The sequence below is a fragment of the Streptopelia decaocto genome, assembly GCF_964273445.1.
Source record: "Streptopelia decaocto genome assembly, chromosome: 7".
NCBI classification, from domain to species: Eukaryota; Metazoa; Chordata; class Aves; order Columbiformes; family Columbidae; genus Streptopelia; species Streptopelia decaocto.
The window spans coordinates 17710650-17782738 of record NC_138661.1 but is presented as its reverse complement, the minus strand read 5'-3'; the positions used below and the strand labels follow the sequence as shown (position 1 = coordinate 17782738).

At 40.8% G+C, this 72089-nt stretch overlaps 1 protein-coding gene across 5 annotated transcripts; it reads right to left on the bottom strand.

The window, feature by feature from the left end:
• Positions 1-35364: 35364 nt before the first annotated feature.
• On the bottom strand, positions 35365-68335 carry TC2N (tandem C2 domains, nuclear). Of its 5 annotated transcripts, XM_082057781.1 has the most exons (14): positions 67631-67655; positions 67301-67379; positions 53637-53706; positions 52419-52545; positions 51503-51736; positions 48118-48282; positions 46551-46642; positions 45839-45914; positions 44713-44813; positions 43743-43859; positions 42681-42872; positions 40666-40780; positions 39995-40194; positions 35365-37703 (listed from the first exon to the last, which is right to left on the bottom strand). In XM_082057781.1, the coding sequence occupies exons 4-14, from the start codon at positions 52483-52485 to the stop codon at positions 37593-37595; spliced, it is 1470 nt and encodes a 489-aa protein (XP_081913907.1). In that variant the 5' UTR covers positions 52486-52545; positions 53637-53706; positions 67301-67379; positions 67631-67655; the 3' UTR covers positions 35365-37592. The 5 variants fall into 5 exon arrangements, with proteins under 5 accessions (XP_081913907.1, XP_081913909.1, XP_081913905.1 ...); XM_082057783.1 differs by lacking the exons at positions 67301-67379; positions 67631-67655 and adding an exon at positions 67885-68335 and having other exon boundaries at positions 51503-51733; XM_082057779.1 differs by lacking the exons at positions 67301-67379; positions 67631-67655 and adding an exon at positions 67885-68334.
• Between the last annotated feature and the right edge of the window lie 3754 nt (positions 68336-72089).

The following is a 72089-nucleotide window of genomic DNA, read 5'->3' as shown; positions in this document are numbered from 1 at the left end:
TATTGTTCAGCATGAGAGGCAATGGTTTCTGCATAGCAGCACTATAAATATACTGCTAATAGCAGAGCTGTTGGTGCAGGGGCTGCTTTGAGGAGGGATTTGAGAAATGACAAGAAGACAGACCTGTAAGTGTCTGCATATTCTTCCAAGAGTGAGGAGTAACATTGGAGAAAAAGCTTAGTGGAAAATTCAACAAATATATGGACAAGGTCATCATAGGTATATTGTAAATACTGGAAGAGACAAGGTGGAGTAAGGAAAGGCAACAAAGTGTTTTCAGACTAAAGAAAAAACACAGCTTATGTTTGGAGTAAAAGTAAAGGAAGAGAGCAGAGAGCTACAAGGAAAAGCCTCTTTTTTTTTTTTTTTCTTTTTCTCTTGCCATTAGCACTGAGTGTATATGAAGGTGTAAGGTTTATCCAAGTTTGCCTAATACAGAAGATAATTCAATAATTATAAGACAGAAGGTAAGTCATGAGACTTTCAACCTCTGGAGGAATAGGAAAAGCTGAATCTTGGTATAATAGTGGAAAGAACTTAGACAAAGCCTGCAGGCCACAGTCAAGCATGACCAGGTGAGAGTGGCAAGCCTTGTCTAGATGAGAAAGGGAGTTGCAAGGACATCTGGGGAGAAGTAGGTGAGGAGTTCAGAAGATTTTTTAAAAATTATTTTAGACTTGAAACAAATATCACAAAGTAACACTTTATCCAGACGGTCAGGATAAAGACATCTGTACAAAGACAGACATCTGAAGTTAGATGAGAAGGACTTTGTACTCTAAAAATGCTTATTTCTCTCCGTTGACTACAAAGAGTTTAGGCAGAGAGACTGGAGTAACACCCACAATGTACATAAACAAATCCAGAGGCGGATCCCGCCTCAGAAAACAACAGAGATCAGGTTTGCTGACTGTATAAAAAGCCATAGACCTTTGGAAAAATCAAACCACTCTTTGTCCCAACATGTAATGAGATACTGACGCCAACAAATTATTTATAACTTGCCTTAAGACCAAGAGGAAGGTCTTCACTGAGAGCCCTTGTTCTGGAAGCAGAGGTTCAAAAGACCTTTCCTGTGCAGTTTGTTATGTTACAGAACTATCTATTTTTTTCCTCCTCTGTTTGTTTCCCAGATTAAATATCCATAGACTTCTGAATGTCCTTTCCTATCTCAGATAATTTAATCTGTTTTTTTTTTTTTTTTGATGTGTTGGATTTTGTTCTGGTTTTGGTTTTTTTTTGTTTTCTTTTTTTGTTCGTGTTTTGTTGTTGTTGTTGTTTTTGGTTTTTTTTGTTTTTTTTTCCCATTACGCTCTGTTTTTTTTTTTTTTAACAAAGGAATAACACTTGATGGGAAGAGCAAGAATATATAAATGAGATACAAAACACATACAGATACAGAGAATATACTTCTACTTAATTATCTATGTCTGAATTTTAACTGAAGCATTATACCAGACTGTTTCATTTGCTCGACTGATTTTGCAAAAAGGACACAGCAGACTGCAGAAGGTAATTTGGTAAATTATAGCTAATTTGGAACATATCAGTTCTTTCACATACTCATTGCTTTCCACTTGTTACATTTGTTGTGCATTTGCGCAAGCCCGGAGATCTACACTTACCATGAACTGTAGCACTACAGATGAGTGCAATGTCCACCACATCGTTAGCACAAGGAGATTTTGACAATGTGATATGATCATGTGGAAGAGAAATGTCCAGCTGCTTAACATATAAAGTATGGAATAAGCTGTATGCATATGAACCAGTCTTCAGAAATTATGTATTTGGGGACCAAGATGACAAATATAACAAACAGGAGGTTAAGTATAGTAAGTATGTAAGAAAATAAATGTATTAAATAGCTTTATCTCCAGCATGAAAGGAAGAATACACTTACTAATAAACACATGTCAAAAAAGGAAACCTCACTGAAATGTAAGACCATGCCTTTAACACAGACAATTCAAATTCATTAAACATGTTTGTGTTGCAGTATTAGTACACATAGACCATATTCTATGGTTCTATGATACTGTGGCAAAAAGCAACTGTGTAAAATTTAAGAGCTTTTTTGTTTCTTAGATTAGGTTTTATACACATCTGAACACCATGAAGACTGCGAAGTTAACCTTAAGAGCTGAAACCTCATATCTGCTGTGGTTGGGATTGGATTTCAATGGAAAGAGGTTTGGGACAGTACACTGAACTTAGTCTCTGGTTTCAATATATAATAGGTCTAGGCCTCATCGTATTCTCAGTGCTGAGAGTATCCAGTGACTTTTTTTCAATGGTAAATATATTTAATCAATGAAGCATTCTTAGTTTTACAAGTCAATCCTTTATTGGAACAATGTCTGCTTGAACATGAAGTAAATACTAATGAAATGTTTCAATTTAAAAATACCATAGAAGCATGATACTCACAGAAGTGATACTTTTCCCTGTGCCATCAGATCTCTTTTTTAGTAGCAATTAATTATGAGCAAGGCTATCAGCACCTAGCTAGAAAAAAAATACATGGATAAACAATTAATATTAAAAGTTAGCTGAATATGAGGAATAGAAGAAGTCAATATACCTGGATATTTCACAAGTAAAAGATAACTGTTTTCTTATCCTAAATATTCACTACAAATCTCTTGGCTGCATCAAGTGAAAGCAAGATAGAATGCAAAGTAAATAAAGTGAAAAACGACCATGTTTGGAAAGCCAATTGTTTCGATATACGAATACCAAGTTTTATCCAAAATGACTCCTGTCACAAAACTAAGCTCTAGATCAGGCAGAAGACAGCTATCAAGTACTTTGAATCAATTGTACACACGTGCAATTGCATAACAAAGATTGTAGAAATTACTTCTAAGCCCACTGGCGGCAGACCACCACTAGCCCTGCAATGGAGACACTGGGAAAACCACTTCCCTGGAGCAAGTTGTCAACAGCCTGGGCTGGGAGGGCATTTAATGCAACATCATAGTGACTGGTGCCAGGCATATTTCTTTTAAAATCTGCAATATTGGCAGGAAATTGTAGTGTTAACATGTTGAAACACTAAATGAGGAGAGTTTGCAGGCATAAATGAGCACTGAGAAATCATCTAAAGGTCTTGGAATTTTATTAAAAAAAAAAAAATACCTCAGGGATCCAATCTAGGAAAGTTCAAGCCAATCTGCGAGAAGACATTTAATATGAAAACCAGATATTTTATGAAACACAAATATAAGCAGCAGCAATGCTGGAAGAAACAGGCTGTTACTGGACAAAATACAGGACTTTGAGAACAGATAGGCCAGCATGATCCTGCACATGAACTCTCAAGTAGGGAGAGCTGTTATTAAAAAATAGTTTATTAAGACTGAACTCAGTTTCTGCTATAGTGAGCAATGAATGGTCATCATTCAGTAACTGCATTCCTACCAGCAAAGTCTTTGGAAAATAAAGAAAATTCAAGGAAAAACACTGAAAAATTTACATTTAAGGAATGTTTAGCAAAACCAACCACCTGTAGAATGGCTATGACACCGTTGTAAGTGGATTAAAAAAAAAAATCTACAAATATTTGGGTGACAACAAAATTAAAAGAGTATTGAACACAGACTGGAAAGCTGTCAATTGTATTCAAAGAAAAACATATCGTTATGTAGTATGATTTTAAAATTCTTACTTGTATTATATGTAATATTTACTCTGGGGATAATGTCCCAAGTACTTGCATTGTCTACAGTTTACTTTAGAAATGAAAGCCAGTATTTAAAAGAGAATTTGAAACTTTATTGTAAAGGCTACATTAAAAAATACCCCTTTCCTTGAGTACATGTCTAATGCCCATGACTGACTGCACCATTTTTGAACATAAGTCTCAGGATCAGACCACATTCCTTAAGTTCATCTCTGTCTTAAATCAGTGGGGATACACTAGGACTCCACTGGTTCAGAAAACCTTGGGAGTCACTTATGGTTTTGTATCTGTTCCATCAAGCCCTGACTGCATATCAAAACTTTCTTCACCAGTCATTAAATATACACAGGAATTTTGGCCTAAACACCAAGGTATAATTACATCTGTGGTTATAGATATATATATATAGAGAGAGAGACAAGCACAGTGTGGTGGGGTGTGTATGTATATAGGTATGTATGTTGCTAGTATAACTGTATCTGTAGGGAAAAATAATTAGACCAATTGATGTGGATGCAATTGTGCCAATCAAGATGATCCACACCAGTGTAATTTCTCTCTGTAGGAGAACAGCTATACTGTATCAGTATCACGTGCCCTTGGAGAATAAATTTCATCACCTGAGAGTGTTTGTATTGCTTCTGAACTAAGACTAAATTTTACTGGTTTTCATGTATTTTTGCAATATAGTGGAAGAAATTCCATGATATTTAGACATTATACTCTGGATAGAATTTCTCTGTTTTGAGAGCTGTTCAAAGTATACAGAAATTATAGGGAACCCCTTGGACAACCCAGACTTGAATTTCTTGTTTGTTCTGCATTTAATTACTCCAAGCAACTATAATAGTATATGCAGAAGATCATGACATCTTCAGCACTTACAGCACTCATGCTTTCCTGGGCAACAGAGATTCAGTACCTCCACCTGGAAATTCCAGCTTCTAACTTCCCACTCCCTTCTTCTTTGTGTTCTGCAACTCGTCTCTCTAATACAACAGTCAACACCTGGTGCTCTTCACCTTACCCTCCATTTGCTACCACTAATTTTCTTACTTTAGCACTGAGTTTCAACATACGGTGTCAGGAATAAAGGCCTGCGAGTGGATGAAGCCTTCTTTAAACATGTTTCTCTTGTACTGGTCTCTAATTTTGAGAGAATTGCAAAGCTAACGCAGCTGCCTAGCAGACAAGAAAAAGCATAAATGACAGGTGAGGTATCTACATAGTCCTAAATCATGACTACAGGTTTGACAAGTTCTGTGGCAACACAGTGAATTAGTAAAACAATTGTGTTAGTATTGTCATTGAAACTAATTTATCATTCACACTAATCAAACACATACTGGGCAAAACTAAATATCATCAGTTTCATTTTGAAGTGGAAGATGCAAGAATGGGCCTTGTTCATGATCTCAATGGTGAGAACACGCGCTGCAGAATTATACATCAGTAGAATCTTTCTCAATTCCAAATTATTCTCTTCATTTATGCTATATAAATAACAGCTGCTTTTCTTTGAAAAGAAAGGAAAAATACATGCTTGAACTTGAGAAATCTTCTATTATCCCTCCATTGCAATTAAACTGATCAAACACTTAATGGACTTCATAGATGAAGAATTTTTTGAATTGGTTTAATTTCTTTGTACACACTATTTGTCTTTGAAAGCAGATACACTGCAACAAGTCCAGGATCATAGAGGCCATAATCTTAATGAAAATAACTTCATATACATTATAACTTGCATATGTTAACTTTAGACTGAAGGCAATGTCTTGTATACATTAAGACAAATTTATGAGTGGAGAACATTTAGGATCAAATTTGAAGTCATAGGTTGCAATTAGTTGAAGGAGACAAACATGCATTTGTGAGGTGGAGATTTAAGTTCCAAAACCAAAGCCTGGATGTAAGACTGATAGCTGCTGAGATTGCTACTGGGATAGAAAAGAAACTGGAACCCAACCTGTGTCATGTGCAGGTTCAAAATATGCCCAGAGCCTTCTGACTGCAAATAATAAAATGGTTCATGTTGGAAGGGACCTCTGCAGGTCATCTGGTCCAACACCCCTGTTCAAGCAGGTCCACCTAGAGTTCGTTGCCCAGGACCATGTCTGGATGCCAAGTGCAACACCGAGTGCATGTTTCCAGATACATTTTTTCAAAGGAAAACTTTATGTGAAGTACATTACTGAACATTATTTTTGAAGTCACTTACTAACAGTCACGTGCAATTGTTTCTGTTCAGTTCAGTGAATTGCATACTTCAGTTCAAGGACTGTGTAAATCATAAAATACGAACTGTTTTTTTGAGGTATCTTCTCTCATCAGACTGAAGAAATATTTAATAATACTATTACCCAAATAAAGAATGGGCATATAAAAGAAAATCCAAATTATCATCATTTACACGCAAATTTAATCCATTATTCCATATATGAGAAAATGTATTTTTTAAATGATGTGATTATCACCAAAATCAAGACAGTAGTCTGCCTCTCAGCTGTGCATTAAGGTACACTAAGGTTATTAGGACAGCAAAAAAATATAATAAAACTTAAATTTGCTACTGTTAATCTCCCCTCAATTTAATACAATTTTCATTTTAATGGGTACTTCATTACTACCTTATATTTGTATTGGGAAGATTGTAAACTACAATATGTATTTTTATCTACATTAAGTGAACAAATCACAAATATCAAATACAAATCCATAACTTGGAACTTACTAGATGATGTAAATCTAGGAACAATTTGATTGCTTTAGACCTTGTTTTCTCATCATGCATTTTGTTGCTAAAGAGTGAGAATCTTATGCCCTTCTGTCCTGGTTTTGTTAAAAACAAGTTTCTCTTTTAGTGAATTTGCCTGTCAGCTAAAGCCTTCATATTAACTGCATTTTCCTGGAGAACCAGACACATGTTTTGGTAAACCTAGCAATGGAATGCAAACTTATTGATAAGCATGGATGGACATCTCGCGAGAGGGGCAACGAGAAACCGGTGACCAAGAAACTGACCAACTGTGTATAACATCCCATTCACGTGAATACTTCATATAAAAGTGGGAGATCACGAGGATCTCGTCTCTTTTTCCCTCTTTTCCTCATGGCCGACATTAGGAGAGGACCTTGCTAGTCGTCCCTGCGAACTGAGGCCTAGTGAGAGACTGAATCCAGCTCCGGTTGGCTGCAGAGTCCAATCCAGGACTTTGGGGGGCCAGCTCTGCAGTTGCTGAGACTTTCAAGATCGGTTTTGTATATTTTGTATTATTTTCTCTATTCTTATTAGTAGCATTAGTAAAACATCTTTAATTTTTCCCACTCTCTTCTCTCTGTCCTTCTTTTCCTCCCGATCGCCCGTCCTGAGTGGGAAGGGGGGAGAGGGAGGGGCAAAAGGGGGAAGTGGCGGGGGGAGAGGCAGTTAACAATACATCTGCCAGGGTTTTATTGTCACCCCGCAATCTAAACCCTCAACACCTTCTGAGAGAAGCACCAAATGCATTTTAGTAACTTAAATACCGTTTGCAAAACTAGATTTAATTCAAATACCAATTTTACAAAAGGAACTTGTAATACATTAATATACGTGAACCTGCGCCTTATAAAAGTCACACCTATGAATCGAGAAATTTTCCTGTGATCATTAAAGAAGTTTCTAAAGATGTAATTCCTTAACATGAATGCAGACTTCCTGCTGACTCTCTAGTTCATGCTAAAATGCATTTTACTGCTCCTCTTATAATCCATCCATACATCCATCCAAACAACTGAGTGATACATGTTAAATTAGATGTAGTTATCTTTCTAGCAGACACTCAGATTAGGTTCTACTTTTTAACTCCCTGTAAAGTCGATCTGCTTTCAGTGAGAGGGCATGCATATGTACCCCAATGGTGCAGAATCCTGAACAAGTCCCCAAACAATAGTGAAGAAGCTGAAGTTCAAACCTCATAACTCAGAAGCTTTAAAACAACAACAAACAAAACACATCAAAAAAGCTCAGAATATAATTTTGGAAATATCTTTCAACTAGAGCTGTATAACCTGCACTAGCAAGATGTATTGTAATCTGTCTAGTTTGTGTTCACCTGCCTTCTCACAAGAACACAAATATTTCCAGATATTCTAATGAAGTCGGGTTAACATGGTTGGTAGAATAGGACAAAGCCTGGAAAGCTTCACCAAGCGCACAGAACATAAAGAAAACTGCTCTCTAATCAGCATAATTTGGGTTTGTTGTGGTTTTTTGTTTGTTTGTTTGTTTGTTTTGTGGTTTTTTTGGTTGGTTGGTTTTTGGGTTTTTTTGGAGGAATAGGCATGAACATCCATGCTATGTCAGACTACAGAGAGAGATTATAAAATTAGTTTGGATGTCACAAAACCATGTTCTGCTGTGGCCAGCTCCTTGTCAGGACAAAGTGTCTTTTAGGCAAGCTGTAAGCATCTAAAAAGCACATGGGAGTTCAGGATTAGTAAAGAATACAAGAAAAACTCAAAAGAAAACCCAGATCTAGAAGGAACACCCAAATCATACATATTACAGTATTAGAGAATGGCTAAGGTTGGAATGGGCCTCTGGAGGTCATCTAGTCCAACTCCCCTGACCAAGCACAGTCATGGAGAACAAGGTCATGTCCAGACAACTTCTGAATATCTGCAAGAATAGAGATGCCACTACAATCTCTCCAGGTAACCTGTGCTAGTGCTCAGTTATTCTCACAGTAGAAGTGCTTCCTGATGTTCATTAAGAACCTCCTGTGTTTCAATTTGTGTCCATTGCCTCTGGTCCTGTCACTGAGCACCACCAAAAAGAGCCTGGCTGCATCCTCTTTGCAGGTATTTGTGCACATTGATGAGATCCTCTTAACCTTCTCTTCTCCAGGCTTAACAGTCCCAGGTCTCTCTGCCTTTCCTCGTAGGAGAGATGCTCCAGTCCCTTAATCATCTTAGTGGCCCTTCCTTGGAGTGTCTCCAGTATGTCCATATACTGGGGTGCCCAGAACTGGACAAAATGCTGCAGGTACAGCCTCACAAGCACTTAATAGAGGGGAAGGGTCACCTTCCTCCAGCTGCTGACAATACCTTGCCTAATTCAGCCCAGGATACCACTAACCTTCTTTCCAGCAAGGGCACACTGTTGGCTCCTGTTCAACTAGGTGTCCACCAGGACCCCCCAGGTCCTTTTCTGCAAAGCTGCTTTCCATCCAGTGAGCCTCCAGCATGTACTGAGTGGTGCCTGGGGTTGTTCTTCTCCAGGTGCAGAACTTCCCTTTGGTGAACAGCACGAAGTTCACAGCAGCCTATTTCGCCAGCCTGTTGAGGTCCCTCTGGATGGCAGCACAGTCCTGTTGTGCTCTAGGCATGACTGAGCACGTTGCTGAAGAGCCTATCATCACATTATTACAGGACTGGAAATTACTCTTATAGCAGAATGGCAGGCACTTGCATTTGGATTAGACAACGAAGCACCTTTTGTGCCTATCACATGATAAGGAAGAGGCATGAGCCTCAGGAAACAGCAAGGAATTAGGGACCAGCAGGAGAAAGACAAACTAAACTGGAACAAGCAAAAGATTGTCCTTGTTTATATGGAAATCATAAGTTACTCACCATTCTATTATGAAGTTGTACATCACCTTGAACCTAGGGTGTTCCAAAATGTTTGTAAATAAACTTTCCTCATTCACCACTTAAATTTAATTATTATGTCTCAAATAATCATAAGTGATTTTGTAACTATCACTGGTGCTGCTCAGACTTTAGTGAGTCCTTTACACATCTGTGCTTCCTCCCTGCTTACTTTTCTTACCTCTCACTTCAGCTTTATCCCTATTATTCCCTGCATTTAAGGTACTACCCCTTCTTTCTAGCACAGCCGCAATGCAGGCAGCATGGGAGACCATTTCTTTGCCCCCACTGTGTCTTGGTGGACCTCTCTACTACCTCACCCATGCTCTGCTGGGCTGGCAATGAGCCACCACAGCTCCTTGGCTGGGGCACACCAGCATGCCCATCAGCAGTTCCAACCATCTCCTGCAGCTGACCCAGACCCTCTGGGGAAGCAGAGCCACAGAGCCCCCTGACAGCAAACCTGAGGGCTGACAGCTCTGTCACCTTTCACCCTTTGGACAGCAGTCTTGCCTCAATGGCTGCAATCACTGTGGAGCTGGAGCTCACCTGTACTTCACTCTGGCCCTGTGAAGACCAGCAGCAGCAGCTTGTGTTTTCCCTTTTGCAGTGTAAAAAGGTTGACAACCAAAGCTGTCTGCCACAGGTCACTCCTCCAGGGAGATTAACGTCTCACTTCATCCTGCAAACAATTAGATGTGTACTTGCAGCCAGCTGAGCAGAGGGGTTAGAAACGTCTGAAGCAGTCCTCACACATCTGCTTGCAATCATCTGATCATATGGTTAATTGGTATGAGCTACATTATTTCCTCTGACGGGCTTACGACAGGTTTCTTATACTGCAGGCCAGGTGTGGTGAAGAGCAAATTCTAAAGAGAATAGCTAATGCCCACAGGACTATGAAAGTGACAACAGCAGTAAGTCTTCTACAGTCTAACTTGTCACAATACATGCATTAGAACTTAACATCTATATATTGCAATGCTCAGCTTGTAGAATTAATAGTAATTGTAAGTAATAGTTGCAAAAATGTTAAAGTATTTTACAAATGCCAGCAAGCTGAGTTCTGATGTGCCTGAGATACAAAGAGGCATAGTCATACAGCAGATGGTGAAAATAAGATACCGTAGTGAAAACCCTTGTCCCTAACTCACCTAAAAATGTCTCTGACATAGCCAAGAAAAGACTTCTGATCACAGAATTTCAATTTCTGGTATCCAGCACTGATACAAAGCACACTGTAATCTGTACAAAGATTTTTATGTATTACAGGAGCTGTTGGGTCAGTCTCTTAAAAATAAGACCATGTTGTCATTATGATATCAGTATATTATTGGTGTAGGACAGCAATAGTTGCCAAATGTTGTGTTGCAAAAGCAACAATAAACCAGTGAAACATTACAATTAAAATAAGCAGTGGAAAGTTGTACTTAGCAAGGAAAAGTTCCATTTAAAACAACAGAAAAGTGTATTTGAAGATTAAAAAAAAAATCAGAAACAAAGGAAGCTTTTATATTAACTCAAATGAAAGAAATCACTAGGTGTAATAATATTCTGCTAAGTTCAGTTTGCACCAGAAAGTCAATCATGAAAAAAAACCCAACAATCACTGGGAAGGATAAAGAAGGTCATAGCACAGTCCATACTGCCAAACTCATTTCTCTTAGTCTTAAGGAAGCTGTGAGAGCTTTCCAAATACTTACTGTAAATAGCACACTCCCTTCCCATCACATAATATCTAAAGGTCAGTGGTGTCCCCAAGTCTAATCTCCATAAGTTTCCATAAACTAGTTTTGGCTGACTTTCTATTTTCTAAATTTCTTGCTACCACTGGGTGCTCTCTTTACATTCTGGAGCCCCGAATTCTTTAGCAGAAGAGGAGATGCAGACTAAGAACAACATATGCTTCTCCCCCAATCCCAGTCTAAAGGATCTGCTGCTGAAAGAAAAAAGGCTTTGTAGTAGTTGGTATCTGTGATAAAGCAATGAGTTCTTATGTTGCTGTAGGTTTTTAAGAAATGCACATTTGTTCACTGTGAAATGGATAATGGCCAGCAAGCATATTTCATATAATCAGATACAAACATGTAATTGGTAATTCTGACCATTCTGTGCTTGTTGAGGACTTGCGTCTAACAGTGAAAGGTTGATCACTCATCATCAATCTCATCAGCTATCCAGCCCCCCACCCTATTTGCTAAACATGGATGACATCTGTAATATTTAAGACATCTGTGTTTAAAGAAGGCCTTGGCTTTCTCTCAACCTATTTTTTCATTGTACTTGACCCTGCAATAAATCTGTAGCAGCAAATCTCATTTTGCAAACATAGAACACAGGATCACTGTAGACTCAGCCAAATGAGAAAACAAAGGTTAAGAAGATAGATTTCTATTCAAATACACTTAGCTCCAGAATTAGCAGAGGCAACACAGAAAGTGCTTGGCTGAGTGCATCCATTTAAAAAGAAATATTTTCCCAAAGTTCATTCTAGTGCTAATATGTGTCTCTCAACCAACACTGAAATATCAGTCGTTAGATGGGGGAGAGAAAGTTTCAGGATGTCCCAGATGAACTACATTGGCACAGTTATGTTAAAACTGAAGAATTTTATTGAAGTGAAGTCCTCAAAATTTATGAACGCTCAAAACTGTTCATTAGGAACGGCAGGAAATAGCAGACTACTATTATCTTTTATCTTAGATTTTAAGTTCTCTGGGAGAGGTATTGCCTTTTTTGGTGTGTCTTTGGCTGGAACTTGGAAGAACAGGGGCCTGCTCCCTGCCCGGCCCTCACCTGTGACCACTAGGTCACTGAAGGGAGAATTTGCCATTGGCTTCAATGAACAACGAATCAGACTCCTCAGTAATATACAATAAGAATAATAATGCTCAGGGAGTAATACCTGAAGAGAGAGTCTCATAGGCTCTACATGAATATTGCAAGGATAAAAATGATTGAAAATGTCTCTCTTGTCAGCCTGGATTCTAGAAGGATGGAGAGGTCAGTCAGCCAACCCAGAAGCCAGCTGTTTTGCACATGTGTATGTGAATTATTGGAAGTGCATCAACATCATTTTTCCTTTTCTAGTAACATGGAAACTCAACTTTTTCAGCAAATGAAATGGCATAACGGCCATATTTTTAAACTGAACTTTTATTGGACGGTATAAATGAAAAGTAATACCATCCTGACTGTATATTTTATAACCTTAAATGGAGAGAGCTTCTCTTCAAGGAAGATCAGGAATTCATTCTGCCAAGTAGTATCAGCAATGGGGTGGAAGGCAAGACAGTGGTTTCAAAACCTTCTTGGCTAATGCTATAAATCTGACCTAGCCTAATGTAATCTCTACATGTAACTCTTTTATGAAGATAAGCTGGGCTGGTAAAGAGAAACACTTCACAATCTCTGTCCGTTCTGAGGGGAGTCAGAATTGTGGTGAAATCCATGTGTTTCCAGCTCATCAGACAAATGCATCAGATGGCTCCTTACTCCAGTGCACTCCTTACCAGAGACTCTGCAGACACCATAAATCCATTTCTGTGAAGTATCAATCAGAAGAGGCTCCCTACTAGCAGCTTATTCAAACCTTCCACAATGAAGAAAGCAGCAGGTTCCCTCACCTGAGTGCAGATAGTAACGTGTGCTGAAATTGCCAAACCAGTTTGAGAAGACATACTTCCCTTCAAATAAACTGTAAGAGGATACAGGGCTACTTCCTTACCTACTGGAATTGCTTTCATTGGTCTCCAACTCACTAATAGTGGTTGTCTCCGGTTTCAACTTTGGCAGCATCTAACATGGTGCCTGTGTGATTCGGCAGAGTTCTCCATATAAGAGGCTGGAGCTAATGAGCAATTTGGTGTGTCTGCACAATCCAGTGCTGCTCAGCAACGGTCTGGGACATTAGCTCAGGTCCCAGGGGACACATAACCCCCGTGATCGTGGAGGTGGGTTAAACAGTCCTGTTGCACCTTGTGTTTTGGTGGCAACGACTGGCCCTGCCACCTCAGAACGGCATCAGCATCGCAGATTCCAGTACGGCCCTATTTTCAAATGATCAGTTTACAAGATAATAACAGTGTTAGAATAAATCAAACTTGTTACTGGTTTTGTTCATTTTTCCCCGCTAAAAAGGAAAGAACATTTGAGGAGCTCGGAAAGAGCCTGGGAAAAGTATTGGGGTGTGTAGATGTGCAAGCACAGGGATGGAGCCATGGCTGGGGAAGGGGGCAGCTCGAACTGACCGAAACGGGGCTGAAGGAGGGAATTAAACCTTCCCTCAAATCTCACGATTTATCAGAGTTTGCCACATGGTTATCGGGCAGTTCTCCGCAGTAGCCACTGCGTGGCAGAAGAGATGAAGACTACGATCTTCTGAAGGGAGGCAGCGGGGGAAGAGCGCAGCCTGCGGCCGCCGCTGTATGACGGGCGCCATCTTGTCTGCCCGCTTGTGGGGACCCACAAGGCCGGGGACAAGCACCGGCTGCAGAAATAACAACTGTTAGGCGAGCTGGCGGTTAATTGCTTCTGAGAGTGCGAAAGAATGCCGGTGAAGGCATTTCGTTCAGTTAACGGGCAGAGCCAACGGCTGGGAGGAGCTGCCGGCGCGGAGGGTTTGAAGCGCGGCCCCGGTGAAACTGGTTCTGAGCAGAAGGAGCTGCCTGGACGTGCGTGTGTGGGAAGACAGGCAATAGAGTCAAAACTGAATTTAAAAATAATCCCCTCAACAGAAGGCAAGAAAGTGGAATTACAGGGAGTTCCTGTTGGTGTCATGAGAAAAATTAAATGGCTTTTCCCCTCTTACAATCCAACGTTCCTTAAAAGAAACAGAAAATGTGCTGACCCATATTCTCAGCAGAATAGGGAGCCCTATACTTGGCAAATACTAGATTTTCTGAAAAACATGCTTTCAAAACATAATTATTAACAAGGTCAGATGCCACTAGTAAAAATGTTTTCTCCAGACCTGAAAATGAAATGCTGAAGTGTTTTGTTGCTGCAAACTCAGGACAAGCCTATAGTTTTAAAATTGCATTTTAATTTTAAATTTGATTTTCCAGACAATGCATAGCAAGAAATAATAATTTAAAAAAACCCTTTTGTTTTGGGTTGACTAAAATGTTTTCAGTTCTACCCAAACCAAAACAGTTTTCCATTTGTTTAGTTTGGCCACCAAACTGAAAAGCCAATGTGTCTTTATCCACACATAACGGCAAAAGAGACATTTCTGAGGACAAGCAGGGTTTTAATTAGCTCCACTTCAGTATTTAAGATAGATGCTGAGTGGAATTACTGTCAGAATATGTGTCCTGACCAGGAGTTTAAATAAAAAATGCTGCTTTTATTTTTTTTCATGTTAATGTTTTATTAGATACTTAAAAGCTTCAGAAGTGAGTCAGGGCCTCTGTGAAGTAATGCTCACATACACAGGGAGAAACGATGGTGCCAGCTCAGAGTGCTTGTAGAAAACAGAAATAAACAGAGCTGGGTAATACAAAAGAAAAGGCAAATATGATTGTCTATTATGTAGTGCCTGTAATAAGCTACAGTCTCAGTGCATTTGCTTAGTTATTGACAAACTAAAAGACAAAATCAAACACCCCAAATCTACATCTCCTAACTAAAGCCATTGTGTCAAACCACACTTCAGGCAATACCAGACTGTTTAGAGAATGGTGTTGAACATAACCATGGGAAAAATTGATGTTGAAATCTGAGACTACAAAAAAAAAGCAAAAGCACAAAACCACTCATACGGATTTGCAAAAGTTTCAGGAAACGTGATCCAATTTTAAGCAAATGTTTTTGCTAGAAACCCATGAAAATTAAAAAATTAAGGTATGCAAATATAACTCTTCACTTCTTATTTGCTCACTGTGGGAATGTTTAGGAATTCTGTAACCAATGTGTGCCATTTACCTTATTTGGAGAAGACTTCCGCATCACAAACCTGTGCTACATTTCAATGTCTAAAATGTTTGTCTTCATTTGTCATGGTACAGTCATGCAGATATTAGTCCTGAAAGGCACCATGCATATAGCCTGGCTTTTGTAAAACATGTAGAATGTATTTCCAGCATATGAATAGGGGCATTCGTCTCAATGGTTGCTAAATAATTTGATTAAGCTGGCCTGGTAGGATGACTACCTGCATAAGCCTCTAAGTCTGTCCCTTCTATAAGCAGCAACTTTGGACTGGTTACAGGTTAAACAGGTTTGCAACTGAACAGGAAAGAACTGTGAGAAAGCTTAAATGTTGGTCAACTGAAGACACTATTGCTGCAGGAAATGAATGTGACAGCACTGATCCTACTTCTTGAACATCTGATCTCCTCTGGCTAAACTTCAACAGAGAATGTTGGGTGTATGTGGAAGGAGGAACCAAAATCCATCTGTCAATGGCCAAAGGAGTCATAAACAGCCAAATGGAACAAACAAAAGATCCTGGAGTGAGAAAAAACCCCAAAGTTATTCAAGTTTACTTAGTTCACAAAGACCTATTCATTCGTATGATCTTTTTACATGGTCCTATTAAATTGCTGGTCCTTTGAGACTGGTTTTCATTGTGCACTGCAAAGTGAAAAACAGAGAAGCACTTAAGCAGTCCTTGGTCTGTACCAAACTTCTGCTCATTTATTCAGCTGTATCTCAGTTTTCATGATGTAGAATTTGACATAAAATCTATGAACTGCTGTAAAATCTACTAGGAAAAAAAAGAAAAAAGAAAAATAAATACTATTTTTATGATTGCAAAGACAATCATGGAAATATGAACCAAGTGTGTCCGCTTCCTCAGTCCATAGCCAGCCAAAACTAGTAACACTAGGAGGGTGAACTTGACCTCTGCATCTCAGTGGGTTGTTTACATTTTTCCCTGCAGGTTTCAAAGTTAGTATTCATTGCTGATCTCACTCAAAGAGATGTGTCTTTCAGGAGTTTGTGACCCAGGACAACCTGCTTCCTCTGATGAGCTACTTCCTTCGATTAACTGCTCAAGTTGCTCTTCGAAAGGCAGAATTGACCAAGCTTGATTTTATTTATGTTCTTGATGATTAGGTTGTTTCTGGGATTGTATCTCTCAGTAGCACCAGCTGAAATGTTGCTTCAAGTTAGCGCTTTGGGGTCCAGGATCAGGTCTACATACTGAGCAGTTTTTCCTGCAGACTCATATAAACAAATTACCCAGTAGATATGCTTCAGTCCATTGTCATGCTAGGCCTTCCCACTGTTTTCTCATAGAAATATCTTCCAACTGAAGTATAATACAGGCTATATATGTTGCTGCCTTGTCAGCAGCAACATCTGTCTGTTTCCTCTCGTGTATCTGAGACACTGAGCTTATGGCTTATTAGAGCTGTATTTAACTGAGTTGGTTGTAAAATCTATACTTTGTTGTGAATTGTAGAAAAGTCATCAGTAGCTGCAAGTGACATTCTCAATCTTGTTAATGGATGACACACTAATTAAGCAGGAAGCAATATAATGGCTCATACAGATAAGAAATGAGCTGTTTTCTCCTGAGAAATAGCCGCACCTCTATCTAGGCTGAATGGAAATAAAATCAAAGGGTGTTATTAAAGCACCTTTCATATCGGTCAGTCACAAAAGGAACATGCCAGTGTCACTTGGGAAATTGGGGTATTTCCAGGTGCCTTGCCTTCTCCCCCCATTCCAGCACTTCATCACGCTAAAGCCTGACACCAGAATGGGTTATAGTGTTCACTTGTTGGGAGTTGAGGCAGAAACTGTTCATGCTGTCATATCTGGAAATCCAAATGTCTCCACTGTTAGTTGTTAAAGCTTTGATTTGGGGACATGAAAGAAAAAGCCTCTCAGTGCCCTTATGGACCCATGGGCAAAACCAGCAACAATGGCAATTACATGGGGAATTGTTTGTTTCCCAAGGCTGGAACAGCCCCAAATGCAGCATTTCTTTGGCATATACCTTCAGGATCAGCATTTGCATTGTGACCTTATCTGCCTGAAGGTGTTGGAAAATGTATCTATTTTTAATAATGCGATAAGGTTGATGAAAAGCTTGGTCAGTTTGGTTCTTTCTTTTGCCAAATGATCCAGGACTTGCTACCCTGAAGCACAGGTCGTTGCATCCAACACCAGGGGTAGGCTGATGATTTCTGCTAGATTTACCATTTAATACCACTCAGGGAAGGGGTACCTGGATTTTCTATTCTCATTTTCTCCTGCCTTACATCTGTTACATCTACAGAATCTGTCTTTTCCAACTGCCAAGTCTGTGAGAGCAGAACCTGGAAATTTCTGGCTCCAGGCACTGCTAGTGGCCCCTTTGCATGCCCTTCTGATGGGTGCAAGTTTGCATTTCAAACACGGGGATGAACTTAGTCATAAACCTTCTGTGTCAGCATGTTGATATGACATTAATCCTTTCCCATGTTTACAGGTCATGGCAGTACTTCACCTGGCAGTCTCCAACCTCTACAATGTCATTAGTCTTCATCCCACTCTATGTATGTCTTACCTGAGCACGTTCTTCTGGGAGCATTTGTTTGCAGACTGGAGTCTACAAGAACAAAACACTGGGCATCGACTTGCCCTAGCCTTGTTTTTTCAAGGGGGCATGTGGTTTGCCTCCATTTGGGGCTGTGTAGATGCAGCCACAACTACCACAATCAAAGAAATAGTCTGACTGCAGTGATCTGTTTCACTGCTGGTGTTTCACTGCTGGGCAACAGACACTAATGGTTCAACTGGGAACTGGCTTCCTCACCTGTTAATGATGTACACGTTCTGGTGATGTCCAACTCTGCTGCTTCAAGCAAGCAAGCAAGCAAGAGAAAAAAAGAAAAAGAAAAAGAAAAGAAAAAGAAAAGAAAAGAAAAAGAAAAAGAAAAAGAAAAAGAAAAAGAAAAAGAAAAAGAAAAAGAAAAAGAAAAAGAAAAAGAAAAAGAAAAAGAAAAAGAAAAAGAAAAAGAAAAAGAAAGAAAAAGGGAAGGAAGGAAGGAAGGAAGGAAGGAAGGAAGGAAGGAAGGAAGGAAGGAAGGAAGGAAGGAAGGAAGGAAGAGAGAGAAAGAGAGAAAGAGAGAGAGAAAGAGAGAGAGAGAGAGAGAAAGAGAGAGAGAGAGAGAGAGAGAAAGAGAGAGAGAGAGAGAGAGAGAGAGAGAAGAGAGAGAGAAAAAGAGAGAGAAAGAGAGAGAGAAAGAGAGAGAGAAAGAGAGAAAGAGAGAAAGAGAGAAAGAGAGAAAGAGAGAAAGAGAGAAAGAGAGAAAGAGAGAAAGAGAGAAAGAGAGAAAGAGAGAAAGAGAGAAGAGAGAAAGAGAGAAAGAGAGAAAGAAAGAAAGAAAGAAAGAAAGAAAGAAAGAAAGAAAGAAAGAAAGAAAGAAAGATTGCAAAGAACCTCAAAATCTGCAAGAACCTCTGTCACTTCTGCACCTCAGGTGACCTCCAAGCAAAATGTTTCATACATACAGGCAGGCCCAACAGGTTTTTAGAAACTTTACAGCACCCAGCATGGGACCTGGTGATCCCACCACCTTGCATTACAAAATGTGAATTACACTATTCAGAACTTGTAATGTGCTACATCATAAGAGCAACAATCTCAGGTGCATTGAGGTAGAATTAAGATCCCATTTGCCTCTTAAGTACAAAGGATCTTGAGGTTAGCATCTCTGTAAACACCAGCATATACTTGTGCAAAAAATGGAAAGCTAAAATTCTTGGAGGGGTGGACAAGAACCATCATTTTTTTCCCTATGTACAGTACTCGGTGTTGAAATATATAAAGTTCATATTTTAGAAAGCCCTTAAGCATGTACTAGACATGGGAAATCTTCCTCAAACTGACGTACTGTTATGAATTACAGCATTTATCAGCCTACTAACGCTGCAGTTTACTGTAAGTCTCCTCTTGCAAAGTGAAACCATATGTTGAATGGCAAAGACTGGAAACCTAATGTAAATGGAGATAAGGCTGTTTATTAAGCTATGTGGATGGGTATTTTGTGGGTGAACTTTCTTTTACAATATTGTTAAGGATTATATAAAGTCTAAAATGGGTATATACAAACACATTTAGAGACACTGGGTATAACATGATTTAAGTTAACTGTCAGATGACAGGAAGATAGTGTGACCAGCACTACCAGGTGCCAAACACCCACCACATCAAAACCTTTTAGAATTCTCATGTTTAGATAGATGAATAGTGCTGGTTTCTGAGCAGCAAGGAGGAAGACAAGCTGACAGTAGTTTTTTTCCACTGCTTTTGGAAATTTTATATAGCAGAAAGGGTGTTGAAACTTGGAACACAAGAGAAAGTCACATTTCCAGCCATTCTCTGCAAGTTCCAAAAGCCTTAGTCTAGAAAATGTCATCCTGCTGGGTCCTGGGAGCTGTAACTGGGGGTGCAGGTTTGGCTTGTGACTCTGTCTGTCAGTCTTCTGTCTTGTGGATGGCTGCAGTGCTTCCTTGGAGTTGCAGCCTCCTCAGAGAGAGCAAGTCCTAATAGACGACAACTAGACATTTCAGCTGCAACTCCCATGGGAAGAGATGGGAGTGTTTCCAAAGTGAGGCTTTTCAGCTTTTGGCTAAAATACTAGTTCTGAGTATTTAATTAGTTAATTTAAAAGAAAACAGGGTTTTACACAGAAAGCAGGCTTTTTGTTTAAAAATGTGCATTTAATAAAGATCTAATTTTCCACCAAAACTGTTTCAGCCAATGCTGGGAGTTAAATTCCCTGAAAAACTACTTGAAAATGGATTTCATAATGTAGAGCAAAATCCAGACAATTTTTTCCAGATGACTTTAGAGTGATATTGTTATTATTCTTAAACTAAACATGATAAACCTAGGAAACTCAGAATTAAGGTTAATTAAAATCTAGCACATTAAAGATAGGGAAAATATATTATTCGAGCATGAAAATTACTTTAGTCTCTGCCATGTCATACTGCAACTTGATAGTTCTGAAAAAAAGTCATATTTGGTTTGATTTACTCCAGAGCATCTTAAAGCAGCCAGAGTGCACTGAATAATCAAATAGTTTTCAGAAATATTTGGTGTTGTGGTTTAAGCCCAGCTGGCAACTAAGCACCACACAGCACTTGCTTATGCACCCCCCAGTGGGATGGAGGAGAGAATTGGAGAGTAGAAGTGAGAAAACTCGTGGCTTGGGGTAAGAATGGTTTAATAAAGAAAGCAAAAGCCGCACACACAATCAAAGCAAAATAAGGAATTCATTCACCACTCCACCACTCTGCCCCATGGGCAGGCAGGTGTTCAGCCATCTCCAGGATAGCAGGGCTCCATCATGTGTGGCAGTTACTTGGGAAGACAAAGCCATAACCTTGGATGTCCCCCACTTCCTTCTTCTTTCCCAAAGTGTATACCAAGCATGACATCATGTGGTCTGGAATATCCCTTGGCCCTTTGGGATCAGCTGTCCTGGCTGTGCCCTCCCCAGCTTCTTGTGCACCTGTCATGCCATGAGAAGCTGAGAAGTCCTTGACTGCTTAGCAACAACTAAAATATCAGTGTGTTATCAACATAATTCTCATTCTGAATCCAAAATACAGCACTATACCAGCTACTAGGAAACAAATTAACTCTATCCCAGGCAGAAACAGGACACTTGGCATTGCCAGAACAGCATAATGTCTAACCAAGCTCTACTGCTGATATGTCAACTGCCTGCTACATTTTGGGCTTCTCTGTTTTTCCCTGAGCCTTCCTCTGTACACAACTATGTTGTGGTACTTCAACCAGTTTCCTCTACAGTTACCTCTATATAGATGTAAATACACATAAACCAAATGTGTAAACTCGCACAGACAAAGAGCACACATCAGCTTTCTACTATCCCGTATTCACTTGGGCACGGCTTATTCTTAAGTCTTTTGCTTCTTTCTTATTCAGTCCTTGTGGAATGTATCTGGCGCAGTGAATAGTTTGTCAAGAAAATGCATAAAATTAATGATGGTTCCGTAATGTCATAATACAAAATATAGTTTCCTTAGGAACGCCATAGCATTAGAAGTTCCTTTTCAAAAGGAACTCCATTGGTTTCAAAGGGCCACTAGCCACATAGAAAAACTGCTTTCTTAAATTGGCTCGTACACAGCATTTCAAGGGAGTATAAGGACCACCTTCCTCTGTCTCACTGACAGAGTAAGACAAACACAGCAGTTACTCAGCTGAAGGTAAGTTCAACCACGGAAGCTGTGGAAGCTGTATTCCAAGAGGGCAGTTCTACTACAGGAGTTTTCATTTACTGTGAAATGCCAAAATCCCCATTCAGTTACCATGTATTTTTGGTCTGTTTTTTGACCTCCCCAGCTCTGTCTACAGTGACTGAATTTGGTGAGATGTAGTTAGTCCTTTCTATTGCACTCCTCAGAGTATATTTTCAGCTCCATTGGTATCATCATTAAAGTTTATTTGAATGGGATATAATATTTTAAAACCAAAGACTTGCAGGTTCGGGTGCAATTCTCTTTCTTCCCCTCACCTATACACAAAGAAACACTTAGAGGAAATATGTGCAATAATGACTGGATGAAAAGGCAGAGCTTTTCACATTGAGACATTACCTGAAGACCTAAGAATTTTACAGAAAAATAGCAGTGGAACTGAATAATAGTATTTTGTTTATTGTGCAAGGCAACAGCTTCTGAAGAGAACATGGCAATAAGTACTCCACTAAGTCACTTAATTCTGTTCCCTTTTTCATGCAGTGCTTCACATGCAAACCTTGGAATCACTTACAGCCATTCACATATTTATTTAAATAAATAATAATTTCAAGGCAGAAGGTCTAAGTAATTAGAAAATAAAGAAGATCTTCTGCATAGTCATTTTCATCTGTAAAAATCTCCATTCATTATTTCTATTGTGATCCTTTTATTGCTGTAACACAACCTGCGCATTTTAAAAGCTTTCTGTGCCCAGAGGAAAACTCATAATATGGGCCAAGCAGAAGTAAATCAGAGGTGTTGTAAGAGCACCTGGCAATGCTGCACAGCAACTGGAGATGGGAAATAGATAACCACATTAGGCATCTTACAAAATTAGAAGCTTACCAAGGCGAAGAATGGTTATCATAGTTGGCTTTTGTCCAGAGCATACAGTGTATAGTAATTAGGTATTCAGTATCAGCTAAAAATTCTTTGTTCATCAAACAAGAACAAAACTTTTTTTAAAGTTATAAACTAAAGACAGAAAGGCCAAATGGAATTTTATGGCAGAATTCTTGCTGAATTTGATTAATGTGTTTCTATTCTATTCTGCTCTGCATCTGTGAGAGTATCCGGGGTTATTCATGAGGCAGGTGCTCAAACGATGTCACAGTTAATGTTTAGCATCATTTTCTCATAGGTCAAATCCTTTCACACCCTTTTTAAACAAAAAGTTGGCATTAGACCACTCGATAGTGCAAAAGGAGTCAAGATTATATGCCATTCACACAATGTCATGGTGCCAACAGGAAGCTCTGTAAAAGAAAAAATGGAATGGTTTCAGTGTGTAAATTAAGTGTAATAAAATACCATAATCAGAAAATCAACATAAGACATGGTAGGCCTGGTCCTGTTGTACCTGGACTCATTCAGGAATCAGCAAAGAGCTGTTTGTGCGTCAAACTCTTAACAAATATGAGTGAACGCAGAAGAAATGTGCTTCATCAGTTTCATCTGGAAATACAGACTGCTATAAATGCAGATAGGTCGGAGCTGAAATGTAGACACATTAATTTTAAAGGTCTTCAGCAGCGCCAATTGAGTTTCCAACTATCTGTTACAGTAACGTTAGAGAAGATCAAGCCAAAGCTACCTTCTTAAACTTAATCTCATGCATGTGTGCTATTCCTATAGCGTGGGGTTTTTTTTAATGATTACCGCTTTCATGTTAATAAGTCAAAACACATTCAAGTTCCTGCAGCCACCAGTTCACCATATTAAGGCAAATCCAGGTTTAAACCAAGACCAGAATATATTTTCTTGCTGCCAGTGTTTTGCTCCACATTATTAACATAGCTCTTCACTCTAACCAAATCATTGCCATCCCCATAGACAGAATATCAGATTCCAGCTGCTAAGTCAAAAAGAAACTGATGGTACCATGTGACTTAAAAAGAAAATAAACAAATTAAAAGCATTTTCTCTATTTCAGTATGGTCCTTGTTGTTTCCAGGAGAGAAAAGTGGAACAAATTCCACCCCCGTTGTCTACCACCGTGATTTTATTGCAGGCATCTTTATCCTGTTTGATTAAATGTCACTGTTAATATCTCAACTGATGAAGGTGGGCTTGGAGAGTGAAAATCACTAAGGGAGCTTCCAAAATAAGATCAAACCAGCATTTGCTAAGCCTTTTCAATGGCACTTTTAATCCCTGATTTGTGGCGGGTGGCCTGACTGGGAAGCCCGTGTGCACTTGACACACCCCTTGCAATGACGGTGCCCCAGGAGCAGGTGATGAGGCCCCTGGCTGAGGAAGTCAATGAACCTTTGTTTTAGCTCTTTGCTCATACCTGATGTAATGGAAAGCTTTTACAAAACAATGCATAGGGTTAGAGCAGACAAGAAGGAATTAATGGATTAAACAAAAGAGAGAGATGCTGTGTTTGCTGAAAGTTGTGCTTTATGGTACTACTAACATTATAGTGGACCATTACTGTGTCAGAAATACATATCTACCCAATGAGTGAATTATGTAAGGTTATTTCCTCATCATAAATGAGGTAAGTGCTTCACATTCCCTTTACAAAATTAACTTCTTGTCAGTTTTAATTCTGAGAACTGCCAAACTTTCATGAAAGCCAGATGAAAAGAGAAATTATTTTAATGTCACTAAAAACTTTCCATATGTCATTTCTGGGCTGCTGGTAAGAACTGTTTTTTAAAGACTCCGCTGCCAGCGGCAAACTAAAGAAGAAAACCACCTTAGCATTCATCTTCCGCAATAATCAAATGTTGAAGATACACAGGTCTCATCTAAGCACATTCTTCTTGCTTCAGTATTTCACAGAGACATTAACAGGTTGCTAAACAATTGAAGCAGGTATTTTCTAGCCAAAACTTCCCTGTCATCTGTGATGACGTGAGTATTCAGTTCATCCCTAGCAGACATAGAGAACAATCATTCTCTGTCCTCTTTTTCAACAAACTTTTGCATGTCAGAATATTTGAATTTTAGCTCCATGCTCCTCTTTTCCATTTTAAACAACCCAGTACCTTTAGTCCTTACTCACAGGTCAGATTTTTTTCTGTGTTGTCATTTCCTCAAAGCTCTCCCATTTTGTCTGTGTCTGCCTTGAAAGATGACGACTACAGCTTGAAACCGTCCTGCAGCTGGCGCTTTCCCAGCACCAAGTGAAGCAATGCATAGCTCCGTGTCATCTGTGCGAAACTCTTGGTCTCAGGATTGTATTTCCCTTCTGTGCAACAGTAATACATTGCCAGTTCAAATATCTTTTCTTGAAGCACAATGTACCAGTCACCCTCTGAAATTGTGCACTGTGTCCATTTCTGCTTTCAGTATGAACTTCCAGAAATTACTGTGCTATACTTTTGCCTTTACCACCCCCTTCCTGTAAGTCCCAACAGCAGGCTAATTTATTGCAGACGTCAGGAAATGTTTCAATGTTTTTAAAGTAAATGTAATTTGGGAGGCCTGCAATCAGCCTGGGTAAACAGTGGTTAAGCAATTAACCTCAGCACCTTGGAATATTATCCCTGACATGACTGCACGCTCAAAATAGTATGAAATACCAAGAATCAGTGCCATGGTATCATACCCCAGTGGCTGGGATGGTGGTACCAAGACGTGTCTTCCTTTTGGTGTGATAGTTGGCCAAGTCTATAGTGTCTCCATACATGACACTACAAACAAGGTACAGAGCTGTGCCCCCTTAGCAGTTCACATTATTTTGCACCTTCTTTCTACATTTACAACTGATATCATAAAAGGATCTGCTGCCAAAGTGCTGGACAGCCATTTCTGTGGAAGTCCTCAGCACAGGCTTGCAGGAACTCTGAGTCTTGAACTGAATGGCTGCCAGCTTGATATTTATAGAGAAAGATGCCAGCTTCACGGAGGGACATTATATGAATTCTGGCTCTCTGGGCAAAATGTGCTGTGTGGGATTTGAAGAAAGTGTCACCTTTTTTGGCTGGCTTATTTCTACTCACAGTTAATAAGCTCACTCAACAACAGGATCACTTCTTACGATGCTGCTGCCAAGACCATTTGTCTCTCAGTCTGTGTGTCTGGATATATGTTTGTGTGTATGTAAATCTATGTATGATGCCAAGTAAGCGGCAGGTCTCAGAACTCCAGAATATTAGGGTTTTTCCTCTCTGCCATCTCTGGCTCTAACTGACATCCAGGCAGCTGAATGTGTTTCCAACGCAAACACAGTCCCATTAGTTTCTCAGCTTTCCCTCTGTGACTCTGTTCAATAGCAGCCAGTAACCAGTGTGCTGTCAGGAGGACCACGTGCTTTCCCTGTCCCAACATGGCCCCCTGATCCTTTCCCCATGAAGAATTTCTTCGTGGTAGCAATGACAGTGTCTTCATCTGTTCACACGGTGCTGACACGAGGAAACTCCTGTGTGGTTGTCCAAGCTACTGCAGGTTTTGAATCTTCATTGAAATCCAGAGCATTAACTTTGCTTGTGCCATTTGCTCCAGCATGGGGAATCGCCATGTTGTTTTTTTTTTTCCTATGACCTATTCATTAGGGGTGCGTGCCTTTATTCTTTAGCCTTCTTTTCTCCTTGTATCATGGATTGCCTATTACACACATTCTGTAATAGCTTTAATAATTCTGCAGGAGCTACTGTGAGCTGGACAACTACCACTGCTTTGCAAAGTCCAGTGGTTTCATCATAAATTAATTGTAGCGTTTGTAGCGTCAGAGTTTCTTATCTTAGTTTCCAGGTATGGTTTTGTCTCTTCTTAGGGCTTCAACGAACTCCTCCAAATTAAAGGATTGTAATGTACTTCACTTTCTCTTACTAAAATTATGACTTTTGCAGTTTTCATTTTCACATGTAGTTACATCCTTTTTTGTAAGACAGTTTCATAGACAGCCTAAGTTAATCTCCGTTAATTAGAAAACATTTCTCCATAAAGAAGTCGTAAAAGCCTCAAGCACTGCATTGTCAGATGTGCTCCCAGGAGGCTGCAGCACCCAAATGCCGGGCTTCCCGGATTTCTGGACTCCTCCTTCCCTGGGCATGCTTTGAAATTACTACAAACTTTATGTGTTGCAGATTCTGAACATTTCAGATTCTTGTTAGTGAATATTTTTTAATGTTCCAAATTATCAAAATTTTATCCTTGGAATGAGGATTTGCTGTGTAGCTCAGCGTGACTATGTGCTTGTAGTACCTATAAGGCTGGGCTCTGCGGAACTCATTAAATCCCAGAGATGGCTACCGGACTAATTGCTTAAGTTGATGCATTTCCAAGCATGTGTTGTTGGCTCTTCTTTAAAAGACTGAGGATCACAGAAATCAGAAGTCACTGTACTGCACAAAACCAGTTAATTGAAACATTTGCAAGCTTATTAGAGATTATGTATTAAGATTTAAGTTCCATGACTGGCAGCAGAGCTGGAGAACAAAGTCCTTTGATTTGGCACAAAATGCCCACAGCATGAATAGCAGCCACTCGCCATTCGATGCGTCTCTGCTGTGTCTCAAGCCTGACCCAAAAGCTCACAGTCCCAGTTTAATTCTTGTCTTTCCCATTGTTTCATTCAACAGAAGTGGACACCTTCTGAGCAAAGGAGACACCCTTGGACTGAAAACATTGCATTGTTTTGCAAAGACTGTTGAACAACCTCAAACATGTAACTGCTTCCAGGGATAATCAGCTAGAGTTGTATTTGAACTTGTTAGAACTACAACTCAGTAATCAGTTCTACATCCTTCAAGACCTACCCTTCCTGTAAATGTTTTGCCACCTTTGCTTCTGACAACCTATATGATTTTTATTTGGCATAATGCAGATAAACAGGCAATGCAATATTAAAATGAACTATACATTCAGATTTTTAGATCAAAATCAGTCAACAAAAGAAGTTCTTAAACATCCTCTACAGAAAATTAGTTATTGAATGAATACTGCATGCAGGAAATTCAGTCTCAGTCCAAGTAGATACGGCCGATCTATTTGCATTGCCCAAAGTCAAAAACAAGGGAGCTCAAACAAAAAACCAAATGTCTGAAAAATTCATTGCTGTTTTAGCTCTTTGAGGTATTTAGTTACACAGGTAAGAACATAAGAACTTTAGTAACACCCATAAAAGTTTAGTTGGAAGAGGCTTTTTAGAACATGTATTAAAACATCAAATATAAGCAATTTTGATGTATTTTATTGATTTAGGTCTCTTCTGTAAGGTAAGAAAGAAGTATCTCTGTTGCATCCTGTGAAGAAACAGACTTGGTATCAGTGCCAAAGACTTGAATTAGTCCATTTTTTTTCCAAGTCCAGTATCTTACCCTTTTCTGTTAAGGTTAAAGTAGCTTGCAGCTCACAGACATCTAGTTCAGAGAAACACTTATTGGAGTGTTGACAAAGATCAACCATTCCTCCCCTCTACTTCCCTCTTGCCTGCCATATCAGAAAATACTATTTACTGTGGCATGTAGGTGCAAATGGGTAAGGGTTACTAGCTGATCATCAAGCTGTATTTTAATCAGGAAACACTAAAACTGAGAAAGCAAATCATGGCTCTCCAGGAATTTGAAAGAATATGAAAGAATAACTCTGCATCAGTCCAAACTACAGGTGGACATTCTTCTTTCCCATTTTCATGTGAGCTGCTGAAAGTGTATTTGCAGCGCTCGATGCTTTTCCAAGACCCTGGGGCAGCCTACTGAAGCTCTCCAAGGGATGAACAGCAGCAATCACAACCTTCTTACTCTTTAGCAGAAGATTATAGTTTCTGTGGTTTGTGTGTCCAGACCCCCAACTAAGATGAACTGGCACAGATCAACGAACGCACAGTCCAGTTTACATTGCACCAGCTGAGAATCTGCACCTGGATAATGGACTCATATTGTTCTGCCAAAAGTGCAGCTGAAGCATTGATGCTGTTGGCGTGGCTGATCCACTCCTTGCTTTTGTTGACCAGGCTACTGCTTTGATCTGTTCATACAAAGGGATATTTATAAACAGGTTTGACATACATTTCTAAAGCACAAGAGAAACTTGTCATTCCGATGACCTTCCAGGGGCTGATTAAAAGAAGTAAACCAGCTGGATGTGTTTGACTGTGCTTTGTCTCTTAGGCAACTAAGAGAGGTGCGGGCAGGGAAAGGGAGCGAAGTGCTGAGGAAATAAAGTAGCTGAGAACAAGTGGATGTCATAAATACTGCTCAGTTTGACTAGAATATCAGCACCTGCTGTATTTTTCAAAAAGGGTATTTGTAGGATTTTTACTCCCACAGCAAGGAACAGTGTTGCTAGACAGAGAATACTGAATCCACACTGATGATACATTTTTTCTCTATGAATTTTGGCATTACATGCAGAGTTAATACCAGAAATCCCATTGTTGTATACTTTTTAATCCATCACACTTAAGGCTTTAATTTATACATACAATGCAATTTGTATACACTAAAGAATGGCAATCAGCAGGGTTGCATTTGGTCTCCAAAGTGTGTAATGTGGAGAGACAGCTAAGTCTAACAAATCACAGCAAAAGATCAGAGCCTCAGAGATCCACTTCTACTCCCAGGATCTACTTCACCTTAGCACAAGAGCTTGGTTAAAGCGCCTCTAACATCGCCAAGACTCTACTTCCTTGCCTTTGAAATTAGGGGAGTGTATCAATCCTGATTTTTGTTGCCCTTTCTCTCTATATTTATCCAATTTTCCCTACTTTCATGGACATTCTGACCCACTTTGTTCCCCACACAGGCTTATCAGCTTGATCCAGTCATGTTAATCACTAATGCAGATTTGATTGTAACAGTTTTATCTGGAATTCCTTGGGCTTATGTGTCCTGCTCTTAAAACAAAACTAAACTAAACTAAACTAAACTAAAACTATAGGTTTGAGTCATCATCCAATTATCTGGTTTTGGGGGATGTTTGTGCAGTAAATCTAGGTCCCCAGACTCACGACTCTCAGTGAGGTTTGTGCTCCGAAAGCAAGTTAGACCACCTGAAACTAAGCTGATTCCATTGTTGAATTTTTTGGATGTTCTGCACAAGTCATGGGGTAGATCTGAAAACAGTGGTTAGAAATCTCAGATCATGCGCCCAAGGTTCAGGACAGTTTGTAGCTGCTGAAGTCAACGCTTTGCCAGTGGAACACAGAGCTTCTCAATCTCAGCACTGAGTTAAACATAGCAAGGCTCGTGGTTTAAGAAATGCAATATTTTTGCCTGTGAGCTTTAATGGAGTCCTAATTAGATGTACACAGTGGAGATTAGAAGGGGACTTGTTGTCTGCTACTACTGGTTGCTTTTTTATTCATAAATGAAGCTTTTAAAACATTTCTTCATACTAACCTTAATTAAACCTCTGCTTCTCCTTTTTGTCAATGGTAATTTCAAAGTACATCAAAACTCTCTTCACCCAGGTCTTTAAGACTGCATTACTGTGAAACCCCAGCAAGCAGCCAGCTCCATAGCATGCTGTTCCAAAATATCCATGCTTTAAAAAATGTGTCCTCAGAGAAACTCCTTGAGCTGCTTTGAGAACTAGTATTGCTGGAGCCGTGATCAGCAATGATCTGAAAAGCTGCTCTGGCCAGTGGCTGAGCAGAGGAGAACACAGCAGAGCCCCAGGGGACTGAAGCAGCATAACTTGTTTTCTCTCATTCTCACCAGCACTCACCGTAATTTTTGAGCCCATTAGTCATTGCAGCCGAATTTGACTGACAGTAGATATGTCACAGATAATTCTGTTTCTGAAGGTTTCAAACACCGCCCAACGATGTTCAGGTAGACAAGGGAGAGCCAGCTCCCTGTTTCCCAGCTGAGGGAATAGCTGTCCTGAGCTCACCTCTTGCTAGAAATCAGAGAATCCCTCTGGGAGGAAAGCTCTGTAAGTACCTGATTTCCAGCAAAAACATTCAGGAAGGTCTGTGCTGCTTTGCACACTGAAGTCAATCAGCCACAAGGGACAAATCCATAGGAATTCAGGCATAATTAGGACTAGAGCTCAAAGGTCAATGAACACAGCAGAATGAAGCATTATTTAAATATGAAGAAGATGAATTCAGTTTCATGCCAGGGAAGTATTGAAAGAACCTAAGTAAATATCTAAATGCGTAATCATCTATCTTAACTCATGTCAAACAAAAGCTTTGTCAATAGTTACAGTCACGATACATTGCTTTGAAAAACAGTGGTTTTCAAATCGAAAGTGCTCCTTTTATTTTACCTCCTTCACGACCTCCCCTTAACAATGCCCCACACAACCTGTCCGTACTGCAGGAAAAGGGGCAGATAAAAGTGAATAGTTCCACCTCAGCATTTGAAGGACTAGCAAATACTAATGCAGAGGAGACCCAGCCCTGTTTTGTGTGTACGTGCCATTTTCTTCTTCTGCTATGTACCACAAACTAAGAATTCACTCCTCTCCTATGACAAGTGACAAAGCTTGGCTATATTTAAAACTAACAAGTACATTCCTATGACTTATTTTTTCAAAGCCTCCCAACATCTTTCAGTCAGTGCTCTGCTTCATAGAAATATGTGAACCATACTGTTCCTCCTATGGAACATTTCCCTGTTTGGCTGCTCCAGAGCTCCAGAGCTCCAGAGAATTTTGCAGGATAAGGATAAAAAGTACAGTATGATAACCCCTCCCTTTGGGCATCTGGTAAGGGATTCCAGTTCCCAGGCTGATATGTGTTTCCCAGATCATAAATACAGGAGGCAGCAGCCTCCCTCCAACCGGAGGTGCGGCTTTTCATGACTCTTCCTCTTTGTCTCACAGCACAGACAATGCCAGTTGAGCAACCAGACTGTCCTTGAAGGTCAGAAACACAAACAGCTTGCTCCTTCTCATCACCCAAAATAATTTCTGATGGTAATTTCTGGAGCAGGAGAAAGGCAAGTGAAGATACCCAGGCACACATGAGAAGTCATGGCTGATTTGTTCCATTGTTGTGTTCAATGGTATTAGACAACACATTCAGGGAGCTCCAAAAGAACCATATCATCAAAGCTGCGAGCAAAGGAGGCTCAGAAGTGGGAAGCATCAGACATGAGATCCAAGCCCTAGGACTGAAAGCCTTCTGCTTGTAGCTGGTTCTTTAAAGAGCAAAAGTAAGATGTATAATGCTAGTCCCAACAGTATATAAAGAAGAAGGGAAATATCACTTGAGAAGCAGGAAGTTAATGGCAAAAAGCAGACATCATTTAAAGACTTGTTTATGCTGAGGGAGCACAGGGCAGCCCATAGGCAAATAAAAGGAATGAAAAAGTTGTGGTGTCATAAATAGTGTGGGGGGGGGAGAGGTGTGGGGAGGGAAATCAGCATACAGGATTTGTTTCAAAGCCACTGAAATCTATGGGAAGAACTGCATTATGTTTAAGAGATGCAGATCCAGTTTCAATGAAATTCATTTTCTACAGACATCACATCACCAAATAGATGTTTGTCTGTTTTAAAAGTGTAAAATAATTAAGCTGCATGTAACCTTTTGCTAGATAACTCATCACAATGCTGAAATAAACAGGTCTGAAGACCAGTTGCTTCTGCTGAACACAAGGGGAGTTTTGCCATAGATTGTGAGAGATGATGGGCTGTCCCTCAGTGCAAGCTAGAGAATAGAATGTAAATCAGCTGGAGCAGTGTTTGTGGAACATGGTGCCGGTTTTAGTGATGGCTTTTTCCATGCACCAAGCATGAGATCACGTACAAGGCTGTATTTACATGGTGATGTAATTTTACAGCAGAAGCTGGGAAAACAAGGAGGGTAGATCATGTCCAGCATCATTTATGCCAAGCTTTCCACAACCATGTAGCCTCCCTCCCATGTCATCCATCTGTTGGCAGGATGAAAGGAAGAAGCAGGACAACCCTGCCCTCAGCTTCTAGACGACCTTATGCTTTGGCTGCAAAATCAACTCATAACTCAAAAAGCAACCTCCACCGGGCAGCCAGTTTTCAAGCCAAACAGCATATGTGCTTAATTGGATGCTTACAAAATTACCTTTTGTTTTATACAAATGTCCTGCCAACAAAAGAACAAACCAGGGATGTCTAATGGATTTAGCAATATGGCACTATTTATGTTGTGATCACAAGAGATGGGATACTCAAATACAATTATTTTCCAAGTAATGTTTTATGGTAATGTGGTTTACAAACTGTTACACCCACTCATCTTTGGATGATGGGCTCTTTTGAGCTAGAATCTTACATTTTTTTCCTTAAAAGGAATGCTGTGCCATTGAGATGTAAAGACTTGAAAATTAAATTTGTGGGCCTCATTTAAATACAGGATGTTATTAGTCATAAATAAATAAACTTATTACAGAATTGTTTGATTAACCAGTGAAAATATATACACATATTCTGGAAAATCTGATTAAGTTTAGTCTATGGTTGATATCTAACTAGGCAGGCACAGACCTCTGTATGAATAACATTAATGTAAGATCATAACTGTTGTGCCAGTTCACCTACATCCATTTTGGGTCGATTGAAATTAAACTGGTACAGCTTCTGAAACTTTGCTGCTTTCATCAAAATTGTTATAAGAAGCTGAGTCAACTAACTACAAGCAACAGCAAATCCAGCTATAAACCATGTGTGCCTTATATCTATAAATTAAGTGAACTGACAAAACAGCTTTCATAACAGTATTTTCAATGACAGTGAACTTGGATCTAACAATCAAAAAGTGGCTGAGTGTGCATTAAAGGGACAGCATTCAGCTGTCACCATTAGAAGAATGGTTTGAGACACCTTTTCTCCTTCTTGCATGTATCCTGCAGTACATAAAGTTCCTTGCTAATTTATATCGTGGATCAGCCTTCAAATGATGCATCATCATCCTTTTCTGGAAAACTGCCTTAGTCTCAAATAAGCCAAGAGTGGAATTTGGAAGCCAAAATCTCACATGCATTTATAGTGAGGCAGTCACTAAGCAGTAAAGCAAAACATTCTGCACTTAAAAGGCAAGGCATCTGAGGTGATTTCTAGCTGGCCTTTTAAGACATTCAAATTGAAATAATACCTGCTGGAACACTCAATTTTAAAGCCAGTTGTACCCTAGGACTGGTGCTAGGAACGTACACGTATCCCCTTGTCTTGTGGTTTTTACTTCGGGACTGTTGTCTAACAAAACAGACATATTGATAAGCTCTAGACACAATGAATCATCAATGACAAATGCTTTATGTGACAGCTAGTAAGTGTGTGCAACCAATTGATTCTACTACACCACAAATTATCTTCCACCTTTCACAATTCTGTTCAGGTCAGTCAGTGTGTATGCACCCCAGTGTCTTCTCAACATGCACTTGGAAGAAAATAATCTACAAAGACTTTTGCTTATAGTCATTCTCCATTCCATACCTCCTCTGCAACACCTCTTAGGGAGATCACCTCACATGATTAACTCACTGGCAGCCCCCATCCTCCAGAAGAGTTTTATTTTCCAACCACTAGAGCAATCCTCTGGACAAACCCTTTACCTGGCAGGTTTTATTAGGAGGAGGTGGACTACACTTTCAGGTGATGATGCGGTGTTTGATGCACAGCTTTGGTCTTCTTGCAAGGTAAACGCTGATGCAATGAATGGGTACTTATTGGTTCTTGAGCTGGGCAGGTCCTCTCCATCCCTAGATGGTTTTCCTCAGTAGTGAATGCAAAGAGAAGTCCCGCTTTCCTCCCAGGAGTCAGTAATTAGGACATAAGTAGGATACAGGTTTGTGGTTTGGTGGTGGGTTTTTTGTGTGTTGTTTTTTTTGTTGTTGTTGTTGCTGTTTTTGTTTGGTTGGTTTTGTTTGTTTAAGAAGCCAGAACAGTACAACATAAGTTTCTCTGCCTCATCATCATATTGCAGCCCTTTATTACCCGTTTCCCTCTCTACCCTGCTATGCTTGACAAGACTGGAGCACCTACAGAGATGGACAACCCAATGCACAACCGCCATCCTCTCAGAAATGGAGTGTGCATTGAGTCAGCTGAGACTAGTAACAAGCAAAGCCACATCTTGTGTGGTGGGACAAATAAAGGACTTTCTGCTTTCTACAACTGAAATACCATGTTTCCTCAAGAACACTGTTGTGCTCTGGACAAACTGAGGAATCTGGGCAACAGGCAACTTAAATACTCCAATTTTCATAGAATGGTTTGGGTTGGAAGGGACCCTAAAGATCATCTGGTTCCAACCCCCTGCCATGGGCACGGACATCTTCAACTAAACCAGGTTGCTCAAAGCCCCGTCCAGCCCCGCCTTGAACACTTCCAGGGATGGAGCATCCATAACCCACCTGGGGAGCCTGTTCTGGTGCCTCATGATCCTTATGGTGAAGAATTCTTCCTTACATGTAAGCTAAATCTACCCTCTTTCAGTTTAAAGCTGTTACCCTTGTCCTAGCACTACAAGCCCTTGTAAAAAGTCCCTCTTCAGCTTTCTTGTAGGCCTCTTTTAGGAGCCTTCTCTTCTCCAGGCTGGACAACCCCAACTCTCTCAGCCTTTCTTCATAGGAGAGGTGCTCCAGCCCTCTTATCATCATGGCCTCCTCTGGACTGGCTCCACTGTGCTTGCCTTTGGCCAACTATTAATAATTCATTAAATTCTTATGTGAACACACACACAGATGCAGAAAACCCCAATGCCCAGAAAGGGGCCGAGGATGAAGCGGTGCCTCAGAGCACATTCTCGAGCGCTCCAGTACCTGTGTGCATCTTGCACAGAGAGCCCTTACAAAGCTCCTCAGTGTGTTCGCAGTCAACTCCCCTACATGCAGTGCTACATGGGACATAGCTCCTTAGATGGCATTTTCTCAGAGAAACAGTAAGATTTGAACTTCAGTTTGAGATGCTGGAAAACACGGGTATAAACAATTGAAAAAAAATCCATTCATAACTTTTATTATAAACACATAGATGAAATATTAACATAGGAAAAAGGTGGCATTACTAACTAGGCTTTTAAAAGGCTAGGTGTCCTAAAACAGCCCCAAAAGCTCATTTTACACACTATCCACTGTGTTGGAAGGTTCTGTAGAACCACTTTCATGGTAATCAAATCCTCCAAAACCCTGAGGATATTCCCTGTCCTCTATATCAAATGCAGCAGCATTCTGCATAAGGAAAACAGTTAGTTTGCACTTCTGCTTACTTCAATTCAGCTACAATGAATAAAAAAATCCACATATTCAAGTAAAGATACACAAAGCCTATCAGCTCAATCCAGTTCTTTTTTTCATTTTACCCAACAAGCCAGGCTCATCCCATGTGCTGGAACTGGCTGGAAGTTAACGCTGTCCGTCAAGGTCCTTGGGGCCAACTGGGAGCTTTGCAAAGGGTGCCAGTAAGAGCTAGAACTGATGTTCATTCTCTGAGTAACATGCAAAAACTTTCAGTTCTTTTATAAAACCTGGTCAAAAAGCAGAATGCACATAAGAGCCTAGGAAAATCCTTTTGTTTGCCCATTTTCAAAATATTACATTTCGACAACAAAAAATCTGGATGTTTGAAGTTTTAAAAGCTTTGATTAACAGCTGATTAAAAAAGAATATCTAAGAGATTCCATTTTTTCTTGACCTTTAGTCAAAGTCAAAAAAGTTAAAATAAAGATACTCTGAGCTCTATGCATAAATACAATGTGCTTTTCTGTTAATGTTTTCTCTGCTCCCCACTGTTCCTATACCTTTCAGCAGTGAGTGCTCTCACTGCCACTCTAGTTCATGTCAGATGTTTGAATGGGATCCAAGTTATAAAAAAGAGAAAATTATTCAGCATCTGTGCAAACACATACATTTGTACAGTCCAGACAGCCAACAGTAAATGTGTAAGCAGTGGATTTAATTGAATATATATTTTTAACTCCAGTAGTTAAATTTGTGCAAGGAGGTCTCTGCTTTTAGATGTATATATTATCAATTATATACACGGTATTTTCCCACCTTAAAAATAACTATGAATGAACCCCTGAAAATATGGGGACTAATAGTAAAAATAATCTTAGAATTTTGTAGGAAAAATATTACTTGCAATAAAAATATGGTAATTTCTTCTTGCTAGAAACAAGTAACAAAAATATACTCCCACACATAATTTTTCAGCATCCTAGACATGTAACAAATGCTTCTGCAGTAGTAGCCCATCTTTGTTTAAAAACAAAGTTTGAGTCCCGTACTATGCTGCATCTTAATTAGCATCAAAAAGCACTTATGTCAGTAAATATTTGCTTACTCCTTTGTAAATGTTAGTTTAGCTTTTAGCAATGTAAGCAAATGCTAAAGCATTGTTGATTAGATAGGAAGTAGTTTACGTCTAAGAATTCTATATAAGTAATTTATCTAAAAATATTTGCCCTGATCCTAAGCAGGGCCGCTGCCTCTGTATTATTCCATTGATTCCAATCAGAATTCACTCAAACAGAGCAAGTCTGGAGGGTCCCACTTGCAAAGTTCACAGTTATTCAGAAAAACTCTTTTCTTTCCATCTCTCTGATTAAAGAGAAGGATGGGGGAAAACCAGGTTACAGGCAGGTCAGGGTACTGAACAAGCCTGCATCAGACATGGAGGTAAGAAAAGCCACTGGGTACTGCCTCACCGCATGGTTCCCTTCATGCCTCCTCCTACAGCCACAGCCTTCCCACATGTTACTCTGATCAAATGGTGTCAACAGGGGTGCAACCCCCGAGGCTCAGAAATACCTGGGATCCAGCCACTGGCCGGACTGGTTCCCATGGACTTTGGAGTCTGGCCAAGACAAGATCGCAGATGAGGATAATGTCAGCGACTAGTGAATGAGATGCTGATTATTCAAGCTGCTTCTCTCCAAGAGTGGATTTCTGTGCTTTTATGGTGCCTAAAAGGGTCAAAAATGTATTTTTCAAGGTCGATTTTTTTTAAAGCAAATGAGTACTTTCCCCAGTTCCTAAGTCATCTTCTTAATAGTATTTACCCAGCATTTCGCTTGGTGAAACTGCATTTTCCCAGTTACTATGAAGGTGTGATGCAGTGGAGACCTTCTGAAGAACTTGTGTAGACAATATTTTTTTCATTTATACTATTTTAAACAGCGTAGGAATATCTTTCTAGAAAAATCAGTTCTGAGTTTCATCTCCAGTCTTCAAGATGGACCAATGCTGTACCATTTAACAACAACTTTTTCAGGGTTGGCAATAGTATCTTTCCACTGCTCTACTGCTTCACTGTTACTGCTATCAGGACTTATACAGATCTGCAGGAAGAAACAAAAAGAAAAATAAAATTGAGTTATTGATATAACACAGAGTCCCAGCCTTTATTAGGTCCAAATAAACACTATGGAAGTGTAGAATGAGATACAATGTGTAGACTGCGACCAAAGCATAATAGCAACAAATACAGTTCTGTTAAGACTAACATATTTTGGCTTTCAGCTGGGAACACGTGGAGTCTGGGTTTAAATTTAGCTTCTAAATAAATAGTTTAGAGAACTCACTACATACTAATGTTTCTCTACTTAATGTTTTAAGTCGAGCATTCCTTGCTCTGTTAAAACGCACGTGCTGGGGTCAGGGGCGCATCAGGGCCAGCGATGGGTCTTTGCAGTCAAACCCCAGTTGGCTCCAAGCCACCTGGCATCCGCAGCTCACTGTCCAGCCTTTCCGTGGGCGTTTAAAGTCGCACACTCCGACAGACAGGGCCAAACCTGCATTCCAGAGAGGTTATACCATGCCCATACCACACATGGTCATGGAGAAAGAGTCCGTTTCTTCTCAGTGTTCAGTTACTGGATAGTGGCCATTAAATGAGGAAATGAGGTACAAGTAGGAAGTTTCCCTCCTGAACATTAGCAGCAGCCTCCATTGCCTAAATAATTCTGCTTATGTAAGTACGTATCATTATTTACAGGACTCTATTTCCTCAAGTCTTCCAAGAATGAATCCTTCCAATGCTTCTCAGAAACCTTCACCATGAAGTGGATTCAGCTGACACTGCTGAGGCCCGAGTCCTCCACAAGTGAGAATAATGTCTCCCTGAATACCACAGACAGCTGATGTTCCATCCACTGAGACTCAACATACATCTTACTCATGATTAAAGACATGTCTGTAAAAGCAGCCTAATCTAAGTATTGTCTGCTTAGAAAGGCATCCAATTAAACATCATTCTCTGAAGAACAAAGTTAATAGATCCAGCTATATTCATCTTTTTCCAACTACCCAGCCAATTGCTCAAAGTACGTTTTTCCTTTATGTCTTCATGTGTTATGTGGCAATGTCTGCCTGCATAAGCTGAAATAACCTTTTCCAAATAACCTCTGATGAGCAGAAGTAGCTCATTTCCTCTCCCTAAAAATAATATCCATGATTAAATGTAACTCGTCAGATTGAGATCACCTCACATATTGCTAAGTGACTGCAAAATCATACCCAGTTATTTTTGCCCCAAGGTAGCACATCTAAAAAGAACAATTTTTTTCTTTTCCTATTCCAAATCCAATGCCACCAACAGGTATCACAGAAAAATGGAACACATGTGACATGAGGCTCCATAAAAAGAAGGAACTTCAACTAACTCTTGCTGGCACATCATTTCTATGGCACATCTGCATCTTCTTTAGCTGCAAATTTTCAGCAGGCGCAAGAAACATCACCAGAATGGGACAGTACCATCCTCTGTACCTACGGACAGCAAAACCCTTCATCTGACAAGGGACATTACAGTTGAGGTCTCAAAATAAATTCTACATTGTTAATTTATGCATATATTAAAATCGTGCTACTAAATCTAGCCGGGTCAGGGAAAGCAAGGAGCATTAAGAACAGCTATGGCTCACTATACCAACAAGAAAAGGAGAGAAGGAAGGGACAGGATGACGGTCAGTTAGAACAACAAGGGGAAGAGGAGAGAGAATAAGAAGAGACGAGACTACCAAGTTTGATGCTGGTTAAATAAATATGATCACACAAATGCTCTCAAAGAGATACTACTGAATTTCTAGCTGAAAAAAAAAATTACATTTGTTCAGCTATGTTATCACTTGATCATACACATTTAGAGCATTGATTTCAGCACTGTTATACCCAGGAAGGCAGTCTGATATTGTAACTGTTGACACTTCCTTTTACACACACCAGTGTGTAAGTGTATTGGTATGCTAAGCCAACACATCCCCTTTCTGTGCAGTACATTGTACGCTGCAGAGCTCCTGTGAGTGCTGTTTTTTTCTTTAGAAAGCCTAGAGGCCAGGAGGAAACTGTATGTCTGTCTATAGGAAGGAATCTTTCACATAGTAATACTCCACACAAGAATTACTTAAGGTTTACTTTTTAAAAGAAAAATCATATGTCAACTCCCATTCTGATGTTAGTGCATGTTTAAGAGCCCCAAACTGTTCTTTCTTGAGTTACAGCCAGAAGAGTTTATTAGAATTTACTATTTTGCTACATGCCACCTTATTTAAAATATTTTAAAACTCATACCAAGAAACCTGTGGAACTGGATTTTAAGTAAAGGATATCATGCTAGTTAGCAGAAACCAACCTGTCCTAGGAAGTGTTTTCTTCTCACTGAGCTTCTGCTGTAGAGTTTGATGAGAAAGCTAATTCCATGTTCAGCTTGGCTAATGGGAAAAATCATCATTTCTCCCCACTTCACTTGCCCATTAGTGGATTTCAGAAGTCGAGTCTTCTTCTTACAGATCAGCCCTTCTGTACTAAACATTCCAACTTTCACAAAGAAACCTAGCACAAAAGGGAGGGAAAAAGGCAGAGCACACCAAGGGTTACTCACAAACACACCCCAAGAGGAACTGACAAGATCCACATGTGTGGTTCAGATTGCAACAATTTCCCAAAAGTCTGGCCAAAAGAACTGTACAATAGCTATCCTGACTAGTCACACAGAGTACATTCAATAATATTGAATTGATTAACACAGTATCCAAACAGCAAGTGCAAGCTAATACCCTTGTATGTCAGGATTAATATTGGGATAAAAATCTTCCAAAATACATAAACACGTAGCTTCAAACCAAACAAAATGTAATCAAGCAAGACATCTGTGGAAACAAGCCTTGGCAATGAAAAGCTACTGCACAATATGTTAGTCTGAGGTTTGTAAGGAATGTTATGAATTGCCAACCCATTTAAGCAGCAATTTACCTGTTACAAATGCTTTTAGACAGGAGGCATGAAACAGCTGACGTAACTTACTTGAACACAGCGGTGTAGATGAAACGGGAAGGTTTTGTGCTTCAAGAATCTGTAACTGAATCCTCCTGTTTATTGCTTGAAAACAAGTTCCTATTTGAAGTTCTGCGCACCACACCTACAAGCAGAAGAATGTTGCTATAACATCTGGATTAAGTTGCTTATAAACTCAGGAAACACAGGAATTCTGTCATATATTGGGCTCCCACATTTCTATCTGGGATTTCCTGAACAGAAATACAAGCATGTGTTGTATACACAACCTGCAGATACACAGTAAGTCAGTGCATCTTGCACTTGTTATAGCTGCAGTACATGTGCTCCACTGATGGCTTAAGTGCGGTGCAGACGGCCCTCATGGGCCGCAGACAGAGATACAGACACATAAACAAGTCCTCACTTTTCACCTGGGAGAGATTCTGTAATGGTAGGAGCAGACACATACAGGGAAAAGCAGACATGCAGCTGTAGCTCTACTAAACCTGGGTGTGGAAATGAGAGACCAGGTATGCTCCACTAACACAAAAACCTTTGGAGTTCTCCTCCCACACTTTTGAATTTTGCAATATGGAGATACAAGTGATGCTTTCCATAGACACAGGCCCTGTCACTTAATGTCATGAATGTTCAGGGTAATTGCAAGCTGCGGAGTTCCCTGTGTTATGGAAGTACTTGTGTTTTACATGCCCACACACATATACCCACCGCTCTGCCACTGAGATCTGCAGTCTGAATTATTTTTCAGAGTTTTTGCTAGTTACAGAGTTGTGTTGATGCGTTTTCATGACTCTCCTGTCAGATGCTGATGTACACTGAACACTCTAAGAATAGTGGGAGAAGGCCAGTGGAGACCAAGCTTTCCTAACAGCCTCCGTTTAAAAACACTTTGCTAGTCCTGGTTCCCTTCAAATTTTAACACTCCAGTGAAGCAAAATACACCAAGCATAAGAGCAACAGGTCAGCTAAAGAGAAATCAGGTTCCAGTTCATTGAAGTGACCCAAATTCTCTTTGTAGCTCAGCTGCAAAACTTCTTTGTCACCCTGAGAGGAAGCCAGTTCCTCACCTGGGAGCTCTGGCTCTCCCTTGGCAAGTGAGGGTAGTTTGCTGCCTCAGGGGGCAGTACAGGGATCACTTCCAGCAGTGTCTGGAGGGCTCTCAGATCTAACAGTGAGGAAAGCCAACACAGAAACTATGCGATGATTCAGGAATTTACATTGGGATGAAGCAGATTCTAAACCAGCTTCCTCTTTCACTTAAATCTTGCTGCTTTTGAAACAATATGGTTACTCTTGTTAGAACTCAAAAATGTCAAGTGTAACTTGTTAGAAATCAAGACTATCACTCATGTTACTCAGACACACTTAGATAATTTTTTTTAATTGCTAATTCAAGTTTAATGTGTCAAAAATACAAATGTCTAGACACAATATGTAAAAGAAACAAAGTGAGGGTAGGAGGAAAGGAAATCCCACTGTGAAAACCACCTGCTTCTTATTACGTTAATGGAAATGAACTGACTGAATTATTACCTCACAGCATGCAATCTGAACATTAAATATATAGCTCTCTCTGCAGTTTCAAGCCACTGAAGATTTTAGCACTTTTCTTCCATAACAAAAGCACATTCCATTTGCTCTGAGCTCTTGCTGTGAGTCCTAAGGATCTTCCGATGCTTTTTTGGTCGGAAAAGACAATTACCCGGTGTCCTTTGCTGAGTGCTTCCCCAGAATGCCCCTCCCTTGAGCTCTGTGTCATGGTGTGGAAGAGCTTGCTCTAGCACTTTTCCCAGAAACGGCTCCAGTTTATGACCAGAGCAGCTATATGCAGAGTTCAAAAGTCTGCATTTTTTCCCCATCAAAATGTCTCTCCCTGAGAAAGTGGAAAAAAAAAAAACCAAAAAACAAAAACCAAACCAACTCTGTTGTTAACATTGAATTAGTACAAATTATTTTACTTTGATTTCCAGAAAGTCTTTCTAGGTGATATAACAACACACTTTCACAGTATTGGCACTTACAGGTGCTTTGGAAGGAGGAGAGATATCCAGCCAATGACTTGACTCCTCTGAGCTGAGCTCCCGCAGTGCCAAAGAACACTCGCCAATGGTTTTTTTCCTGGGAGTCTGTGTCTGGATTTTAAATACCAATCTGACAGCCTGCAGGCTTTGCAGTTTAATAGCAAATACAAAAGTTTCCATAAATTCCATGTCCTAGAAAGAAAAACAGAGGGGTAACATCACCATTGTAAGAGAGCTGCACCGAGCCCGAAATCTAGAAACCAAGGCTTCCTGGTCCCATAGCTGCTGCTCCCTGATACCATTATAGGTTGCCATGGCAAAGTGTGGTTCTACAGCCATAAGCCCCACAGACTCACCACCTCATTGTCACACCCTGGCAGGAACAAAGCTCTGGATTATTTTCACTACCTTAACGAGTTGAGGCCATCTCTTCTGGAGCTTTACAAAAGCAGACACACATTGTCGTAGCAAATTCTCCTGTGGCCTTTTGCTTCACTCTCTCCTGCTGATCTTACTTGCTTTCACCTTTGCCTCACATTATGGAAGGTTTATGTTGCTTTGCCTTCCATCCCCTTAATATTTCTTTCCAGCCACTATCAGGAGTCTTGTCTCATGTGAATAATTCTTACTACTTTCTGCAGAGAGGTAGCATGAACTTTGTCTCCAGTCCTAGTGAGAGGCAGTAACATCATCTACCTCCCTGGGGTGAGTGTGCACTTGAGGTATGCCCAGGCTTCCTCCAGTCCCCCCAGCACTGTGTTGCCAAGGCCAGCAGCTCATGGTTCAGTTCCCCATGAGCATTATCTGTCCTGTAGGCTTGGGAGAAAAGGAAGGTAACAGTACAATGCCAGAGAGGATACAGGGGGAGGGAGTGGAACAAGGCTTTTCATAGGATTTTGAAAAGTTGGAAAAAAATAAAAGGATACAGTAACCCCAAACTAGGCAACTACCACAGCAAATATGGCATAGGAGTACATGTTTGGTCAATTTTAAAAATCCATTTACATTTCACTTTATTTTTTGATGAAAAAGATTTCTCAGTGTTTCCCTGCCTCTACTTACATTGCACCCTTCCTTGGCAGAAGATTTGAACTGCACTGGCTTGGGCAGTGTGAGAATCCCCTTGACACAGATACGAGGATTTTCCCCACAGCTAGAAGGCCAGCTCAGGTCCTTGCACTGCAACATGGCAAACACAATCAGTTTAGAAAACTTCAGACAACTTAGAAACAAGAGTCTTCTACACTGTTCTAGAATGATGCATAATTCCTGTAATATTGAATATAAATCAGAGCCAGTGTAATGATTGTGTCACCTCCGATCATTTAATAATTAATTTTCACAACCACAGGTTAAAAAGTTATTCTGTAGATTTTAATGATTTCACTATGTGGCAATTTGACAACAGATAAATAATGAAATCCCTTCTATAGTATTTAACACTCAACATAGTATGAGGTTTCTGACTACTCAGAGTTCCATTGCCTAAAAATTATTTACGGTTCCTGAAAGTGTATAGAACAGTCAGTATAACAGTATCACATCAGGTAACAAAAAAGCCACAAGGAGCTAAAGGTCTTTCCAGTGCCATTATGGTTCTGCCCTGAAGGAACTGCTAGATTTGAAGTCAGTTAAATGCTGCCTCCGAAGTTGCTCCAATTTGCTGCCTCCAAGCTTCCACAGGAAAATTTCCAGGCCAGGACCAACCTATGACCAGTTCAGCTTTCTTATCTATAGTTCCTCACTCCACAATCAGAACATATGTATGGTACCATAAGGAGTTATATACTACTTTTTACTATGGACTGTAGCAGAACAGAGATTGCATCAGAAAAAAAAATACAGGCAAGGAACATACTTCGAATGAAGCCCAGTATTACATTTGACTGAACTTTGTTTATACTAGAAAGTAAATTTCTTTTCCTCCTAAAAGTATTCCTTAAAGTAACAGAGATCCAAATTTAGTGAGAATTAACACTCAGTAAAATAGCCATTTAAGTAAATTATAATAAAATTATTTATATTTACTTACATGTAAAACTGTGATCCAAATCTGTTCTACGGAAGAAACATAACACAGCTTCACATTTAGTCTTCCAAACTCCCGTTCATCCCCTGATAATGTAATAGTATCTATGGAAGAAAGCCAATTAGTGTTTTTAGAAGTAATGCAGTATCTTAAAAGTTCATTCCAAGAATAAGGGAGCTCATTAATAAGTGGATTGCCTATATTTGAAAACTTGCCTCAAAATAAGTTTGAAATATCTGAACACCGACATTTTAAGGACAAAATATCTGTGAAGCCCTGTAGCCTGACCTTCCACATAGCTAAAAGCCTACACGTTTACCTCAGTTACCTCTACTGAACTTAATAACTTGTGTTGTACTCAAACAACTTTTAGAAAGAAGAAAAGTATGTGCCTGAGACCCCCAGAACACATTTATAGTCTATCACTTCTCTTAATCACCTTCACTGTTAAATTTCTAAACTGGCCTGCTTTTCATCTTCCTCAGACTTCAATTCCAGCTTTGTAAACATTTTACTATTATGCTTTTCTCCAAGTCAGAAGAGCCATTTAATATCCAGCATTTCTCTGTCATGACTGAAACTTGGTCATCACTCTCCCGTCTTCTTTTTGAGGAGACGAGGTGAAATTCTGACTTCCAGCATGGTGACTTCCATGGGGACTTGATTAATTTCTGAGAGCTTATTTTGCAGAATCTCTACTTCAGCATTCATTAATAAATAAGGATACTAGGTTTGCATGCAATATTCTTGCCTAATTCTCAGTGTAATATGGGTATTGGACTCCAGCCACTTACCACTGTAAAATACTGAAAAAGGACTAGAGCTGTGAACAAGGTGCTGCATTCTATCCTAACAGAACACCTGCTATTTCTTAGTTCACTGGAGTAGTAAATGCAGGGATGCATTTTTCAAAAGCACAAGAACTTCTTAAAGGCTCATTTGCTCAATCTCCTAATAGGAGGAAGGTGCAACTCCAAAACTCTTAATTTCAAACTGCAAAGTAATCTCCAAACTGACTTTCTGATCAGATTCATCTCAAAAAACCCCAACTCATCAACAGCAGAGACAGCTTAATGTTTCAAGTGCAAAGGGAAGTATTTCATTACAAGGTAAACAAACAGAACTTTACCCAGACTCCTGTTACTGCCTTGTGAATCCTTCCTGGAAGAGGTACTGCTAGGTACACTGGAAAGTGAGTCATATCTCTGGGGGCAAAAAAAGAGTCACTTCATTCAGAGCAACAGATGCGAAAAGTCAGAGAGATTCTACCATCAGGCAAGACATGATGAAAACAAAACAACATGCAATTTCAAATAATTGTCTCATTCCCTACTAATCTCTTCATCCAGCAGCATGGAATTACTGTTTGACGCAAAGAGCTAATACACGACACATATGGACAGCACAGATTTTTTGCTCCCTAATGTATGTGCAACTTCATCTCCATGTAAAAGATAATTATTAGGAAAAAAAGGGAGGGGAGATTGGGGGGCGCAAAAAAGCACTGTTTTTTGCATCAATGGAAACTTCTAGTGTTCTACTTTTCAACCGACGGGAGAAATCACAAGATGACAAACCACAGTCTCTTGTCTGTCTTGTCCTGCCTAACAGCCTACTCAGGTTTCTCAACAGCCCTGTTGCGCCAGAACAGCAATAGTCAGAGGAGACACCAGGAAAGAGCCTCTTGAAGCTGGTCAAGATGTTGAACTTCTAGTCCCTCTAGTCCTTCAAGTGCATAGTACAATGCCCTTCAGTGTTTACTGTGAAAAACAATGCAACAGGAACAGATACACCATGTAAGCTGAGTTTTCAGTACAGCTGAAGTTACTAGGGGAACGCACCTTCATGAATCGATGAGGTGGGCTTCTGAGGTCAAACATTGAACGACTCATATCAAATGATCCAGGCAAAGCACTAGGTCTTAAATCACTAACTAAAAAGACAGAGAACAACACGAACAATGTAAGCATCATTCCTAGAAAAAAAAAATTAAGAATTTTTTTTTTTAAATTTTAAGTAGACCTACAGTAGAATTGAAAACCAGCTAAATAACATCTATGGAAGGACATTTCACTTCATAGCTTCCAAATAAACACATTCTCTAGTTCTAAGCCCACACAGATGAAAACCATCATAGCAGTTGCTGCGACAAAACAAGTGTAGAGTTTTGCTTAGTCCATAGATGCACATAAAGAGGATCATTTTGAAACAGCTGTCAAAAAACTCTTGAGGAAGAAGGTATTTTAGAACTGTACTCTAGACACAGTTAAGTGACCTTTCTTGTGTTCAAGCTTACTAAGACAAAACTAGTGAAGCATTTACTTAGCTTGAACAAAAATGGAAAAAGAGAGGATTTACTGAAGGGAAGATGTTCAAGACAGTTTCATTAAGCCTATTTGGCTCCCACCCCCAGTGTTCACAAAACCTAGCAAAACCATATGCATTAAAGACTGCTGACATTTTATATGTGTTTTGTTGTCTTAACACAAAATATATGAAGTAGTCTTTTCATGTAGACTCTATAGTGATTCAAAATTACTTTTAAAACAGGACATAGACTGAGACATTTCCCCCAGCTATAAAATAAGCACAATATACCATTCTAAATAAAACACTTTTAAAAATGCAGGCTGTTGCCAGCTTCCGATTTGATAGAGAAGTGTACACTTTTCTTCGAGTCTATATGATTCCTGAATGCGTTTGCTTTAGCAGTCACTTACAGCAGGCAACACTTAGTCATCTCTTTTACTCTAACAGCATTCATTACAGGATAAATATACCAACGAACAGCACAGAAAAGTTTTATCTAGGTAGACAAACACCTCCTATCTAAACTTGTACTATCTCACAGCCCTCCCCTGTTCTTAAACACACCTATGCAATGAGAAGTGGGGACATTTCTGCACCTTCAAAAGCAAACTACAAAAAAGCTGGCATATAGCATCACTGCCCATTTTGCACCCATCTGCTCCTGAATGCTTTTTAGTGCCTGTTCCTCCCTCCATATATACACTGCTCAGACATTCCTCCACTCAAAATACTGCCTGACTTCCTTTTTCCATCTCCCTCAAACACTCCTATTACTGGTAGCTGGAATCTCCAGTACTGCATCCTGTTTCGGATCGGAGGCAGCTACACCAGCTTGCTTTTCCACTTTGTGTACCTTCATGTGATGCATGCAAGCCTTGTGAAGCCCCAAAAGACAGAAAGTAACAGCGCAGCTGGAAATCAAGCAGAGCTGGTTCACAGATCAGTTCACCAACCGAGAAGTGTCTGCAGCATACAGACCAGTTTGAGAGCTGCTATAATCACACACACCTTCTGTGTGCTTCTCTTGGCTTTTTTCTCTTACGTATAAACCTTGGGAAAGCGAGGAAGATAGTGAAGTAAGGGTGTGGTCCTTCTCACCTGATCCATATAATTTCCTATTATCTGATTTTGCTTGGCAGCGCCTAATCAGATCTGGCGAAACCCGATGCTCCAAATAGAACGGGTTGTACACGTCATAGCAGGGCCATCGGTACACGCCGTGCAGTTCTGCTTTCCGGTCACCGAATGAGGCTCTGGCAGATTCTGTAGAGCACAAGTAAACATCAAATGCAAGAGTTCCAGACATAACACATGCCGCCTGGCTTCATAAAGCAGGCAGAGTGCCTTCAGGGCAAAGGACAAAATACTTCAATATTATCTGCTTCAGGAAAAAAAATATATATATTAAAAAAAAAGAAAAAACACATACACATTATGTCAGATTTCCACAGTGTGCTAGCAAACACTGGAATTAAATTGGCAATAAAAAGCTATGCATACTCTGTCTTGGAGTTCCACGATATATGCTTAACTAGTTAAAATACAGAAGGCTTCAAAGACAGGCAGCAAGGCAGAAATAAACAGGAAAAGTAGGGCCATGTGTACAGAAAACCTCTGACTTGTTTGGCTACCTACCCCCACGACATTCCCACTCTGCTAAAGGACCCCCAGACTTTCAGGAGGGTCTTGTATGGAAACATAATATAACTTGGGACTGCAGTATCCTTGTCATCCAGTTTCCATAGGAAGTCTGTCAGTGGTAAAATCACTGGTCCAAAATGACTTGAATTGTTGGCTGAGGCACAAGTAGACAGATCTGTGAATGTTTAAATCCCAGCCCTTTACTCAGCCCATTACAGCACAGCTGCCCTATTTTTCTTTCCTTTATTTATAATCATTTCAGAAAAAAAAAAAAAAAAAGCATGTCTTGGTCAGCAGAGCAGTAAAGAACACTGCTGTAGTGCTTTGTTCTGTCTGTCTGGACCAAAAATAAGCCATATATAACAGTACAGTAGAGAATGGGGATGGGGTGACTTGAAGTCTGCCAAGCTCCGACATTTGCTTCCTTCACTTCACCTCCCTGGATTTCAACCTGCCTGTTAAAATGTTTTTTATCCCACTATAAAGTGCCTTCACTTCTTAAGTGTGTTGCGCCGTAAGAGGCAAACTATTATCACTGTAAAATCCATTCCACCAGGTGTAGCAGAGTAAGTAAAAAAGAATAACTAAAACAGTGAGGTGGAACATGAGAGGCGATAAAGGAAGAATTCAAGTATAATGGGCTTGAGCATGACGTAAATCAGGGTGAACGCTAGAAATGAGGCCATAAAGAATTGCTACACAGCAGATGATGGAAAAGCCAGCGTTCCAGACCAGGAGCACGCTCCTTCCTGCTAGCTTACTTCTGTGAGAGCATGAGACATGCTGCAGTGAGTACTGAAGAGAAAGGCTGCCAGAACTTAATTGCTTTCAAAAGGGATGCCAAGAGCGAACAGTGAGCATGTCCTGTTTCACTGAAGGAAAATGGTCAGACATGCACAGAAAATGGAGTGGAACTGAATGCAGAACTTGGACTTCTACAGGTATTTAACAACGGTCTAAGAAGCAAATACTCTAAATACACTTTTTGATTATGCTGGTGCTTTGGCTAATATGAAGAAGGAATGACAGCACATTTCCCTGTATTTAGTAAATCTTCTTAAAAAGTAAACTTTGCATTTCTAAACACAACTTTAATAAGGCTTAAAAAGCTGTACTTTAAAAAAATAAGTATTTATATTTGTAAAGAGAAATGGAAGTCGCCTACTTAACATAAGAGCCACTTTTCAAATATTTGTTCAAGAATTTAAAATATTTGCTCAAGAGAGACAATTATGAAGACTCAGGTCATCCTGCCAGAAGATCTACTGGCTTTATAGCCAGTCTGTTCACCAGGTCCTTCAGAAATGATGATGAAAGAGAATTCCCAATGAAGACAAGTCACTGATTTATAAACCACTGAACTGATAAGATTGTGTAGAACAGCATTATCACACAGAATATTTATCTAAAGGCATTTAGACATCTTCCTTCTCCCTGAAGAACATTTGTGCCTCAGAGTCCTTGACGCACTTCCCTGTACAGTGTCTTGAGAATAACACAAAGCAAGGCAGAGCCTGAGCCCAGACCCAGTGAGAAATGGGATTACCACAAACACGTCTGGCATTTCCATACCTTGTTCAAGTATGGAATTACGAGAACTAGCTACTGAAGTAGCAGAGAAGCGGGGAGGCTGAGGGAGATCAGACTCAAGAGATGAGAAAGGCCTCGTGTTCTACCTCCAACTATTAGGTTGCCTGTCCATGTCTGGTGAGGCAGACATCATAAAAAAGCCCACTAAAAAGATCGGGCACAGAATGACCAATCTATACCAAAATGCTCTGCTAGGCTGATTAGCTTGGCTCTGGGGTGGGTGAGGGCGAGGAGGAAGTTTGGCAATAGGCAGGCAGGAGGAGAAAAGAAGCAACAGCAAGGATCTGGGGAGAAGAGGGAAGGGTGGGGATGAAACCACACAAACACAAAAAGGTTAAGTAGTACTGCATTAGTTATTACGCAACCTGTGGTTGACTTTTTTCAGTTAAGGTTTCTACCCTCAGAAAGGAAATATGGTCACATGAGACTAAAAGCATATTACTCACTTATCACGTCCTCAAGGCAAAGCAACTGTAGAGAAAACAACCCTTCAGGTTTGCCCCTGTGCCAAAATCTTCCTTCACCTGATTCTACACATCTCCTGGCAGGACCAAGCGCCTTGCGGTAGCATATGCCCCATAACTCATGTTACCAAGTCAGGCTCCTGTCCTTCTAGAATGCCACTGTGCCTAAATTGCATGTGCATCATTTTATCAGTCCGAGCATGGGACTAACTGGCAGAGGTTGAAGGACAAGATTGTTGTGAAGCAAAGAATCACAGAATCGTGCACGACCTTATACCATTGAGATCTGCAGCCCCTGGACTCCCAAAGAGCAGGAAAAAAAGCAGGAAATAGTAGGGGGAAAAAATTCCACCATAGAGTAGCACATGCTGCCTACTGGTGAAATTTGAAAAGGAAGATGTGTCAGTCTGTTAAAACATGTCAGTACACTAAACATGAAAGCTACTAAAGCCACTTTCTTTACTTGAGTTATCTGGATGCTGGGGATGTGTTAGGTTTTCCAATAAATTCTTAACTACAGCTTCCGTTTCCTTTAAGTGCCTTCCATTACTCTGAGTATGAGCACTGGTGAGCAATCCTCCCTTTCAGTTTTATTCATGCAACATCACAGAGATTCATAGTGGGATGAAATCCTTCCCAAAACCTCTCTGGATGTCCAGAGAGAAAATAAACAAGACCAGGCTTCTAGAAAAGTTCAGGAAACATATGTTTTCAGTAGGAATACTTGACAACTTTCAAGGAATAGCAGAAGTGAAACAACTGCTTCAGCAATGTGGTTTATATTTTACCTTGAATCCCTCCAGCATGTGAGATACTGGGAAGGTTCTTCGGTTGTACATAAGCCAACTTGAATGGAGGGACCACAAATGGTACCTCTTGACCATCCAGGGGCAGTTTACAAAGCAGATAATCCTCTGAACAGCCAACTTGACGCTTCACTGACACAGAAGACAATGGAGGCTTCTCTACAATAGTTGGCTTGCTTGCAGCTACTGCTTCAGATTCCTGCACCATGGAAACTGCTAAAAATAAAGAGTGAGAAAAACAGACAGTCCACATGTGCATTAAGTTTTGAACAATACTATGAAAAGATCCTTTTATTTAAAAGGATCTGTGCTTGATACATTACTTAATGGCTCCTAGTATTCAGTTTTACCGGCATTTGGGACTAGCGCCTGGAAAAGATATTCATCCTCATTACACCTGTACTACTGATCCAAACTCTTCATTGTCCAAGCTTCTATATTTATAGCTACCTTGCTCTTAAGTGAATTTTTACAAGAGGTACACTTGTACCATAGAAGAGTTCTTTAAACAACTAAGACACCAAAGAAAATCCTAACAGCAAATCCACAGGGAGTTTTGTTGTTTTTTTTTTTTTTTTTAAAAAAAAAAGCCTTCACTCTTTGAGTTTTAAAGATATGAGACCTTTACACAACCTTGGTAAAAATTTGGCTTTTTGGACAGCATTCCAAGCTGCAAAAGTGCAGACTTCAGACAAGTGTTATTATTTCAGTTCCAATTTCAATCCATTACACTAGCACATGTTCAATCTCCAATTGGAGGTATGAACATAATTTTACATGTTTTAAAAGAACTGAAGCTTATCAGGGGTGATAGTAATTTTATTAATGGGAAATCTCATCATTAATGAAGCCAAACCAGCAAAAAACCCTTAGTCAATGTCATGATGTCGGAACTCACGATCATTTTTCTCTTTTTCCATGCAGAAACACCATTTACAGCAGTTTTTTATACATTCTGTTGCCATTGTTTTCAGTGCTGCAATTTAGAGGAGACCACAATCAAAGATCCAGTGTAGCTATGAAACCTGAAAAACACAATAAACCAAACTGTATTAGATGAGAATAACTGAAATCAAAATGCAATAGTATCAGTTATTTAATATGTGACTGCTTATTGGACACAGTCCCAGGGTCAGTGAGAAAGTTATCTCAGCCATAAAAGGATCAGAGCCATCAGATTTATCTCACTGAGATAAATAATCTTTTATATAAAAGCACAGGGAAAGAGAAAATAACTTTAATGTGCAGCATCCAAGTACTTTCAGTGACCCACTCAGACAGGTCTCTGTCCTTCAGGAACATTAAAATTCTCCTCGTATCTGTGTGTGCCACTGGGCTTTGCAGTTTACTCAGCTTTACAGCTGTTTTGATGTGGTCTTGTCAAGTCATTTGCAAGATGTGGTTTTTATTCCATTTCCCTTGTTCATGTTTCTCCTATCCTCTTTCACTCATGTACTATTTTCACATACATCCATACCCGTTTACATTTTTCATTCAGCATACTCCATACTTTAGATCTGAAAACACTCTTTACAAATGATGCCAAAATTGCCTTCTTTGAGGAACTACTGCTTTCTCGTAATTGTATACACATGAAACTGAAGACCTGTTTCATTATATAATTGTCTGCTATGTATACAGAAATAGAGAGCGCTGACTTCCAGCAAAATAAGAGGCATGTAATCTACTGAAGAATGAGAACAAGTCTATAACAGCTGGTTAACATTAAAAGAATTTTATGACAATACTAACTGGCCTCATTCAAATGTCTTTATTCATATCCTTATGTTCTTTTGTTCAGAGGGACACAGACAGCTGCATTGCCTCCTGTCCAAAACTTTAGCTGTCTAAGTCTAGTTCTTTTACATGTACCTAAAGTACAAAAGGTTCTTCGCAGAACATACCCAAGACATGATTCCAACTCCACCGAGTTTAGAGGACACCAAACAGAACATATGAACGTAAGCTGAAATGATGGGAAAGACAAGAAGGAAGAGAAAGGGGAAAGCACAGAGAGAAGATGACAATTATGCAAAAATGGACACGTTTGCTCAGTTATTTCAATGGCAAGGAATTGCTGAAAGCTTTTCTGCTACAGCACAGAAGCTGTTCCTACCTGCAGCTTGAACAGTGCCGTCATTTTTTGTGTGTGTGTATTCAAAGACAGCTAGGCAACCACTTGAATCCTGTTAACAGAAATAACAATATATTAAAAAAAAAATCTATTAAAAGCCCCCCCCCAAACTCTGATGGATGCCAAGTGAAGATATTAACCTACAGACACTTCATCTAACTTAGAAATCACGTGCTTTCTTGTCGTAATATCAGTTATTTCCCCCGGTAGGGTGCAAATGATAGTTACCAACAGATGCGTCAATTTGCAAATACTGCCCAAAGACAGCACCACTGACCGACCCGCTCCGGGGAGCTGCTGCCTCTGCTTTATCCGCTGGCTGTGGCAAAGCCACCAAGAGCACATGGCTTCAAGAGGAAGCCTTGAACTGACTTGCTATCTTTAAAACACAAGTGTGAAATATAATGAAGGTTTACTATTACAAGTACATAACCGTTCCAGAATTATTCTTAACCATGAGCTATCACATAATACTGATAAGAAGGAAATTTTTAAAATATATTTCCATTAGTCCTAAACCTAAGTAAGCCATTATTCTATTGCACAAGGACCTAAGGGAGTATGTGGTTTAATACAATTTCTTTGAATAATTTTCACTGGTTTAACCACTAAATGACAGTAATTCTTTCCTCTAGTTTTATACTGCTTTTTGCGTTCAATAGACCAAAATGAACAAAGCACAAGTGACCCCTCAGAAGTAGCCTGAACATTGGCACACGTTACTCTGGAAAACAGAATGCTGTGGAAGAGATTACAGAGTAGTTTCTAACCAGACAGGGCAGAGGTGCAGTATCTTGCTTTAAAAGGGACACCATTACACTACACAGAATCCATCCCTCAGTACTGCCCTGATCTCAAAATGGCCCATGAGTGTGAATGCACGGCGAGATCTGCATCAAAAAGTCTTTAGAGGTGACACCACTGACTCCGGAACCTGCTCTGCATCTTTACAGAAGCACAAAAAGAGGCACAGGAATTTCTCATTAAATTCTCCACATTTCTAAGGATCATATTTTTTCACCATTGCTCCTCCCTCAGTGGGACACTCACAATAGCTAAGCCTGCTAGAATTCAAAGTTTACTTTAAGGTTCCCTTGCAGTGATTTTCCTTCGCAGCTGTTATCAGTACACAGCTGGAGTTAATATGCTTTACTCTTGTTCACTGTGTTTAAACTGGGCTGAAACAGCTGCTTCATTTGCTTTAAGCTTTGCAACAATGGTATCTAAGCCTCAGCAGCAGTTTGTGCAGGCAAAACATCTTTTATCTCAAAACATCCAGATTGAATCTATTCGCTACTGCTGGAGAAGAAACCAAAATGTTAGTAACTGCCCTGCTTTCCAGCTACATAGAGTGGAAAAATTAGCTTTTCTGCATCAGAGAAAATTCAGTTCATGGTAGCAATTTCTTTGCCCAGAACTGGTTAGCTGGAACCATTAATGTGAGCAAGTGAACAAATGCAAATTGTCTGTCACAAGAAGCTGCCTTTCCATCGTAGGGCTGAGTGCCTTACTTAGAAAGAAAGGGCTACATAGAAGTAGTGAGGATGTAACAGTAAAGATGCAATTCTACATCTTTTGTACTTCTATAATTAAAAAAGACCATGTTTTTCACAGTGAGACCAAGTAACCTGTGATGGTCACTGACCATTATATTTTTTTCCCCATTTTTCAATATACATTTTTTTTCCTATCTGAAGACAAATATAAAGCAATTCATCACTGTCTATTGTATAGAAGAGAGTACACAATTTACAGATTACTGTTTTGTAGGCAAAGCAGTTTCAGTAGACAATGCCAAAGTATATAGACACATAGCTTAGATTTTCCAATGTAGTTTTAGCTTAAATATAGTATTTTGAAAAGAAAGTTCCAAGGCTAAGAGGCTAGAACACAGTTTATATACTTTTTTAAGCTTAAAACTGTAATGGTTTCAGTGACAAAATCTGTGCTGGTGTTCTTAGACTTACACCACAGCCACATTAGAAAAAATGACAGCATTTGCTGAGGGACAGAGCATCTAGATACAGCATTCCCTCATTCTCCTTAGAGGACTTCGCTTTGTTCATGAACTCACAATATGGATGGTCTCAACTACTTTTGAAGGTTTTGATTAACGTAATTAAGCTACACAGATAAACATGTTTGTTTTTTTGTTTTAGTTCAGAAGAGCAATCCTGGCAGTAAATTAGATGGCTTGACTCCCAGTTAATTTATTTTCTCATATCTGTATTTCCCAAGTTGCCTACAGTTATTTATCCAGCTTTCACTGCATGCAAAAGTTTTGTCTTAACCATGTGGGACAGAGAGAAATTTAGCAGGTTCTGTTGCATATTTTATTAACTGAAAATGAACAAAAACCTTGTAGAGGATTAAACAAGTATTTAATGATCTTGACAGAAGCTGACATTGCTATAAAAGGTTAAACTTCTCCCACATGCCATAACTTTTTGCTGGTTTCAGCTGCCCCCAAATCCTCAGTATGAAATTTAATAGTTGTAAAAAGGTTGTACTGACATGCATTTTTGTGGGAATAAATTACCGAATGAACATGAAGTGTAGAGACATCTGTTAGGTATACCACCAAATTCCAAAGAAGTACTGATTTATCATCAATTCCATCCATTCTAACAAAATGTCAGGACTTTCTGACCCTTTCTCTAAGTCCTGGAGTCAGTTTTTGTTAGGCAATATGCATATGTCAGACATCCCCTGTTTTGGAGATATTAGACTGAGAAAAGGACAGGAGGAAGAGGGGAATTATCCCTGATTTTCAGGCAGAAAGCTGAGATAGAGAAATCAAATCGCTTGCAGCAGAAGAAAGAACTGAACCGAGATCTTGTAACTCTGTCTCAAATTCTCTTTTTTGGTGCTTTCCATGGAATTCAGTAAGTTTTTAAATTTCTCTCTTCCCAGTATCAAGCCAAAGTAAGATAACAGCAATAGTCCTTCTACACTAAGGCGGAAGGAAAGCCAAGGTTATTAGAACATCCTGGAAACAATAAAGTTTAAAAACCTACCACACACATACACAGAGCCTAGAGAATTACAATCACTACTATTTTAATGGGTTGAGAGAGAGAACATAAATTATCTTAATGATTTCCAGATTTCTGTGATAGAAATTTTGAATGAGCTAAAATCAGATAAACAGAGTATCAAAAGACTTCAGTTCCAGATGCCTCCAGAATGATTACAGGCCAGAGATGTTTGGAGAAGAAAGTAAATATTTTCAACAGCTCATTAAATAAAAAGTATGTGATAGAAAAGGGATGATCACAATATTAAATATTAAAAGCTGAAAGCAGTCTGAAAATTAATGTCAGGTCTTTGCTGCCTTATGATGAAAGGGTGTATTTTGCAACCAGTTTGTAGGCTGCCGATGTATTTTACTGCATTTAGTCACAGCGCTGCTCCATAGGAGTTTATCAGGTAACACATGTAAAACTATGCGATAGACTCAAAGGTGAAATAGCTGGGAAAGCTGGCTAAACCAGAGGTTTTGAATGTTATGAGATTTATTGCCAGCCATGAACGTATAAAATGCATTCTCAGATCTGGGCTCCAGAAACACATTCGCGGCAAAATTTCTAGTAGCAGTTAAGTCCTCACAAAGCTGGAGGTGTAAAAGAAAATATCCAGAAACAGGGATGATCAGTTGTTATTAAGCATTTGGGACAGATCCTCAAATGACATAAGCATCTACAGCTCCCAGTAGAGCCACCACATTTGGCAACACGTGAGGAGTAAGCCAGCTGAAGCTTGCTGGTTCACACCTCAGCCAAACACCGTGTCTGTGCTGCCTCGGCGCCTTTCTGCCTTCCAGAGCCAGGAGATGCAATCACTCCCAGTCACAGAAATCCTGCAAAGAGCACAACACCACCACCACAGGCGTCCAGATGATTAACAGCACAGCATGGCAAAAGCTGCTTCTGCTGCAGGTCAGATGGATTCTGTTGACGGTACAGATGCTGCAAAAGGTGTAACTTCCACAGCCAGCTCTTCTGTAGTTTTGTTTCTGGGGGAGAACACCCGGGAGCTGTGCACTGGTGTAAGCACAGCTCTGCATCTGAAGGGGGGTGGCTTGTGACCGCTGCATCTCTAAACTGGTCAAACAGCCTCAATGGTTTTAAGAAATTTGCCTTCAAGTACTTTGCTACTGTAGCAGCAAGACACCACACCTACGCACCTACACACATAGTGCCATGCGCGGGCTTACACGTCCCAAGCACATGAAGTCCACAGTTTAAAAAAAAGCCCTGCATTTTTTTTGGGACTGTAGATGGGTCTGATTTGTACCATTCACACAGGAGAGAGAGGAACTTCAAGTGGGTCTGAGCACATGAAAACACAGGATACAAGCTTTTGTTCCTGTTCATTGTAAGTCTAGGCTAGGTAGGTTGTCTGGAGGAAGAGAGGGGGGAAAAAAAGTCATGCCAATACACACCTACCAGGTGCATGATAAAAGACTCCTATCTACGCCTGTTTCAGGAGAACCCCACAACAGCGATATCTGCAGTAACTAGTGGGTGTGTGTGTGCATGCACCTTTCTTCTCTGCTTGTAACCACAATCTGGGGAAAAGCATGAGAGATCTGAGAATCTACACACTGAAATTATTCCAGTTGTTCTGCCTTCCAAGGAAATGTAGAAAATGTGAAGCTTTCCTTTCTGTTGTGCCTGGAAAGAGGAAGGGATTTCATGCTGAAAGCAGCAGGTCACTAAGGAGATGCCAGAATAACACAGCAGAAAAAGAGAAGTTATGAGAAGGCTTTTGAATGGCATAACCAGGAAGACATTCTTGTGAGGGACAGCTTACAAACAGTTCAACAGAAACATGACGAAGAGATGCAAAGCTCAGCACAGCAAATAAATGAAGAGTGTAATTACATATTTAAAACTGAAAAAAAAAAAAAGAAGACTATGCATAATTAACCTAATTTAGATGATGGGGATTTTATGATGTATAGTCCTCCTGTGAGCCTAGTGGTGTTAAGAAGTTACACAACTAAATCTGGTAACAGAAACAGACGGTAAAAAGTTGCTGGGAGAAGTGTCATGGTCCATGATGCAACCAAACCACCAACCGCCTGGGCACAGGGAGCACCTTCCCGTCCTGGTACACGATGGCACAACAGCCCCCCGCAGGCGTTCATGGCTTCCCCTCACTGATCCCAGAAACAGGAAAATGAATGGACCGGACCATCAGTCTGAACCAGCACAGTACTGTCCCGCAAAATCCTCTCATTCACTTATGGTTTGCTAGAACAGAATCTTGATTTTGAAGACCAGAAGGTCCATTATGCACCCTCCTCAGTTACTGACACCACTGGATTTCAACCTGTTACTCCTGCACTACATTGAGCAGCTTAAGCAGCAAGACACTTGAGTTTTATTTCAGAAAAATATTCCAATAGCTAGTTGCCTTCACTGTTAATATTTTAACTCTATTTCCAGGGTTTTTTTCCCAGTTTTTATGCCTTTGCTCTGCTAAGAGTGTTAATTACCAGTATTATAGTATCTCTTTTCTTCATTCAGATCTCAAAAGATTAGGATATAACCTTCTTTTATATTTCTCTTCAGTAAGCTCATGAGACCAAAGCAAGCCACATAGACAAATTTAAACCTGTAGGTTTTACAACATTCAGGTCTGATTTGTATAGTTCTTGTCAAAACATTATCCCTCCCTCTCTGACCAGTTTCATTCAGGCTGGTAGCACAACTGAACTATGCACCTCAGACTTGAACAATGTCATGGAATCATCTAAGGTGAGAATATATTTCATAAAGTAATCCTTGTAAGGATAAGATTGCTCTCATTCTCGCAGCATTGTACTGAGATCCAAAACTGGTACTGGTCCACCATCGCCTCTGCATCCTTCTGACTGTATTCTGAGCAGGTGGAGGAGGAGGATGGGAACCTGCAGAGAGCATCTCCACAGGTCCTCTGGTGACTGCCCCAGCATTCAGGTAAGAGATGGTTTGCTGGGCTCTCCTAGAGATAACAGATGCATATAAAGTTTAAAACCCATGTAATCAGTGGGAGTGCTCAGTACTATGCGGCTATCAGTCAAGATGTGACAATTGTACAAAAATATTATGTTTTCAGCTTTAGCAGGCTTCTCCTGAGACAAAGAAAACCACCTCAAAACTCAATTCTTAGCTGAGCTGTTGGCAGAGTGGTAAAAGTAGAGCTCATTGTGATCCCACGAGCTGCTCTCTATGTTCTCCTGCTGAGGAGGTCTAGGCCTAACCAAACCAGGGCAGCAGCTTTCCCTGGAACAGCCACATCTTCCTATGTGCAGTTGTGCAAGGCCATGCCATGACCCACCGCAACTTTCTTTTCTCCCTCCAGCTCCTCTGCCCAGACAAAGATGATGTAATGTATTTCTCCCTTTGTGCAGGCCCTGAGCTGAACCCGGCAGAAAGAGCACTTGTGCAATCTAGCTGTGGTCTCCTTCAGCTCAGCAGCTGCTTCTCCCAGGGCTTCAGGCTGGAAGGGGCCAAATGGCCTTCAGCACATCTGCACAGGCAGCCCAGGCACAGACCACCAAACAGAGTACGTCACCAAGAAGAACTAATTGCTCTTGCCTACTTCCCTAAAGAAAAATAAAGCTGAGCAGGTGTGTGTGCTTGGGCTATCACGCTACAGGAACAACTGCCTTTGCTTTCCAGGCACCCCTTGGAGAAGGGGAACAAGCCCTGGCACAAGTACACGATCCAAAGTCATCCTTCTGACACGGCCCCCAGGGACACCCTGACTCTGGCTTAGCATTACAGCCTTGCACCTGCAGCCCTCAAATGCAGACTTCATCCAAGCCTGCCTCAGTATGCAGAAGATGAATAATATCATCTACAAGGGCCAAAAGAACAATTTTCGTAAGTCTGAGCCAATTTTTCTCATGCGAGATTTATATTTGAATTAAGAAGGGAACATTATAAATCTATCCCATGATAAAGCTTAAAACTTGGGATTTTAATAGGCTGAATCCTCTATGCTCTGGGCTGTAAAAGTTGATAGTGTTTCTGCCTAATGCTGCATTAGGCAAGGAACCAATTCATCCAGTTACTGAACTGACAACACTGTTCCTGTGAACTCCAGATAAATTCACTGACTTGGACAAGGATGTACAATATGGTATGTATTGGGGCAGTAAACACAAAAGAATAAATCTATTCTCCTGGACTGCAGATCATTTTGGACTCAGATGGAAAACAGAAAAGCAAGAGTTGAAGTGAGGACACAAGAGAAGAAAGCTTAAGAGGCTGAAATATCTGTAAAAAGAACTTGGCTTTTGATGAGAACATGGAAAGAACTCAGCATAAGATAAACCCTCCACTTAAGCAGATTAGGGAAAAATCATGATGATCACCGATAGTTACTTTATAATCTAACTTAAAATGCAAGACTTTATGTATTCTATGTCAGGTTTTAATCCAATTTTTTCTCCTTCTGCAGTAATGCCAGGAAGCCACAAAAATAGAACTGTCAGCAGTCCATCTATAGCCGTGATACCAAAGAGAACTGGAAACATCTGGATACATTTTTCAACAGGATAGCCAAGGCAAAGGTATTTTAGGCAAGAGCATCTGCCTCTGCAGTGGAGTTCCCTAACATGGCTAAAAGTGTCTAGCTTTGAAAAGATGGGGCTTGGATAGCAACTCAATGCAGCTCTAAAAGAGACCATTGAATGGCATCCCGGACTCCTCAGCCTCTGCCATGACCATGGAGCCACACAACAAAACACACAGATACACATAAAATATCCAGACAGCTAATGAAAAATAGCTCCTCCTGTACATATGAAAAAGAAGAAAACCCAAACCATTTTGCATGGAAAAATATAGTTTCGTTACCATTAAAACCATGTTGACCTACAAGAGTCTAGACAGAATATCATAGAATCACATTGGTTTGGTTATGTCTTTATATACACATGCACACAAACATCTGCTGCTTTCTTTTAGGTGAAACAGGGTTTTATTAGTTATTTTACATTAATTATTTGCTATTTTACATATAGCTATTAGCCTGCTTCATGATGCAGGCAACAAAAATCTTTATACTATGGATTTTCCAGAGGATGAGGATTCCCCGTTCAGCAGTTCTGCTCCTCACTGTCACACTTCATAACCAATTACAACATTGTGGTGAGAGGAAAGAAATACAGAAGCTGTATAAATGAAGCCTAAAAGACTATGGCCAAGATTAAGAAAGGAGACTGGTGACTCCAATACATCTCATATATGAAAGAGATTAAATGAATGAATTGAGAACAGGAGGAAATAAGAATGGATCTTAATTAAAATTCAATCCAGATTGGGAGCTTGGCTCTGCTGGGCACGTGCACTGAGCTCAGGAACCTGCCTAAACACACTTTAAAAGTCCAGGAAGATCCCATCTTTATAAGGTGCAACTATTTATTATTTTTTTTGCTTTAAATCAAACCAATCACTTTTAATGGCCCCAGCAGTGCCTTTCAAAGAGATGTACTGGCTGGAGCAGTTGGCAGCTGTGCAGGCACTGCATAAAAGAGGTATTTGTAAATCATCTCGTGTAGACACTGGGAGAAAACAGCAGAAATCAGACCCATCTCAATTTTATGGGAACATCTGACATCCCAATTATTATTGGCCAAATGCTGCTACAACTATGAGGCACAGCAGTGGGGCTCCACTCCCTTCCGAGAAGACAGAGGTCCTGAGAGCAGAAGTTGGCAGTGTGAGCTTATCACTCCCTTTTTCCTCTCTCAGGATGGATTTGCTTAAAGCAAAGTGAATAATGCCTACACATTGAATGTATGGGGTTTTTTATCCTGTTGGGTTTAAATCAACACTCTTTGCAGGAGATTTTTGACCCATGACTTCACACATTGGTGAGACTAAACCTTGAAAGTACACATACCATTGAACAGAATGCAAGCCAGGATAATTCAGGGAGATGTTCTTGGGTTGATCAAGATTTCATGGAGGAATCTTTAGCTACTCCGGTCACTGCTCAACAGACACAGAACCTGAAAGGGAGACTGTCAGCCTCTGGACTGGGAACTCTGCCAAGCTCATTTTGCAAAAGTAAATAGGAGAAAAAAAAAAAAAGAAAAAGAAAAAACCAAACCCAAACAAACAAAAAACCCAACCCAGAATTAAGAGGTTTTGAATTTTCCTGTATTGTGAAACTAAGTTGGTCTTGAGAGTGGTTTTCTGTCACCTGGAAGCTCAGTGCTGAACAACATCTTAAGAACCTCTCAAACAGGAAGCACAACTTGTTTTTGGATCAGTTCATCGCTAACCACAAAAGTGCCGCTAGCTCAAGCTACCTTTGAACCTCCCTCTGACTAACCCTTGTCCCCACAATGTGGCAGGCACTTTCCTCATTGGAAGAGGTCCACGCACAGCAGACTGGATGCCTGAATTTTGCAAAGAGAATCCTTCCTTAGCCCCACTTTATCTGCCCCCTCCAAGCCCCAGTCAAGGGCTGGGCCATATTCTGGCCACATGCACCACCTGATGCTGGGGTGGTTCAACAAGCGGGAAGGACAGACACACATCAGGTCCCTCGACCAGGAGGCACAAGGGCTCTCTGGGAGTGAGGGGCTGCACTCCTGCAGGTGCAAGGGACCCTCCCAGGGCCCTCCCCACAAAGCAGAGCAGCCTTCCAGCTCTCCCACCACGGCCAAGCAGCCTTCCAGCTCCCCGTGCGCCAGACGAAGCTGAGGTGCTACATGTGCGCATTACTGTACCCCAGGCATGCTCTTCCGAAACCGCCAGGGCGGCAGGGCCCTTGGCCTTGCCCAGCACCCAGGGGAGCTGGGCAGGGAGCCAGGCCTCTGCCCAGGCTGGAGGAGCACACTCCAAGTTCATGTCCAGGTCCCAGGCTCCAAGGCGCAGGTGCCAAAGTAACTGAAGTGTCTAATAGGTTTTGAGGCCACTGGGTCATGGTCCTTCTAGATTGCTTCCTTGGACTTCAAAGCTGGTTTAACTGCCAAAGCAGCATCTCCAGACCCAAAGCTCATTGCAATGACCACAAGAACCCTGCAGACATCAAGGGTCTTTGTTTGGGGCCTAATTATCCATTGTCTCCAGTTTAAGTGTGGCTATTAGATCACCGGCAAACAAAGCTTCAAAACAAAAATCACCAGGGTACAATTTAAAGGAAAGATAAACATCAGATTTCTGACTTTTTTTTTGGCACTGAATTAATACAAACTTTAGCTGTGATGACAGGGAAACAAACATTCATACTAAGCTTAAGAGAAGTGTCCTCACTGATTCTACAGTTTGATGTATTAACGTAAGAGATATGATGCAACACAGATGAATTCAAACCAAACCCATGATTTGAACCTCTTCCCACATGAGAGTCCTCAGTTTAGGTCTGAGGATTCATCCTGGCAGCAAAACGCTATCAAAATAATTTTTCCCTGCATAAGCAATTTTTCTGAGAGAGCCTGAATAGCATTACTAACCAGAATGACAACACAGCTTAACCCAAACTCAGCCTGTCCCACTTAAAGCTTACTTTGCCTTTCACTTTACAGAGCTGAGATCTCAGGTTCTCTGCTGACACAGATTGGGTGTTGTCCTACTTAGATTAGAGAGAGAATATTTACCAGATTTAAGGTATCTTGGGAGATAGTAATTCAGAGTAAACAGAATATTTTTTTTATAAAATTAAACAAGAGTCCAAAGAGGGGAGCAGTAGGTCAGGATATACAGTCATGCAAAATTCACTAAATGAAGTAAATAGCATTTTTATCAAGCTGGCAAATTCAATATATGTTTCCACCAAAGTCAAAGGGTATTTCTGGTATAAGCCAAAGTGGATAGGATGCACAGGAAGACAGCAAGCCTAGGCCAGCCAAAGCCTGGCTTCCTCTTGGAGGTTGCCCATCTCAGGCAGGTCCTCTGGGCTCTACCCACCACACACAGAGGCTGCGTCCACCTGTCCTGAACTTGCCTAAGGGCTGGCTGCTGGCGAGAGGGGCAGTTCGGCTCTCCCTTGCCAACAACTGCTCCTCTTGGACCTAGTAAACATGCACAATGAGCTGGCCCAACTCGCTGATCAGATGCTAAACTAAACCACCAAAATGAACAAACTTTTTTTTTTTAAAGAGTACTTTTCCAACTCCCCCCATAGTTGACTGCACAAGGTGCGATCAGAATGTGAAGTCACAGGGAAACGGAGCCATGGCAGGACTGCCCTTTCAACAGCCAACCCACAACCCTGGAGAGTGCATTTAGAGTAAGATACATCAAACTAGAACACCTACGGGTACAACGAACAGAGGCTGAGCAAAAAGCAAACCAGCTGACAGGAAACACAAGTGACAGAACACGTCAAATGACTAAGCCTAATGGTTAGGACAAAGAGCCAGAGTCTGAGCTTTTTTTCCAACATTGTAAAGGAACAGCCTACACACGAGTGACTGAACAACCCTGCCCACATTCACTCTTTCCATACTATAAGAAAAAAGAGGACTTAAATCACCTGGGGATCCATCACCTAAGTTAAGTGCAGGGAAGGGCAGTGGAACTGGTGGGCCTTCTGTGAAGTCCGATGTACCCTTTAGGTGTGGCGTTTTTAGTAGGTGTGATTTTTATAAGTATTTGTAAGAATCAAGGGACACCTTAATAATAAACATTTTTCTTGAAATTCAGTATTGCTTAACCACATGTATTCAGCTAGAAAAAGGATAAGAAATCAAACTTCCCCACTCCTGGATTCATGCCCTAGCCACTGAGTTGCAGGATCACAGCTCACCTAATGAGTATTTCTGTATTGAAAGCAAGGCAAAACTATTTCAGAAGTAAGGAGTCAGAGACCACCAGCCCAGAACAACACGCAGGTTTATGGCTCTAGCACTCTCTTGAGACATAAAATATGCAAATTGAGAACTTGGCTCTTCATATCTGGGTAACACCTTTAAACAAAGCCTAGAAAGAATAAGTCAGGAAAAAAAAAAAAAAGGCATAGCAATATACTCCCCTCCATGTTTTTAAAGTTGTTCTGGCCATCTACATGTAATCTGAAGACACCTGGGCTCTCCAAGAGAAACTCATCAATGAACACCTCACTCCTGGATTCCTGGACAGTTTTGGCACCTAACTAATCAACAGTGTCAAAACCAAAGGCACATTGAACAGTAGACCTCAATGCATTCAGCAAATGTAACGGGAAAAACTGGGCCTGTACAGATCAGAGTCCAAGGGTTAGGACTGCAAGGATCTACCTCTGAGGAGTAGGTGCCCACAGGATCATTTACATGCCCAAGCACTTCACAGCTGTGGCCCAGCGTATGTCTCTTGAGATCTAGTTCTCTTCCTGCACAACTACAGTGGCACTGATTGGACGTGCACATTGCAGGAACAGCCACGATACCAACCTTTCCGTTCTTATCTAGAGAAATTAATTGCATGAGGCACTGGGCACTTTCCACATTGAAGGAAAGTTGCACGACCAGTTTAATTTAAGATGAAATTTATTTCAGACTGCTATTTAATAACCAGAGTAATCTGAACCACCCAGGAATCCAGCTATATGGTATGCATTAAAAAGTACACTATGGCTTTTGAATGGGACAGTTTGAAACTGCCTACAATTGCGACTGCTGCTTTAGCAGTGCTCTTGGATACAGGAGGTTGTAACTTCAGGAAACAGAATGTATTTTCTGATGCTAATTTCATCCAGTACAGAAGGGAAAATCTGTCTAGCTATATTCACAACTTCCTTCTGAGTTTTGGCTAAACCGTATCTCTAATTACCTGAAGTGTTCCTAGATAAGCTGATATAATTAGTTATCTCTTGCCCATGATAATGCTTAGATGTTAATTCACACAGAATATTTTCATTTTAAAAGGACATTTTCTTATAGCAATACCAGTTTGAGACTGTTTTAAGTATAATTTAATCTTGGACCTAATTGATATGAAGATTTAGTTCTGCAGTAGTTCAATCTAGTTACTATTTTTCTACCTGCCTCCATTTCTCAAGGTCCGCCACTTGATAGTGTCTTGAGCCGAGTCTTGGAAGCACACTGTCAAATTAACACTCGTGCAGCCACAAGCAAACGAACCGCAGACAATGAACCGTCTTCCTTCCCAAAGCCCCACTCACACTGTAGTGTGGTGGCAAAGCACTACAGTTGTGCAGCATCACCTGTGACACAAACTGCCCAATAACACTGCCTTCTGCAATCTGTGTTCTGCAAGTTGAATTAGTCCGTCAAGTTTTAGCCTACTTATAAAAAACACATAGACCAATATGCTGACAACTGTAAAGAATTCTGACATTAAAAACATGCTGCCCCATTCAATATACCTATCAGTATGCATCTGGTGAAGTATGTCAGGGGTTATGAAAACTATCATTAGTTGTTTTTTTTTCTCAAGAGCCCTATATGCACAGTGAGAAAATAATCTCCCGATTGCAAAAGGATCATTGTATATTAACGTTTAAATACTCTTAAGTATCAGTACACAACGCAGTTATGTTACATTCAATCACATCAATTATATATATTAAAAAGTCACTTTAGCAAGACAGCCCAACAAAAGCCAACCTTCCCAACTAGCTTTGTTCCATGGAAGAGTCGCTTAACCAAGACAGCCCAACAAAAGCCAACTTTCCCGGCTAGTTTTGCTCTCATTTACCCTCACGCACGGCCCATCTTGAAGTACTGAGGTGTGCCACGAGTTACAGAGGCTGCTGCAGACCGGCAATCGAATGGTTCTGCTGGAAACACAGAGCCCAACTTTTGAACTCCGATGAGCGACCAGGCAAGGAAAGCCAACTCCCACCTCCGCGGGACTGTGGCAGCGGACACCCCGCACCGGGCTCCGCCGGCAGCTGCCGCCGCGGGGCCCCTGCCCGCACCTGCTGCCCCCGCTGCCTGCGCCGCGCTCCGCGGGATCTTTCTCAGAGAGCCGGGGTAGGGCAGCGCCGCCGCGGCCTTCGCTCCCCGCTCCTGCGCGCCCCGGTACCTTTTGGGAGAGTGCCCAGCAGCCCCTCCGCCCGCTCGCAGCTGCCGCCGGCCCCTCCCGCCCGCAGCTCCTGCGCGACTGCCCTGCCCCGCGGCTCCTGCCCCGGCCGCTCGCCGCCTCTCCCGCCCAGGCCTCTCCTCTCCTCCCGCCCGGCCGCTGCCGGCCCCCGCCTGCCCTTCCCAGCCCGGCACCGCCGCCCCGCCGCCCCACCGCCCGCACGCCGCCTCAGGTGCGCTCCCACAGCGCTTACTCACCGATCGCTATCGCGGAGGGGGAATTTCCCCGCTGAGTCGGGCCTCACCGGCCTCACCGCAGCTACTCACAGGGGCAGGTTTATCTCCAAATAGCTGCCAGTAACTTTTCCATGTCGCTTGCTGGACCGTTACACTGGCAAAGGTGGTGCCAAAGCTGCCCCTCGCGTTGCTAGAAGCGAAACCAGGCCTGTATTTTAGAGTGGAAAAGTGAATTTTTGATTTTTCATGCTGTTCCCGGTAAATGGTAAGTCCAGCTGGAATATGGATCCCTGTCAAGTTAGGCTTTACGCCGACATGTGAAGGAAAGCCTCTGCCACACAGTGTGTAGTCTGTAGGATAATTTACGGATCTTACACAGTGGTTTGGTTCAGAAATGTCAGCAAGAAACTCTGGTTCAGAAATTTCCCGGCAGGAAGCAAACGTTTTGTGAGGCTCAGGATGATCCGCTCTCCCTCTCCTCTCAATTCCGGTTTCTGATAAAGAACTAGAAGCACTAAAATACCACAGGACGCAAGTATGTGCAAGAAGTGGGGGTGCATTAGTAGGAAAAGGGTAGTATTTCCTCAGGGAAATGCTGTTTACACTCTAAGAGCTTTAACATTTTCAGTCATTGAAGTTTCATACAGTTGCCCTAATAGCTCTTGAACTGCAGCATTTGGTGGGTTCCTCATCCACCAAGATGACGGTTTTTCTGTGATGATGTTTTTAATTTAATAGCGCCACAGACCTGTTGCTAAGAGTTTCGTGCCTGTCATCATGCAGTGTAACACAGCTACTTGAAGCTCCAGAGCCACTCTTAGGGGAGACCCTTTGCCAAAAGCACAGACTCACAATATTTGAGCTAACAAAGCATTTCCGTTCATCTCTGCACAAAGCCAGTCACAGTACTGGGGTATCACATAGCGGAGCGGCTCTGATTCCTTTTAATGGAGCTCAGGAGATTATGTGTGGTCGCTGTTTTAAAGAAATACCAGTAACCCGGTATGCTTCCAAAATTATGCGAGTCCTCCTGAGGTGCACATTAGGCACACATTTCAAGGCATCTCACTGAATTAATTTACGTGATTGAACAACTTTATTTTCACTCTTCATAGAAGAGCGTTGTTTAACTACTGATAAGGTCTCTATGCAGCTTGTTACGTCAGCATTTTCACGCTCAAGGGTTTTTCAGGCTCTCCAGCTGCTGGAGTTGGCAGGGCAGTAGCAGCCAGCCTTTGGGAGCGCAGGTTGCCTCTCCAATGAAGGATATTAAAAATGGTATTTTCAACAAGGCAGTTAAAGGAAAAAAAAAACAGTTTGCAAGCCTACCTTCCTTCTTTCTCAAGGCAAGGCTGTCCTCTGTAATTTGAGGGGGGCTCTTCTCACATCCCTGGGGCTCTTTTGATGGTTTGGGACACACCTTCCATTCTGCTTTCAGCTGCTTGAAAATTTGGAAGTTTGTTTCAACAGGCACAAAATTCAGTTGCATATGGTAAGGGATGTGGCCAACCTGATTTTATATGGAGGGGGAGAACATTATCGTGCTGTAATTGTTTTAGCTGAGGCAGGGGGGAACCTCCCGCCTCACTTAGAAGATTTTCGTCCCAAACAAATCTAGTGTGAAGATCAGCAGCGAAACAAATTTACCTCTGTTCTTCGCTCCCTAGACCTCTCTGTCAGCTGAGGCACTGGAGCAGAGCCGTGCAGAGCCAACAGAGGAGAATTTATTAGTCTGGGCTACGCTTCACCTCTCATATACCCTAGCGAGTCCTGTCTGATGATCTGTTTTGAACCTCTGCACAGCACACTTTTTCGCTTGCTGCTGAGGCTGTTTGTGCTATTGGATTACAACTTCCCAGTGTTTTTCTTGGTGAAAGAGGAGTAGCTAGAAGACTGTAGAAAGTAGCTACAAGCAGGAGTGCATATTATCACTTTTGGGCCTCAAACCTTTAGGAAATAGACCTGAAACAGTAAAAACCACATGCGTAAATACTGACACAGATGTTCTTGACTCATTCTTTATATCTGCAAAAGCTTTCAAACAGATTAAGACCCATTTTCCTCACTTTGTGCAAATACTCCAGTGAACAAGGTTTTAAGCAGAAATGCTGATAGAGGCTACGGTTCTGCATAAATCAAGCCTTAATTCTCCCTCGTGATCGTTTGCATCGGAAACCTGATCCCACCACTTGTGCACTTACTGAATCATGCAAACTTCCATGTTAAAAATCAAGTGGTTTAGACGATGAATCATGTTTGCACAGAGCACATTGAAATCTTTCAAGCAAAAAAAAAAAAAGTGGAAAACATCATTGCTTAGTAGTTCCTGCCTCGTTTACAAAAGAATAAATGCAACTAAGCAGTTGATGATTGCAAATAGCTTCCTCAGGTCTGCTGAGAATCCTTCGGAGCAAACATCTAACATTAGTGTGTGTGAAATATTTTAGTTTCAGAAACTAGCATAAGTGATGTACTTATGATCAGACTCAAAACCCAGTGTATCCTGCCCTAGCCAAGTGATGAGCTCAGCTGTCGGGACCTAAAGGCAGGGTGTTATCAGGACACGTCCAACACACAGCATACAAGGTCTCACAGCCAAACTCCTTGTGTAGCCATGAAATTAAGTTTCTGATGCAGAGGCTTTTTGAGAGAGAAAAAAAGGATTTTGCAATTTATATTTCAGTGAAATATTGGAGTTCTTTTCAGCTGAAGTCTCTAAGCAGTTAATACACCTCCGTTGTAAACAACTTCTGCAGCCAGAGGTTTTTACTACCATAAAAGTTTTTGCAGCAGTAATCTTTATCCCCTGAGGCTTTGCTGGGAGAAACATGAAACTGTTTCCTCATCCTGCCTGTCCTACTCTCAGCTGGAGCCTGGCTTTTTCCATTCCCATCATAACGTTTGGGTTTAGCAGACACCTTCCCTCCTCTACCACAGATGCTGGGTGGGGTCCACACACTTCGTTATAGAAAGCTGCTGTAATGCTGTCTGTGACTATCATTTTTTGTTATCTCCTTTTTTTCCAAATGCACGCTGAATGTTGTGCTTGCCTGACATAACCCGTTGTAATTCTGTCCACCATATGAGACTGCAGCCAGTTGCCTCCTCCCACAGCACTGCAGAACAGCTTTATTGCACAATGTCCAGCATCTTTTGAATATGTTGCTAGGATGCCTAGAGGAGCAATTGCATGGAGATACTTTGTTGTCCAAATCAGATCCTCTCTTGATCTCACTTAGGTTTGATGTACTGTGAATTCGAAAAGGGATTCACTGGCTTGTTATGTCTTGCCTTATGCTTTGTACACAAACACACCATTAATATACATTCTGAAAATAAATCTGAGGTGGGCTCATCCTTCATGCACCAGAATACTTTGGTCCTGTCTCTCCACAGCCAGTCCCACATCTGTGCTGGCTGCAGTGATTGCTTCTGAGCTACTTAGCAGTCTTCAACCTCCTAAATGGCTACCAGCCCCAAAGGAGCCCAAGGCAAGGTGAGGTTCCTGGAAGGAGAAACACTGAGGCACAGCAGTGGGGGCTGGGCTTGGACTAGAGTTTTCAGGCCATCAGCTTCAGCTTGGAGCGACAAACAGGAGTGACTGGGTGCATATTTATACGGGAGGAAAAGATTCTGTTTCATACACGTGAGGCATTTCTTGCTGTTACTACTGTCTAGGAATCCGAGATTATGAATACAGTAAACTCAAGAGGCATTCTAAACCTTCATGTACAGCTGACAAAAGGATGAAACAGAGCCAAGGTGTGCTTCTCCCACGGTTTTCCAATTGCATCCTTTCCTTGCCTGGCTTCATTAAGAGCCAGCTGCTCTTAATCCCAGCACAGGTTTGGGAGGACATTGTCACATCTGCTGACAAAAGAAGATTAAATGTTATCAACACATCTTAGGACATTTTCTAGGGTGCTTATACCTGCAAGATTGTGGGTAGACAGTGCTATCCCAGCTGTAAAGTGAGCATGCTGCATGCAAAAATCACTTGATGTACCAAAACTGCTTTTTGGATCTAAGCAGTTCCAGTAGTTTCCTGTTCGATTTGGTGCTTTAAGCCAACATACTTAGTGTTTGTCTGGATTCATACAATCTGCTGTTTGAAAACTGCATTTGCAGGGTAAAGGATAAAAGAGAAAGGAAGAACCTTATCTGCTGCTGGTTTCACGAAAGATTTGAAATCTGAGATATCTTTGAGTGTCTGTCTACCTTTCAGT

Coding starts and splice junctions, on each gene's coding strand:
- TC2N (XM_082057779.1), bottom strand. CDS start 52,485: ATGGCAACAGAATGTATAAAAAACTGCTGTAAATGGTGTTTCTGCATG. Junction 45,915..46,550: donor CACCTCATCGATTCATGAAG/GTGCGTTCCCCT, acceptor TTTTGCCCCCAG/AGATATGACTCACTTTCCAG. Junction 37,704..39,994: donor GAAAACACTTCCTAGGACAG/GTTGGTTTCTGC, acceptor TTCTTCCTGCAG/ATCTGTATAAGTCCTGATAG.